A 72,089-nucleotide genomic window follows, 5' to 3' on the forward strand; every position below is an offset into this window, starting at 1 on the left:
TTAAGCAGTGGACCTGCTTCCCAATCAACTCTAAAGAAAGGACTCTGCAGTCTCCGGAACTGCAGAGACCCAACACCTGAAGACCCCATTGCACCCGCCGTCACTGACCCAAGTGGGAAGGACTTCCAATGTCAACAAGGTCCCCAAGCTGTCCAGAGTCTGAGTCCATTGTGGTTTCACTCCTCCTGGACTCCCTGAAGTCACCTGCAGCCTCTGCACACCGGCCCCCTCTCCCTCAGCTCCTGTGGTGAGAGAAACCGTCTCAAGCAACCCCTGCACCCGTCACCCCGGTCCGAGATGAAGTTGACCCCAGGTGTCAATGACATCCCCCAGCTCTCCTGAGCTCGAGTCCACTCTGGTTTCACCCCTCCTGGAACACAGGATGATGCCTGCAGCCTCAGACCACAGGATCCTCCCAACCGTAAGTGCTCCTGGACAAGGAAACACAACGCCAAAGGTCACCCCTTCATCCATCGCCTCTGGGTCCCGATGAAGAGGAGCAATCGTGCACCTATGTCCCCGAGCACCCCATGTTTGGGACCTACCTCTTGGTTGTCCCCAACTGCCCCCTAGCCAGAGCCTGCAGCCTAAATTCACAGCGACTAATCCCCATTGAAATACATTGGGCACCCGATGCCATACTGCACCTCTGGACCCGGCTGCCCCATTGCTGCCTGTAGTGACCTCTTGGTGTCGTCCTGACCCTTGCTCAATACTCACTTTAAGTTTAAAGGATTGGCCCTGTAAGTCATCGTAAAGTGGTTATTTGCTGAATGTGATTTCCTTACATAGGTTAACATTGAAGAACTCTGAAGTGTTGATTTTTGCAAGTAAAAGAAGTTATGCTTAAAAACATACTTACCTTATAACGAAGTTCTTGGGTTCAAAGTATATATAAAAAAAAGTGTTATTTTTCTAAATTGGTCTCTGATTTATTATTTGAGTGTGTGTCTCATTTACTGCCTCTGTGAGTACAACAAATACATAGTATTGCCCTTTAATAAGCCTAACTGCTCGCCCATACTACCACAGAATAGAGCATTAGCCCTATATACTTTGCCTCTGCAAACCAGTTGGGGATCCACTGGACTCTCTGCATGGTGTAATTCTTTTTAGTGCACCATATAGCGAGCCAGATTCCTACATTGGTGGAACAGCAGTGGCGTCTGCGATTTTGCATTTGCTGATACCACTTGGTCAATAAGTGAATACACGAGTAATTCCAAAAATTGCCTTTAGATAAATTGAGTTTTTGAATTGGGCATTTTTTCTAAATACTTGAAAGTTAGGGCCCTGGTAAGGTTCCTGTAGCTTAACAGTTTAAAATTCTCAAAAACTTACTTTAGTTAGGACTGTAAAATCTGTTTGGATTTTTGTCTAGCTGAAAAAGGTCTCAACTTTAGTAAAATAATGAGTGCCTCAGAAGGCATTGATAAGGAACTCGACCTTACCCCTTACCTCCAGCTTTCTCATAAGCAGTTGATAGCCCTCTGGAAAGGGAACAAAATTAAAACAAGCTCAAACCCTCTCACTGTAAAGCTCCAGAAGCTGTTGACAGAGTATGAGCCGGCCCATCCTACTGATGGAGCCACCAACCCTGATAATCAGGGCAGATTGAGTGAAGAGGAAGGGCTGGAACCTCCACCACTTGAAAGAGATTAACCTGTACCTCACAGACAACTCAAGGTGCCTAGAGCACCCCCCCTCTAGTGAGGATGGCTCAGGTCCCTGAAGGTCCAGTGAAGAACTCTCTCAAGAAGAGATTCTTTTAGAAGGATTGGTTCAAAGAATTACACTAAAGGACAGGATATTGGCCATAGAAAGACAAGAACAGAAATGGGTTTAGCATCCATGAATGGTGGCAGCAACTTTATAACTAGGATAAGAGTAAGTCACTCTGACCCTAAAATCCTCAAAGGGATTGTCCCCAAATATGAGGATGGTGACAATATCACCAAGTGGTTCCCAGCCTTTGAGAGGGCCTGTGTTTCCAGCGAGCTTAGCAAACACTGGGGCTCTCTCCTTTGGAAAATGTTCTCAGGAAAGTGCAGGGATAGACCCTTGATACTGAATTAGGCAGATGCTAGGTTCTATGACCTCATGAAGGACACCCTGATTGAGAGCTTTGGGCTCACTCATGAAGAGTACAGAATCAAGTTCAGGGAGACTCAAAAAACCCAGATTCAATCCTGGGTCGATTTTGTAGACTGTTCAGTGAAGACACTAGGTGGCTGGTTAAAAGGTAACACTGTGCATGATTATGAGGGGCTTTACAATTTATGGATGAAATAGCATCTGTTGAGTAATAGTGCTCAAGAGAAGCTACATCTATACCTGGCAAGCCTCAGTCCACTTTCTCCTCAAGATTTGGGGGAAAAAGGAAGACAATTGGGTGAAGACAAGGGTGACTATAACTTCCACTGGTGGTTGAGATCACAAAAAGGAGGCCCAAAGCTCCTCCCCTGCCCCCCCTCCAAGGGTAACAGGATAACCAGAACAAAAATTAAAAGCGAAGAGTCTTCTAGAGCCCCCAAAAACCTGCACAGGGGGGTAGGCCCCAGATTCTTCACAATCCAAGCATGGGTACAAAGATAAAAACAGTGATTTTTAAAAAAACTATGTGCCATGACTGCTAGGCTCTTGGACACCGAACTGGAGACCCTGCCTGTCCCCACAAAAATAATGCCTCTAGGGCACCTGCAGTAAATGCAGTGCTAAGTCTCCAGAAGGGACAGCAGGCAGGCCCTGACCATATCAGTGAGACTACTGAGGCACCTCTAGTCTCAGGGGGTGTGGTAGATGTAGCTGCCCTGGCTGTCTGGCCCAGAAACCTGGAGACATACAGACAACAGCCACATATTAATGGGATTAGAGTTGAAGCACTGAGAGACACTGGTGCCAGTGTTACCATGGTGATGGAGATCCTTGTGTCCTCAGATCAATATTTGTCTGATGAGACGTATACAGTCCTCAATGCTGATAATCAGCCTAAGGTGCATCTCATGGTGATGGTATCGTTAGAACAGAGTGAGGTTATTGGCCAGAAGAAGGTGGTGGTGTCTCCTGCCATCCCTATACAATGTCTGCTAGGCAATGATCTGGAGTCCTCAGTATGGGCTGAGGTAAAAAAAAAATACCCATGCAGCTATCCTGGGTATACCTGAATGGGCATGTGTAAAAACAAGAGTACAGTGCAAAGCCCAGGGTAAAAAAGTAGAGTTGGAATCTGGCATAATGGCCCAACCTACCAAGAGAAAGGGCGAGAGGTCTGGGAAACCAGCTTCCAAATAGATGCCAGCATAGGTCCCCTCACCTCGGTGGGAAGACCTGATGGCCCCAGAGGAAACTGAGCCTTACACTGCACAGCTATTGGTGCATGAGCACCCTCTAGGAAGGATTTTTGTAGGGGCAGAGGACCTGCCCCACTCTTGAAAGGCTGAGACAGCAAGCTGTAGAAGCAGTGGTTCCACAGGACCTATTAGGAGGAGGGACTCCTTTTCACCGAGGCCAGAGACCCTAAACCTAGTACCACAAGGAGAGTAGTAGTGCCCAGTGTCCAGTACATGTATTTAAAATGGCTTCCCTGGTCACTTATTATTTCTGAGAATTCACAAAGGCATAGCAAGGGCATATCTGCTTGTACAGATATGCTCTCACATGTAATAAAATGCACCCTGCCCCAGGGATGTAAGGCCTACTAGAAGGGTGACTTACATATATTATATGCAGTGTTAGAGGACATGGCACACAGGTTCTATGCCATGTTGCGTTTTAACTTTTACCTGCACCAAGACACGCAGCCTCCGATGGCAGCCTGTCATGTACTTGGTGAGGGGTCCCTTAGAGCGGAACAATTTGTGCTGAAGCCCTTATTGACCCTCTTTATTACCCCATGCCCCAGATACCAGGGTACCATTTACTAGAGACGTACAGAGGGTGCTGAAGCCTTTGCCCATTGGGGAAATGACAGTGCAGTTTTAGGGAAAAGAGACCTGTCACTGGGCACCTGGTTAGCAGGAACCTAGTGCACTTTCAGTCAAAATTACATCAGAAACCAGGCAAACAAAATAGGGGCTAACCATGTCAAAAAGGGTGCTCTCTTATATGACCCCTTCCAAAACAAAAGAGGATGAAACTAACCTTTCCCAAGAGAGTCTTCATCTTCTAAGTGGAAGAACCTGGAAAGGCCATCTGCATTGGTGCGGTCAATCCCAGGTCTATGTTCCACTGAAAAGTTCATTCCCTGTACAGATATGGAGCACCTTAACAGTTTGGGGTTTTCATCTCCATTAGCCATCTGAGAGGCCTGTAGTCATTTTGAAGAAGGAAGTGATGCCAAACAAGTATGGCCTCAGCTTCTATAGAGACCAAACCATAGCAAAGGCTTCCCTCTCAATGGTGCTTTAATGCTGCTCTCTGGGGCCTAACCTCCTGATACTGAAAGTAACAGGTTGGCCAGGGCATCATTGTTGATTTGGGACAGGGCTGCTCCTATCCTATGTTCTGAGGCATCTATCTGCACTATGAGCTGCTTAGTGTAATCTGGAGCCTTTAGAACAGGTGCTGAGCACATTGCTTCTTCCAGAGTGTCAAAGGCCTTTTGAGAGCTCTCAATCTAGTTCACTTTCTGGGTTGGTGGAGCTACCCAGTCCAGAATTGTATGGATCTTGGGTTTTAGTGGTTGGACTTGGCATACCTGGCACTTGCTTGCCTTGATACTGAGGCCTCCACTTTTCAAAGCCTCTAGGACCTTTCCAAGGTGGATCAGGTGACCCTGCCAGGTAGCGCTTAAGACAGCAATATCATCATGATATGCTGCACTAAAGTCTTCTAACCCAGCAAGGACTTTATTCCCCAACCTTTGGATGGTGGCAGGGGAATTCTTGAATCCAAAGGGCATAACACTAAACTGATAATGCACATCAGGAGTGGAGAATGCTCATTTCTCTTTTGATCCAGGGGTCAGACCTATCTACCAGTACCCTGATGTGAGATCAAAAGTACTGAGATTTAGCTGCCCCTAACCTGCCAATCAGTTCATCAGTCCTAGGAATTGGGTGGGCATCTGTTTTGATCACAGCATTGAGGCCCCTATAGTTCACACAAAGCCTCATTTCTTCCTTTCCACCCTGGGAATGAGCCTAAGGGAATAAAACAACTGGCCTGGCCCAGGGACTCCCATAGTACTCAATGACTCTTAGTTCCAGCATCTTGCTTACTTCAGCTTTGATGCTCTTTTTGACATGATCAGACTGTCTGTAGATTTTATTTTTGACAGGTAAGCTGTCCCCAATGTCAACATCATGTGTACACCAGGTAGTCCAACCAGGGGTCAAAGAGAAGGGCTCAGATTACTGCTGCAAGACTTGCTTGCAGACAGTCTGCTGTTGGTCAGGGAGGGTGTCTGAAAAGACCACTCCTTCAACTGAGCCATCTTTGAGATTGCTGGAGAGGAGATCAGGGAGAGGTTCACTCTCAGCACCCTGTCCCTCGTCAGTGACCATGAGCATGGTCAACTCAGCTCTGTTGTGATAGGGTTTAAGGTGATTGACACGGATCACCCTTTTGGGGTTCCTGCATGGGCCAAAGTCCACTAGGGAGGGGAATTCCCCTTTTCTCTCTAGGATAGGGTAGGCTCATCTATATTTGTCCTGAAAGGCCGTAGCAGCCACAGGCTCCAAATCACACAGCTTGTGCCCTGGCTGGAACTCCACCCATGCAGTCATTTGGTCATACCAGAGATGGTGGAACTCTTGGCTGGCCTCAAGGTTTTTAGATGCTATTTCGATATACTTACCCATTCTGGCACAAAGGCCAAGTACATAGTCCACAATTTCCTGTTTAGGTTCTCTGAGATGTCTCTCCCATCCCTCCTTCACAAGATAAAGTAGTCCCCTTGCAGGATTCCCAAACAGAAGTTCAAAGGGAGAAAACCTACTCCATTCTGTGACACTTCCCTGCAAGCAAAAAGCAGGGTTTCCAGGGTGTCCACCAATTATACCCTTCAATGTCTTGCTGAATCTCTCAACAAAGCTATTGGTTTGTGGGTGATATGGAGTAGTGAACCTATAGGTCATATTACATTCAGTTCTTATGTGTTTCAGGAAGCCAGACATGAAATTTGTACCTCTGTCTGACACCACCTACTTTGGGAAGCCCATTCTGGTAAAGATACCAATGAGGGCCCTAGCTACTGAAGGGGCAAGTAGTCTTCAGGGAAATTGCTTCAGGATACCAGGTTGCATGATACACTACAACCAGTATGAATCTATTTCCTGATGCAGTTGAAGGGTCAAGGGGACCTACAATGTCAATCCCTACCACTTTAAAGGGGACCCCAAACACTGGAAGTGGAATTAAGGAGGCCTTTGGTGGCCACTTGTCTTGCCAGTGGCTTAACAGGTGGCAGAGGAGTTGCAAATCTTCTTTACCTTCTGGGACACACCTGGCAAGTAGAAGTGGTTCACCAACCTACTCCATGTTTTAGGCTGGCCAACATGACCAGCTAGGAGATATCATGGGCAACCCATTGCCTGCCACCTGACACTCCCTGTGACACCCCTAAATTGAGAATTTAGGTGGCACCCCTGAACCCCAGAACAGAGATCCTGATGACCTAAGAAGAAACAGACAAAGTGAAAAAAAACAGAGCCAAGTTCTAGACTGTTTGACTTTGCTGCAAAGGCCTGACCCTCGAATAACCAGCACCCACTTCAGTTTGGGGCAAGGTTGTAGGCGGCTGGCCCTCTATGTTGCGTGCAAAGCTGCACACGCTGTGCAGGGGGTCCAGGCAACCAAATGCTGGTTCACAAGGGTAAAAACTAGATCACCTAATGCTCTAATGTTTATGGTAGCTTGGTCGAGCAGTTAGTCCAATCTTGGAGAAGTGCAAATTATTTGTTGTACTCCCAGTATCAATCCTGCAACTCACACACTCAAAGGAGTAACTCAAGACCAATTTATAAAAAATACTTCAGATTTCTATGTAATTTTTAAGTCCAAGATTATCAAAATTGGTGAAGTACTTTTTGAGATATGGATTTTTGAAATTTGTTAAAAATAGTATTTTTGTGCGTAATTATGCACCTTAGGAATTAATGGAAAGTCACATTCAAAAATACATATAAACTCGTACAGTTCTTCTTTTGCAGGTTGGTCCAGGTTGTTGGTGGGCACACTATGCCAACTGGAGAAGATCAGGCGGCTCCCGGTTCCAGCGAGAGCAGCGGTGAAAGGTCTATGGAGCTGGTGTACTGCCACTGCAGGGGACCACTTGGAAAAGGACTGCGCAAGTACGTTTAGAGGTGGTTCCTTGGGGTCCCGTTCGAGTGTCGAGGTCACAAGGGGTGAGGTACCCTTAGGGCACAGCAGGTTCTTCATTGCAGGGCACAGGGCGTCCGGGTGCAAAGTGAATCAGTGAGCCAGGAGCTGTGTGCAAAGATGCCCTTTGGAGATGGAGGTAAGTCGGTTCAAGGGTCGGTTGCATGGGGGAACTCTGGCGGGAGGTCCAGGGTGTTTGTGAATTCCCTTGTCTGGGGCTTCCTCCTGGCCCTTTTTCAGCCCCAGACGGACTGGTTTTCCTGTTGTCCGATGTCATCTGACCAATACCACTGACCAATTGATCACTGGAGGGTGCAGTGCCACCAAACTTAGCACACTTGTAGGGTTTGTCCTCGCATTTGTTGCTGTGTCGTCGGTCCAGCTGCGACTTCCGGTTCGGGCATTAACTGCTGGTCAGTGAAGTGACCCTCATTAGTATGCTGGTTTCTTCTTGTTGCAGAGTGGTACCTCCACTCTGGAGGGAGTTCTTTGGGTGGTTTTTGAAGCCTGGGGTTCTTTAGAGTTTTTCCAGTTGTCCAGCAGCTCCTCAACTGCGATTGTCGGGTCCTAGGTGCATTGTCGGGTCCTGGCGTCTTTTCTTTGTGCAGCAGGTCCATAGTTCTCGTGCCATTGGATCTTCTTGGTGCTGGTCTTTTTGTTCGTTGAATTGGATTTCTTGGTCTAGGGATGCTCACTAAATACTGAATTTAGTAGGCAATTTAGGGGGAACCTAGTAGTGTCCAATGGGACACTTACCTTTGGGTGACTACACCCACTACAGTGACCACTTCCTGTGGGAAGGGTCACTTACCTATCCCTGATTGGCTATTTTCCTTCCATCTAAGATAGAGAAAAATGAAATGTAGTGTTTACCTCGCAGGGAACATCTTACGGGTGGTACACGCAAGGTGTAGTTTCCCGCCAGAGGAGGGGCTTGCAAAGGGGTTGATCATCTGCTGCTAGCAGCAGGCCTGGTGGTTGAGTTTCAAAGGTGGTAAGCTCTTTGAAGCTCACTGCAAGGGCAGTGCACATTCCTGAGGGAGGGGGTGTTAGCACCACCACCAAAGAAGGGTATTGTTCTACAAACCAGAGAGACAGACCTCTCCCCCAAGGTTTGTAGATTGAGTGTCTGGAGGTGGCAGGCTGGATAGAACCAGTCAGCAGCCATGCCAGGGTAGTTAGCTTTTGCAGGGGGCACCTCAAAGGTGACCCCTGGGGACATTTAGAGAGAAATCCAATACTGGTACCACTTTGGATTTATCATTCTGAGTTGTTTGAAACCAAACAACCCAGTTCAGAGTGGCCACATGTAGCTGGGAAACTTGTGTTGACCAGTGTCCAGCACATGTATTAAAATAGCTGCTCTGTTCACTCACTGTGTCCCAGGTTTAGCAAGGACACAGTGGGGGCATATTGCTCATGCAGCTATGCCTTCACGTATGATATGGTGCACCCTACCTTAGGGCTGTAAGGCCTGCCAGAGGGATGTCCTACCCATATTATATGCAGTGTATGGTGGACAGGGCACACAGGCAGGGGCCATGTCAAGTTTGAGTTTTAGGTTTGGACCAGTACCCCCAGCCTGCAATGGCAGTGCTAGGGGCATCTGGATGCATGGCCCTAGAGGGTGGCACAATCGGGGCTGCTGTCCTCTGGGGCCTATCCACAGTACCCCATGCCCTGGGTACCTCTTACTAGCAACTTATAGTAGTAGCTAAAGGTGTATCCAATTGTGTCAACTCATCACAACAGTTTTAGGGAAAGAGCTCTAGACCAGGGAACCTGGTTAGCATGGGCCCTGGGCACTACAATTTCTAGGCTACATCATACATCAGGCAAATAGTGGGGGCTAACCATGTCAAACAGAGGCATTTTCTCACAAAAGTCCTGTCCAGTGCACAGCAGGGGTTGGCTGGCTATGGAAGGTTGACCTGCAAATTAATTAGGTGAGGGAGTAAAAAACAAACGACAAGCCAACATGTGTTTTGTGTCATACAAAATGATTAAGGGCCTCATTAAGAGTCTGGCAGTCTTAAGACCACCAGACTCGTGGTGGGGGTCGGACCGCCGCACTACTTGCGGTCTGCCTGCCATACTACGACTCTGGCCGTCGGACCACCAGGGACCGCTGCCACCGCTAGGAATATGGTTCCCGATGGGGCAGCTGCAGTCGGAGTTGTGGTCAGCCACAGCAGCACTGAACACAGCGCTGCCATGCTGATCACGAGTCCACTTTTCGCCAGCCTTTTCATGGTGGGGACCCCCATGAAAAGTCTGGTGGAAATCCAATACTAGGGCCCCCCCCCCGCCAGCATTGTCGGAATGCACACTATATGCAGCGTGCATTCAGGGGTGTTGGTGTGCTACGGCATTGGCCTGGACTACCGTAAGGGAGCTGAGGCCAATGCCATGGCATCGTTTCCACAGGTCTGACTGGAGGAAATATCGAAATACGGTGTTTCCACCAGTGAGCCCGGTGAAAACATCATACGAATGGAGGGGAGGCCAGCCTCACCCCAGTGGCTTAATGTTGTAATGAGGCCATCAGTCACTTTATTGGGGTTTACAAATTTTTAAATTTGATCGCATTGGCAGCATCAAAAATATGTATCACCTATTTCTGTAATTTTAGCCTTCCGAATCAAATCTCGATTTTATTAGGGGCACGATAACCCCCCTTATTATCATGAAACGTGGTTGGCTAAGCAGCGGTTTTAAATGTTAAGAATGAAAGAAAGGTTATATACTCTAATGCATTAATCACACACACACACACATGTATATATATATGTATATATACACACAAGCAATGTAAGTGTACATACACATGCTATTAATACCTTAAACATATACACATTCTCGGTAGCAAGACTTTATTCCTTTCAAATCATATTTTTCATTTCATTATGTAAATGCTTATATCACGAACACATTAGTTTAATACAATGTCTTGATTTCTAATTACTATTGAGTTTAACATTTTAACTATGTACTTAAAAAAAAGTAGCAAAGGAAATGCGCTGACCCTTTTAATTTTATACACATATGTACATATTTTAAAGGTTATATGTATTTAAATATGTTTAAATGTAGCTACCTTCAACTAAAATTATTTCGGAACCTCAGGTCACCAGTACTATTGCCCTGTTATAGGATAATGAATGGGTATTCGACTCTGCTGGCTGCCCATCTGGTTTGGAGACTCAGATACGACATGGCACCACGTAGCACATAAAACCATACCCTCTTAAAATAATAGGATGGTATTATCAAGTCGGAAAAAAGAGCAGTAGTCATTATGGGGTTGTGCCTACAGCAGAGACAGAACCACAAAATGATTTATAGCATTTATGTGTGGTACACTACAAAAACAAACAACACGGGCTTATGGCCAATATTAACCCATGGGCGAACTGTTGAACCAGTTTGATACACTTCAGGCTCTGGCACAGTAGCAGATTTTGCTCTAGTGTTTACAAAATATCCTTCAATTAGGCATATTGTAGTCTGCGTGAAAACTTACACTCTGATGGATACAGGTATTGTCATCTGCCCTGTAGTTTGTTACCGAGGTCAAAGGTGAACCATTCAGTGGTTTTGATAGTTTTGAGACTCTGCAGTTGAATTTTCGACAAAACACCCCAAACAATCTGCTAAGCCTCAGACCCCAAGACTAAAACAGAGTCACAAATTCCACCAAGGCCCAAAATGAAGTTCCGGTGCCGAAGGTGGTGACTCATAGTATGGCAAAATCGTTCAGCTTCAGAACAGTTGTGGGCCTAACGAGTCTCAAAGTATTTTAAAATTTATCAATTTGAGAGTAAATACTGCAATGGGTTAGGCACACAGACATCGCCCTGATGTTCAAAAATGTATTGGGCCATACCTTGAAAGGGGCCCGTGCAATGAAGGTTTTTATTTATTTTTTTAAATTAGCATCAGAGTCCCAACACACCTTTAAATGATTATTTCTAATTTTTCAGATAAAGGTTCAAATTGATTTGGATGCAGGGTCTGTGACTGCAGCCAACAGAACAGAACCTCGAGTCCAGGGGTGAAGACGAGAAACTTTTATGTCTCTCTGGGCCAGGACATGTAATATACAGTACATATACAGGACATAAGGGCACTCTAGGATAAAAGTGCTAGGCATGCATGAAAGCGCCCCAACAGCTTTTCTCAACCTTGGACGCTTCAGTGATTCTGGTCAGCTGAGCTACGAGGAACTAGTTGCACCTAGCCAATCCCAAGGCTTACCTACATGCAGGACCTCTGATTGCTGTGCTGTTGTGAGAGTTTTCCCTTTAATCAGCAGTCTGGAGCAAAGGTTGACACAGAGTACATGGATTGTTCTTAGACCAAAATGAGGACAGCTGGATATAATACAGCTCTGGTATTCCCTGCAAAGTTGTGCACAGTCTCAAAGCCTAAACCTAGTACAAATTCCTTGGTCAAGAGGACTAGTGTAGAAATGAGTACAGAGCTGGCGTGGTGTTACGTGAGGTATGCCTTAATTCACTGGTGCTGTAATGTATCTAGGAATTGGTGTTCTTAGCCCAAAAATGACCTGCTCAGCACAGACAAAGGAGAACAGGGTACAAACGGAGGCAGTAGAGTAACACAACCTGAGAGAGGGCAGATATTTAAGGAACCTCACTGTACTAGACAAGTAAGCTGTATTGCTGCCTCAAGAAAATGGAATCTGAATATTATGTAGACTTTAGTTAAAGGGTCCAACAATTCATTTAGAAAAGAAGAGTAATAAAGTTGTGTGTAAATAGATTTTTAGTGCAGGAAATCAGTCTGAATAAAGTTATGGTCCAGCTGCATTTTTGGGGGACTCCAAGCCCCAGTATTCAACACTCCAGAAAGCACTTGACACCAGGTAAGAGGGAGGAGCTCCCACTGCGCTACAGAAGGTCCAATACCATCTCGCAGCACGGGATGCCAGCTGCATTGTTTAGGGACTCCAAGCCCCAGTATTCAGCACACCAGGAGGCGCCTGACATGAGGTAAGTGGGGGAGAAGAGCTTCCCCACCACGCTACAAAAGCGCTAACACCATTCCACAGAGCGGGACGCCAGCTGCATTGTTTGGGGACTCCAAGCCCCAAGATTTAGCACACCAGGAGGCACTTGTCTCGAGGCGGGGTTAAGAACTTCTCCATCACACCTTCAAAAGAACCAACACCATCCCGCAGCATGGGGTGCACCCAGACCAAGGGCAGGACTTTGCCCTTTCGGAGCCTAGGAGGCTGGGCTGGGCCACCCCTCTTGGGCCTTCACTTTCAAAGTACTTGTATTACCGTCAACCTACTTCCTCCTTGTCCATAGTAACTAAGATTGCTAGTGACATCTAGTTATAACACATGCTCAAATGGGGAAAAGATAGTCGGAGGAGGCTCTGGCACCTCTGTGCCCCAGGTCACAACTACCTCAATTGACCTAATGATTCTAACAAGTTGTGAGTGTGATTTGTAACAAGATTGTCCTAAGGAGATTCTCATTCAGCTCTGCAAACCCACCGGGTCTTAAAAGTAACTCTTCTGCCCTCTCCTCTACATCCGCTACTCAACCTAACAGCCCAGGCCACTCACAATTGTTTTGGCCCGATCCAATTGCCAGCCTTGCATTCTGATGTGGCAGCACATCTATTGACCAGTCCACAATCTTCTGTCACTGGAAAACTCCTGCAGCGGGTGATTAGAAATAGAACAGTAGATGAAGCCATGCAGATAGAAACTTTGTTTTTGATCCCTACCCCAGCCATAACCCAGCCAAGTTCATCATTGAAGGAGGATGAGGAGGGAGATTCTCCAACTGACTGGGTGGGTGCCCAGATAAAGTCCATTCTGTCACCCCTTTTAAGCTGGTCTCCTGGAATGTGGCATAGCTACAATCAAAGTTGGCTTGCCCAGAGTAGTGTGCATTTGACACCTATGTTGTGTGTCTAGTCGGAAAAACCTGGTCATTTACACCCTTGTATCATGAAGGATCTACCACATACTACAGGAATGCAGTGACTTCTGGAAAAGATAGACCATTGGGAGTGGTCATAATTTGGATCAAAACTAAGGTATTATGTCAGATCAAGGAAGTTAGGCTTGTCTGATTTTTTGGGTGTTATCCTAGTTGTTCCATATAATGAAATGTGCAACATCTATGATGTGTATTGTCAACCTGGAGGCAATAAATCAGAGTAAAGGGTAATTGAGTTGCTGTCCTCGCACCTTGCAGCAATCCCAGCTGGGGTTTTTAAAATATTGGGAGGTGACCTCAATTGTCAGTTTGAACCACTTGACGTTAGTATTGAGTCTTCTTTGATCCACCCTAGAGTTAGTCACCCCTGCCTGTAAAAATATGGTCCCCACTTGCTATACAACTTAACGTACTCACGTTTAACAAGGGTCTAAGAGCCTGTAATGGTAGATCTCACTCTGCTAGAGAGGGCAATCACAAGTTTAATAGTCCGTAGAGCACAAGTCTCATAGACCGTATTTTGCTTGATTTTTAGCTTTGGTTAAACCTAATTGACATATCCTGCCAAGACAGCGACCATAATGCACTAGCCCTTGATATGAGATTATTGGTCCCTGCTGCTCCAGTTAATCGTGATGAGCCCTTCGATAGAATGCTAACTATGACCATTAATAGGCAAAGGTTAAATGGAGTGCTTTTTCCCCCCAATCTAAGGAATCGGCTGAAGAACTATATAGATATGTTACTGATGGCATAGGGGGGTTGTTGCCGTTATTAGAACTGCCATTGGAGGAGAGGGAGGTTCTGACCAACATTAGTACTCTCCACAATCAGCTGTTTCTGGAACTAAGACAGTTCTTTTATGTGGAAATCAGACAGTCAGTTAGGAGACATTCTCCGCCCACCTGGTACAACAGTCTGTGCAGAGGTGCCAGAGTGGCTCTTACTGAAGCCATCAAACAGCAAGGTAGGTCACGGACACAAATAACAAGGAGGGCGTACAAAAATACCACCCAGGAAGAAAAGTGAGAGTGGGAACCTAGGAAATGTGAGGGCTTACTGGCTGCAGCAAAAGCGGCGATCATCGCTCCTTCTAGAACATTGTCTCTACAGGCAGTGTTGAAGGTTTTGCCTCATCGAAAATCACATTACAATGCCTGATTGTTCAGCAGTAGAGTACATTTTTGATAAATGTGCAAACCAAAGTGAATACCCTGTGCAAGTGCTATGTAACTTATGCTCAGGTAGCCCTAATGGGACCCAACCAGGGACAGATTCTCCGCCATTGTTAAACAACCAATAGGAATATATAGGCGTTAGCCCCAAGGAGATCAGACAACCCTTATGTAAAATTGTTCCTCATAAAGCACCAGGGCTTGGCGAGGTACCTGAGGAACTTTGTTTGGGTGGCATTGCCGCCTGGTGTCCCTATTCCGCTCTAATCTTTAGTCACCTAATGATAAAGTCCCCTCTCCCACCGACGTTGGGCCGAGCCAGAAATTGTTCCCTTATTTAAGAAGAGCTTGCGTGACCTCCCCTCTAATTATAGGCCTATACGAAAACACTTTTTGCCAGGGTAATTTTGGGAAGACTACAAGATTGAACGGGTGAGAAAGAAATATTGACACTCCCCCCACCCTCACCCCCCAGCTGGTTTTAGAGAACGTATCAGCACAGTTAATCAGGTGTTTCATCTCCAACTGTTCTACTGGAAGACTGTTTTATTAGGGGGGCAGTCTTCATAATCCTAGGTCTGCATTTAACCTCATTCCTTGTCCCATCCTCTGACAAATTTTGGCTACATAGGGGTCCTATAACACCTTTTGGATACGACTTAGAGACTCTATGACAATAGCTTTGCACAAGTTAGATGTGGGCCACAGGGGGAAATTAACAACCCATTTCCAGTTAATGGAGAGGTTAGGTAGGGCTGCGTACTTGCACCTACCCTATTTACATTATTTATTAACAACATAGTCACATTTGTGGATCATTGCGGCTGACGCCACACTTCTTGCAAACATCATGGTGCCTGCCCTTATGTTTGCAGATGTTACGCTGTTACCTTCCAAGACACCTATGGGGTTGTAGAGAATCCTTGATCAATTCAACCATTTCTGTAAGTTAAAGGGGCCTAGACATTAATGTTGGGAAAACTAAACATGTGGTGTTCAACCCATGCCACTCTACTCACCCCAGTTCTACGTTGAGAGGGTCCCCTCTGGAGCGAGTACACACCTTCGACTACCTGGGTGTTCTCCCTATCGAGCATTTAGACTGGCAAATCCATACTGCAAGTGCAGACTCAAACTAGAGCAAACATCTGGGGTATATTGAAGATGCACAAAGGCTCCCAATATCGCCCAAATTCACTGGCACTTCAAACTTACAATAGTCAGGCCCTTGCAACAGCCCTTTATGATGTATAGCTATGGGGCCATAGGGAGGTGTCCTCCATGGTTGCAGCAGAAAGTTGCTTCATGTTCCGAGTGACTGATCTGACAATCAGCACACTGCTACTCCCCCTAGGCTAGCTCTGGGGCTAAAAAGCATTGCAGACTGAGCTAGTAGTAGGCCCATCTTGTATTGTCACATGTTCTGGGCTACAACAGAGCTCTGTGCATACCAGGGAGGCTTAGCAGAGGTGCTACGCAACATACTGTGGCTAAGGCACATAAAAACAACTCTTACCAGGATTTGGTTGGAGAGAATGTGGGATGTTCCTGAGGAGCCCAGCATGACCTCTAAAGAATTAATTAAGAGAGCCCATTGTCAGGGCAGTACAAACCGGGCCTAATCAAGGTCAGTCTAGTCTGGGCCCCCTGACATCAACCTTTCTAATGATAAGAGGACAGTTGAGGCAGAGAGGTTCCTAGATGATATAGAACCTGTGACTGCCAAGAAGCTCTACCTGTATTTAGGTACAGAACCCTCCCACTCTTTTCCTTTACAGTGAGCTAGGGGCGTGACCCTGAGCCAAGCAGCAGGCAGTGCCCATTTGTACTAATTCAAAAGAATCATTGGATCAGGTCATACTTTTATGCCCCGTTTACCAGAGTATGAGGAAAAAATTAATTTTACCACTCTGTCAGAATAAAGGGGGCAAGGACAATAGAGAGGCTTTACGATTTTTAAAAACTGTACAAGTCAACGTGCAGTTTTTGTGGTCTCTCGGTTTCTGTTGGCCTACGTAGAGGATCAGGAGAAAAAGGTGTGCTGTAAGTTAACAAGGGTATTTCAAGCATATATTTACTTGAGCTTATTGGGAGCCTTTTAATTTTTATGTGTAGCACTTTAAAGCAATACTTAGATCATTGCCTAAGTATTCGTTTAGTGTTTTAATTTTGTATGTCAATTTAGTGCAATTTATATTTAGTTCTTTTAATGACTGTATAGTGATGCTTTTATGCACTTTGATGGCAATTTGCCGAATAAAGTTGTTTACCACTTGCTGTCACGGTGCTTAAAGGAAAGAGTCTGCATATTTTCTAGTTGTAAGCAGGTGACACCCATTTCACCCTTTGTCAAGAACCGGACCAAGGCTGCAGATGTAGGGAAAGGTAGCACAAATAAATCTGTCAAAATCTGGAATATACGTTTTAACAAAGTATGTCAGAAGTTAATAGGATAGAAAAAAAATGACAGTGAGGAGCTAGTGGGGGGCATATGACCCCCTAGCAAAAGAGCAGTAGTCAGAGAGAACTGAAACTATTATTCACCAGGTGCAATGGGATACTGTCATGTGAGGATCGCTTCTGGAGTACTGGAGGCCCAAAAGCATGTACTATGATAAAGGGACAGTATCCATGCTTTGTGACCAAAGTAGAATGTCAGATTGTAAATGAAGGTACACGGCAATATACCTATAGTAATACATGTGGATTGGGAAGACCTATCCCCTTAGATAAAGATCATGGGTTTAAGTTCTACAGCCTGTGTTGGAGTCCCTATACGGTGAGAGCAGCAGGTAAAGTAATCACACCAGTTAGGCTGCTCTGGCAGCCATAGCAGCAAAGTTGAGTCTAAAAGGTCTGCCGTGGACTCAAGGCGACAGACAGCATGCAGCTTCAGCATCCAGAAGACAACAAAACAGGTCCATGCAAGTACATTAGATATATGCGTCTTTCAAGCCTGGGATCAAGAGATCCATTAGACAGTAATTTTTAAAACAAGCTAGGAAATGGTTCAGGTCCATGCATGACACGAGCATGGTTCAAACTTCTGGTGGCTACACAAGCAGGCGAATGGAAGAGCTTGGAAGTTCTCACTCAAGCAGTGATGAAGAACAGGTCTGCGCTGCAGCAGGACGTGGACTACAGCTCAGTTAAGAAACGTTATGTTTTGAGCTTCTTGGTGTTGCTAGGCTCAGGGGAATGTAAGGAGGGTTGTTTGTGCTCTTTGGCCCTCAGGTGGGAGAACAAAACCCCCAAAAAATAATCACCTCTCAAATAAAAATCACAGGATGCTCACAACATATAAATAAGTGAAAGTTATCTGTTATTGTGAACTAAATGAATTGAAGTATGGTCTAGTCCGCACAGCTCTACTAAAGCTGTGCACAAATATATATATATATATATATATATATATATATATATATATATATATATATATATATATATATATAATATTAAATAAAAAGTTGTAACCAACTTGGCATCCCATAGTCAGGTCACAGCAATTATTTCCTTGGCACAAAAGGAACAGCAATTTAGTTGCTCCTCTGCCATGCATAGTGTAAAACAGATTTGGCAGCAGGCTACAGCCGACACCTGGTTTTCTCTGGCTTCTGAAACCATCAGGTGAAAATAAATCGGGGGCCTTCGAGTACTAGAGAAGCATAGAAATGACACGGTAGAACATGTACAAATAATAACTCCAAACTTTCTTCAATACAGAGGTGTCAGCCTACGAACGGCCTGAGAAATGTCAAATCAAACATTACAAACTAAATGAGGAAAAGCATTAAAAAGGTCCATGCTGGACTACTTCAGGCAGTAAAATAAAGACTGTCATGAGAGGAATCCGAATTCTCTTCGAAACACCATGACAGCAGGACTGGCAACGATATTGGAGAAAGTTTCTGAGGGATGATGGCGGGAACATACACAAGTACAAACATTTCCATGTTCGTTAAATTCAGCATGGGTAGGTTCATGTGTGCTCCGCCGTGAACATACATTTGTGATGTTGGGTAAATAAAAAACAGCAAGGTCACGGTACTTAACTGGGTGTGCCTGCGTTTCAATGCGAGTGGGAGGCAACTGTGTGCTTTTAAACAGAATCTGTCCGAATCCTGCTTGGCATGGGTAAAGAAGAAATGACAAACCTATAAGCTGATGCGCAGCACTTCTTGTGAAAAATACCGAGACTTTTGCAGTAGGATGACAACATGTTTTACTTTTTCCACTAAACAACTAAAGAGACTCTCTAACCTAAAATACAAGAGAAGAAATAAGGCTACATTTGGGAAAGCTCAATAGCAAAAACATAAGCAATCTGTATTCTTTCATATAGAAAAATGTTTAATTAAAAATATTGCATATATAAAATATTAAGTATTTACATAAAACAATACAAGTTATAATACATTGGATAAATGTGAAGTTCCAGTAAAACTGTAGTAAAATATTATAGGTTACAGACAATGTAGCAAACCAGTTTCGAAGTTAAGCCATCATTCACTTCCACATAGATATAATCGAATAGACAGTGTTTTGGGCCTGCATCAACAAGGTGAAACTTAACAGTACATTTAGGTGCTGAAATATTAAGAATGTTAACTAACATCAGATTTTGTGAGCTACGCAAATATGTAATATTGACTACGATAAAATGTACGTCAGACTACGTAACAGATGTGAAAACGTGCCGTACCGCATACAAATATATTTTCAACAAATGTGTAAATATGGCAGTTGACAAGCAATCATTGCAACAGAAAAGGGAAAGGGACCTGGAGCACCACAACAATTTGAGAACAATATGTGGAAGTGATTTCCCACGCATACTGCTGTCCTTCATGATTTTCTTGAAATGATCATATGGACCAAGTACAAGTAGCTACAGACATTCATTACAAGCCCTCCTATTTTGATCAAATCCTACGATCTCTGCACCCATTGGCAATCCTCAGCACAGCTAGTCCACTGACGTTATCAGACAAACTATTCATATTAAGCATCAACTAAAATGACAAAAAGTTCAAAAATCCAATGTTACAAATAGTAAAAGTTGTGACTTTGTGTGGATGGGATCATACAAGGTCAAAATGTCTCTCGAAGTTTCCTCACAGTGAAGTAATAAGGTGCCATCTAATAGATTGTTAATTTGTATTCATTGGCTTTAGAGTTGCATTCACCAGCATCATTTGAAGCACCCAATTGGTCTCCTTCCCAACAACTAATGAATTGTTCACATACAGGGGCTCTCAATAACTGCAAACAGTACTAAAATTAAATACCTCATAACAGAAAAAAGTATTTACAAATTCACAATGGTGGGAGGGGAAACGCATATGCTACATGCACATAAATGTGTCCATTTTTCTCACATGTAGAAGGAAATTAGCAATTACTTGTTTTTGTAGAACTTGAACTGGAAATGTATGTATGAGACTTTCTAGAGTACTTCATGGAACTAAAAGATATTTGCATTCTTTCCACTGTCCTGTTGCTCCGGCAGCGAAACGTGTTTTTGACATTCTCACGAAAGTCTTTTGAAACAAAATAATAAATAAAGGGGTCTATGCAGCTGTTTATCGTGGACAGACAAAGTGTTGTTATGTAAGACGCATACACACTGCCGATGTACTGGTTTTTGATCAGTGCGTAGTGTATTACAAGGAGAAGGTTGCTGGGTGTGAAGCAGACGAGGTACATCACCAACACTGTCAGGATGAGTTTGATGGCCTTCTTGCGTTTCTTTCCAATGTTCTCATCGGTTATAGATGCATTCAGGGTTTTAATCATCAGTATGTAAGCAACCGTGGTAAGGACGGCTGGGAAGAAAAAGACTCCAATGGCCAATGAAAGGAAATAACGAAACATGTCAAAAGCCAGCGTATCCAGAGGCAGGACGTCATGACACGTTGTAATGTTAAGATCTACAATATAAGCAGTCTGATCGTACAGGTACAGAGGAATGGTGCCTAGTATAATCAGCAGCCATATTGAAGCTGAAACTCCAATTGCAATTTCAGAATTCTTCCTGGCATATGACATGGGGTTTACAATTACCCAGTACCTCTGTACGCTCAGGCAGGTAATGAATAGAATCGAGCAGTACATGTTGCCATAAAAAAATCCAACAAGGACTTTACAAAGGCCTTCTCCATAAATCCAGTTGTTGCCATTTAGGTGGTAGGCAATCTTCAGAGGAAACCAGATAACAAACAAGAGATCTGCCATTGCCATGTTAGCCATATAAATGATTGCTGGGTGTCTCTTTTTTGTTCGAAAGATGAAGACCCACAAAGCCATGCCATTGCTCGGCAGACCGATAATGAATACAAGGATGTAGACCATGGGAAGGAAAACCGTAGTCAATCCACCAGTGAGGACTTTCTTTGCAAAATCATCAATTGTGTATCCGGGCTTTCCAGTGCCATTGCCAGATTCAACCCTGTGTCCAATAAAACTTCTTCCTTTATTAGTGCTGGTTTTAGGCAAACCTTCAAAAGCAGAAGAAAAAAAAATAGGTTAGAGATTAGACGATGGTCTGCTAGCGAAATATACATTCTCTAATTGAACGTGAAAAACACAAACCAACAAACGTATATTAAATATTTGGATTTATTTTCCTAGGGAACGTCTTTTTGAGTGAACTGTAACAATATTTTGTAAAAAGATCAAGCATCCACAAAGTAAAATATCACAATGGAATGCCAAACACAATGTTTTTTACCGCAGTTCAATGTACTATAATACACATCGACCTAACAAATGACATTCATTTTAGTCACTCGTGAAACATACTAAGAAGCTGTGCAAGTAACTTTCTTTCCGAATATTTCACGTTATGTTTAGAAGGTTACATGGATGTGGGAATGTATTTTATCAGCAGTGTTTTACTTACCTTAACCTTGTGCAAAAATAATTTACTTATCAGTGAAAGAGCACCAGTAGCCAGTTACTTCTATGTGAAATCAGGGGGAGGGAAGGAGTTCACTTGGGTTTTCCGCTCTTTGGATTATCCTGTACTGGCCATTACCTCCCGTCCCTCCCTCGCCTTCCTTTTAACCAATGAGGCCTCCTGCCTCCCCCCTAGACCCTCCCTTCCCCTTTCAAAACCCCCCCCCACCCTTATCCCCTCCTGTTCTTTTGTCTAGCCCACGCTAGACGGTTTTCTTTCCCTTTCTTACCTGCACGGCGGGGCCTGGAGGTCGTCGATGGAGGCACTCCTCGAGATGCGGTGCTCCGCGAGGAGTGCTACGGCTGGGTCACGTCTTGAGCGAACGGCATGGCTGCTCGAGAGGCGTGTACTGGGGGCCGGCTGACGGGGTCAGCCGGCCCTCTGTGGCTGGGGCGTTAGTTTCCGGGTTTCCGCGCCGCGGAGCCGCGAGGAACTTCAATTTTTGGATGCTGGTCAGGTAGGACGGGCGTTCTGCCTGTGGTTTTTTGGATTTTTACAAGGATTGTGAAGCCCTGTTAGGGAGGACCAGGGTCCTATATGTAGGGTAGTGTTTTGGAATGAAAGGCAGTGTTATTTTGGTTACCATGCCTAAAGCTCCAGCAAAGGGACGTGGTTGTCTCTTCTTCCTCCTCGGAGGTGGGAGGGGAGGGTAGCATTGCTCTTCCTGAGAACCCACAGGTACCTGGCAGGGGTACTCCCCTCATGTCTAGTGAGGAAGGGCAGGATATGGGTGAAATGGCTGTCACCAGGGCACTGCAAGCTGGCGTGGCCAGGACTGATCAGTCTAAGCGTGCGCACTCATCAGTAGCGGCAAGGAAATCCTCATCTGAGAGTGAGGATGAGGCCCCATCAACGTCATCTGGGGGGAAATAGGTTTCCAGAAGAGGTAATGTGGGAAGTGATGACACATGTTCGGGACAGTTTAGGTTTCCCTGTGTTTCAACCTACAAACTCAGAGTCTCATTTATTTCCTCAAATATCAGACGCCTTTTATGTTTGCCATGCCTTTCCAGGGACCTGTGAAGGATATGGTGTTTCGTGAGTGGAAGGATGTGGAGAAGGCTCAGGTTCCACGATTCCTTCAGTAACTTTACTTACTTGAGGGTGAGGGGGTTTTTCCTCCTTCAATACGCCTGGACTCTATTCTGGCTACTCTAATTGGCAAAACGGCAGTCAATCCGGAGGATTGTGTGCCTACGTATGCCACAGACCGTAAAGTGGATTCAGGTCTTAAGAGGGCTTTTGCGGCGGAGAATCTGGCGCTGAGGCAGGGATTTATTCTGCTTATGCGTCACAATCATTGGTTCAAGGCTTTGATAAACTGGCGGTGGCTGTACAGGAAGGGGCGGAGTGTTCGGAGCTCCTGGCTGGTATGGAACAGCTGGCCAGATTATTGGCGGATGTGTCTTCAGATATAGTCCGTACTTCGGCTCTGGCATCTGGGTCTTTGATTGGGGCTCGTAGGTCCCTCTGGTTGCGTTCATGGAAGGCTGATCCAGGGGAAACGGCGGCCTTGTTGAGACTGCCGTTTGAGGGTTGTAACTTGTTTGGAGAACTATTACCATCCATACTTTCCAAGGCGTTTAAGGAGCGGAAGCATGCCTTACCTTATAAAGGGGTAAAGGGTGGAAGAAGCATTCCAGATCTTCTCCTACTAGGGTTGCTAAATCCTTTTCGTTTAGGAGACGGCGTTTTCATCCGCGTTTTTCACCTAAGAAGTCTACTCCTGAGACCCGGGGTGGTTTCAAGAAGGGGTCCTGGCATTCGCTGTGGGCCTGGCAGAGGGCCGGTTGGGGGATGACTGTGTCACTTTCTTTCAGCTTGGGAGGACAGTGTAACCGATCATTGGGTACTAGACATGATGACCAATGGTTATGTCATAGATTTTGTGGCGGTTCCTCCAGATTCCGGGGTGCATCCCACACCTCTGCCTTCAGAGGGGTCTTGGAGTGGAGCATTATTGGACGGAGTGCGGGACTTACTGGTCATGGGGGCCATTTCCCATGTTCCGCTAGACGACCGAGGTCAGGGCACTTATGCGGTCTTGTTTCTTGTGCGGAAAGTTTCAGGGGGATTTTTCAACCGGTGCTCAATCTGAAGGAGGTGAATACCTGGATCAGGACAGGGCATTTCCGCATGCTGTCCATTCGGACTATTTTTCCATTGGTCAGGCATGGGGATTTTCTGGTGTCACTGGATCTGCCGGATGCTTACCCACACGTACCGGGGGCATGGTCCTCTCAAAAGTTCCTGAGGTTTGCTGTGGGGCAGGATCGTTTCCAGTTTTGCGTTCTGCCTTTCGGTCTGAAATCTTCTCCCCGAATTTTCACGAATATGCTGGCTCCTCTAGTGGCTTTGCTTCATTCAGAAGGGGTGTTTCTGCACCCTTTTCTAGTCGACATTTTGATTCATGCCCATTCACGAGACCTTTTGCAGAGGCAGGTGGCCCAAGTTCTGGGGGTCCTGCAATAACACGGGTTTTTGATCAATTGGGTGTAATCGGACTTTGTGCCGTCCCAGGATCTGGTTTTTCTAGGGGCTCGGTTTCAGCCTATTCTAGGGTTGGTGACTGTGTCTGAAAAAAGGTTGGATGCTCTCCAGGCTTTGGTAAAGAAGGTATGGTTACTGTCTGCTCCCCGAGCTCTTCTATGGTTGCGACTGCACATTTGGCGTCAGTGATATTTTGGGTTCTTGGGCACGTTCCCATCCCCTGTGCTTGATGACGTGGTTCTTGAGTAGGTGGGATCCAGGGTCCGGTTCTCTGAAGGACGGGGTTCCAGGGTCCGGATTGATTCACAGAGAGTTGCAATGGTGGTTGGATGCAGACCACCTGAGGGTAGGGGTGTCTTTGTCACCTCTGAGACCCGTGGTGGTGACGACGGATGCCAGCCTCTCCGGTTGGGGGGCATGGATGGGGTCAGCTCAGATTCGGGGGTTTTGGTCCCCTCGGGAGGCGAGTCGGTCATCTAATTGGCGAGAATTGCGGGCTATGTTCCTGGCTCTGGTCCATTTCCAGGAATCCCTGAGGGGGTTGGCGGTTCTGGTTCGCACAGACGACTTAGTGGCTGAGGCTTATGTCATTCGGCGAGAGTGGTAAATGTTCGGGCGGATCTACTGAGCAGCGTGATTCCTTCCTCTCAACTTTTCTCTCTCCGGAGGTCTCTGTTTCGGCATCTGGTTCGGCTTTGGGGTCTTCCAGTGCTGGATGTGTTTGCGTCAGTAGAGAATGCGATAGTGGAGTGCTTCTGCTCCCGGTTTCGGTGTCCCCAAGCATGGGAGGTGGACGGGATGTCATGTCCTTGGCCGCAGGGCCTTTTATATGCATTCCCTCCGTTTCAACTATTCAGGGCGTTTCTGTTAGGTGCCAGTGGCTTTGAGTTCTACCTTGCTGGCTTCATGGAGACGTTCAACTTTGCTTTCTTATGGTAGACAGTGGAAGGTGTTTTCGTCTTGGTGCTTAAGTCGTGAGTTGGATCCTTCCTGCGCTTCTCTCTTTGAGGTGATGCAGTTCCTGCAGGACGGTGCTCGTTTAGGGTTGTCAGTGACTTCTCTTCGGGTACAGTGGGCGGCTATTCAGGCATTTAGGGACGATGGCGTAATCTTCAAGTTGAAGGGCGATTGATGCCTGGATTTTTTCAGGGGCTTATTAATTTATTTCCTCGCCCGGTACGTTCTTTTCCCTCATGGGATCTGTCCTTGGTTTTGGATGTGTTGACGGGGGCCCCTTTTGACCCATTGGGGGACTGTGATTTGCGACGTCTATCTTTGAAGACGTTCTTTTTGGTCGCCATTACTTCGGCTCGTCGGTTGGGGGAATTGGGGGCATTGGCATGTTCCTTTCCTTTTTTGTAAGATTTTTCCCGATAGGGTGGTTCTGGTTCCGGTGACTTCCTTTATTCCAAAAGTCAATTCTTCGTTCCTTTCCAGGCAGGCGGTCATCCTTCCTTCAATTTGTCCGGATCCCTCATCAGGGGAGGAGGTCCGTTTGCATTCGTTGGATGTACGTAGGGTTTTGTTGGAGTATCTGCGGGCGGTGGCTCCTTTTCGTACAGGGGATTCACTGTTTGTTACTTTTGGTCCGGCGCGCTAAGGTGAGAAACCTTCCACGGCTTCCTTGAGTCGGTGGGTTCGATCTTTGATTCTGTTGGCCTATTCCTTGAAAGAGGTGGTTCCTCCTCTAGGGATTCAGGGGAGGTCTTCCAGAGGCATGGCGGCGACGGTGGCAGAGCTTCAGGGGACTTCAGTGGTGGAGATTTGCAGGGCCGCCGCTTGGGCTTCTCCTTCGGCGTTTGTGCGTCATTATAGGCTGTCGGACTTGGATGGTTTGGAGTCGGTGTTTGGTCACCGGGTCTTATCCTCTATGAGATAATGTTTGGGATGTTCTTGGTGCAGGATATTAACTAAGGGTCTTGCAACTCGATGTCCGTCTCCTGTGTGTTTTTCTTGCTACGTCTCATTGGTTAAAAGGAAGGCGAGGGAGGGACGGGAGGTAATGCTTCCATTTTCTTACGATAATGGCATTACTCCTAGTCCTACTCCCTCGCCTTCCTTTTCCGTTCCCTCCCACCCTCCCGGTACGGACTGTCCGAGTTGCGGCTTGGGCTTGGTTTTTGTACAGGAGGGGATAAGGGTGGGGGGGGGTTTTGAAAGGGGAAGGGAGGGTCTAGGGGGGAGGCAGGAGGCCTCATTGGTTAAAAGGAAGGCGAGGGAGTAGGACTAGGAGTAATGCCATTATCGTAAGAAAATGGAAGCATTTGCCAGGTGCAGCTTCAAAGACTTTCCACACAAAGACAGAAGATTAGGAGGTGGAGTTTCCTGGCCTTACATAGTTCAACCCAGCAGGCAGCTGTGAATTGCCCCTTAGCACCTTTTCACCCCGACCTCCTCCCAGACTCATTGGCTCTCGCTGCCAGAGGCCTTGCTGTGGACTTTTTTAAAATTATTTTTCAGCTGTACTTTACATTACACAAGAATACACACATATTATATATATATATATATATATATATATATATATATATATACATACACACACACACACACATATACACACATATACATACACCTGGGGAAATTAGTTATTTGCTCAGAATCACAGGACGTTGAGCCGACGCCGACTCTCGAACCTGGTTCCTCTACCCTGAGATTCACGGAAGGACACTGAATTATTCTGTTTCCTTTGCACGAACTTTTATCACTAGGTATATGTGCATGTGCACAATCCACAACTGTAGTTTTTTTTTTAACATGCAACTTACTATCACAGCTTTGCAGCTTAGTTGAAATGTTGGATCTTTTTCTCAGCACAGAGTGTAAACCTATACACGCTAATCTTGGTAAAAAAGCTAAGTGAGGTTAAGTTGTTAGTGCCTGTGTAACTTGCAGGATACACTGACCTGCAGCATGGTTCATTGGGTTATGCGCCTGCCTGCTGAAAAACATCTGCATCTTATTTAAGTTTTGCAATTGTATATAGCGCAGACATGGCCCGAAGACATCAGAGCGCTTTACAAGACAGAGAATGCTGAGTTACATAGGGTTGCATTAATAATAATTTAACTCGGACGTTTACGTCAATGTGAGCATAAAGGAATTTGCAAGTTAACCTTAACTAACATGCATCTGCATGTTAACACTGATTTCGCACCATCATTGAAGGGGTTTGATACGCTTTAATATGTAATACATTGTTAAAATAAATGCTATTGGTTTGGATGTCAAAAATAACTCCGGTATTTTGCGTTCTAGGAAAAGTCCAGCACACAGACTCAGTTTTAACGGTAACGTTTTTTTCGTGAGGATCACAGGTCTGAGCAAAGGGTCAGAATGCGGCTCATCCGAGGATAGAAGCTGCGACCATCGCGTAGGAGTAAAGAACTGCCCACCAGTCAGGATAAATCCACTCTAAAGGTCGGTCAGTTACCGTCGCACCCGCGGCGCGCGAGGACTCGGCAACACACAAGAGAGGCTGTAATCATAACAAGGCACGGCGAGAAACCCTCACCAGCTCACGGCCCCGCCCCTCAAATATACTTGCTGCGTCGTTCACTTCTTTGCTTGTGCAAGGCTTGTAATCGTTCCACTATTATTTCTAGTGTGGCACTAAGGAGCGTCTATACACTTGTCAAGATCACCTTTTGTGCATGAAGAACAAAGGGGGGTGGGGGGCTAAGGAGAAGCTGCCTGCCACAGTAGGATTGATGTTCGGGGGGAAGTTTCAGCTCTTTTCTTTTTCCGGCTGTTCTTCCCTGCGGGACAGAAGCTGTGCAAGAGTAGTTCTGTGCAAAAGCATTCAGTCATAGAAATAATAACCATTCAGCTAATAACGAAGGGGGTAGTAGGGCCAGAGCGCTGTCATACTTGGGTTATTGTAAGGACAGGCGGTCACAAGTTACAAGTTACTGAAGGAGAAAAGGCATACCGCCTGGAAACCAGTGTTATACTAGTCTGGCAGGCTCAACAGATGAGGGGTACGCATATTTCACATACTGGTACTGCAATGAATAATCAATTTAACATGGCCTACGATGTTTCTAAATTGTATGAAAGAGCGCCTTGCTAGGTAATAACCACTCTGGCAAAGATTAAAAGATCTCGCCGTGATAGTGTTTGAAAACGATCTGCTATGGCCAGTACGGCAGACAAACCCGAAAGACAAGTACTGTAATTTCTAGATGGGTAGTTAGGAGAAAAAACTTCAAAGATGGACAAACCTCACTCTCAGATACGAGTTGGCTCTGTATAACTTTGACCAAGACGAAGGAAACTGAATGTCTTCAAAAAGATTAGAGATCCCAGCAATCGTCTAATGTAAACAATTGAATGTATGGTGTTTTGTTTTTTCTTCACAGCAAAAGAAATGCATAGAAATGTGAAAAATGCACAAGTCAAACATTCTCAGGGGTGCCTGCTTGACAATTCTGGTTCTAACAAGTGTGCTTGAAAATAGATCACAGAAAAACCTAAGTTTCTGAAAGGACAGAGCCCGTAAATTCTAGGCCACGTTTGTCTTAACAGTTTTGGGACATTGAGATTGTCTTTGTTACAGATCGGGTCCACATTTAAGAAAATTAAGATTTTTAAGAAACGTATTGTGAATTTGATGTTTCTCTGTTTACAAGAACGGGCCAACTAATCTTGAACAAGCATTGGCATAGCCAATAGGTCTCACCTTTGGGACCTTATGAAAGTGTTTAGCCATACAGCACATTATCCCCAACCCAGGCAGCAGGCTGATGGACCTGACCCTGGTACTGGTGCTACGACTGGAAGGCAGACTCAGCACCGCCTCTTGCGGCTTGGTGGAGTGGCATGTGCCACTAGGTGAAAGTTGAGGACGTGTTAGAGTGGCTTTGATGACAGACGGGGCATGTAAATCGAATTACGCAATGTGGTATGATCTTGCTGGCACTGCAGCCTGACCCGGATGGGTGGCTGCTCTGAAGGACTGACAGATGGGGGCATCTATTCAGACTGCTGATGACTGATGGCACCCCATCCACACACTCTGAGTCTAAGTGGGCAATGGTCCCCTAACTCCCCAACCCCCCTTTTCATCTTTTTAAAACAATTACAGCGGGGCATAGCTAAAAGGGCACTGAAACACATATTGTACACAATCTGGTCAACTCACCCACACCTCATATCAAAATACACTGATAAATGAAACCACAGTGCATCCATACCACCACACATTTGGGCACTCATTATGACATTGGCGGTCTTTCGGCAAGACTGCCCTTGGCACGGGCGCCAAAAGACCGCCAGTGTTGGCGGTCCAAAGACCGCAGTATAATGACTGACCAGTGCTAAAGTGCAAGTGCTCCTGTGTAAATTATATGTGTAATTGGCTTTTCCATGATTGGTCTATTTGATTTACTCGTAAGTCCCTAGTAAAATGCACTAGAGGTGCAGAGGGCCAGTAAATCAAATGCTACTAGTGGGCCTGCAGCACTGGTTGTGCCAGCCACATTAGTAGCCCTGTAAACATGGCTCAGACCTGCCACTGCAGTTTTAAACTGGCAAATGTGCCCACTTGCCAGGCCTAAACCATCCCTTTTTATACATGTAAGCCACCCTTAAGGGAGGCCCTAGGTAGCCCGATGGGCAGGGTGCAGAGTATGCTAAAGGTGAGACATGTATTGATGTCTTTTACATGTCCTAACAGTGAAATACTGCCAAATTCAGTTTTCACTGTTGCAAGGCCTCTCTCTCTCATAGGTTAACATGGGGGGCTGCCTTTAAATATCCTTAAACTGCAGTTTCCCTTTGAGAGGAGATTGAAATATGAAGTTTGGGGTCTCTGAACTCCCAATTTAAAAATACATCTGTTAGTGAAGTTGGTTTTTAGATTGTTAGTTTGAAAATGCCACTTTTAGAAAGTAGGCTTTCTCTTGCTTAAACCATTCTGTGGCTATGCCTGTTTGTGGATTCCCTGTCTGTGTCAGACTGACAGTCGGGCTGTTTGTGAATCTCCTCTAGACAGTGACGCAAAGGGAGCTGGGGTGTGACCTGCATATCCTAATGAGCCATCTGAACTGGAGTGGAGGGAGGAGTGGTCACTTACAACTGAATGGGCTGTGCCTGCAACCACACACTGCAGTCTCCAGTCCCCTGATGTGTGTCTGGGGGCTGGCCAAAGCAGGATCCTGTAAACAACAGAGACTCCCCTTTGAAGTTTGCCTACTTCAAAGTCAGAAAGGGGTATAAGTATTGGACCCAAAACCCCAGATTTTAAGATGACTTCTGGAACCAAGAGGAACCTCTGCCAAGGAGAAGAACTGAGTAGAAGTGCTGCCCCTGCCTGTGACTGTGCGCTGTTGGGCTATCCTGCAGCTGCTGCTTCTGCCTGTGAAAAGGGACAAAGACTGGACTTTGTTGTGCATTCTTACTTAAGAAGCATCTCCAAGGGCTTGGACTGAGCTTGCCTCCTGTTTTAATGTCTCAGGACCATCAAAGACCTTCTCTGCCAGCACCTGGACTCTCTGCTGAGACACCTGCCCTGCCAAGTGGTGCCCTAGCCAGTCCCTGGGACCTTGAAAGGTGAAGTTGCCAGAACAAGAGCTGAAATCCATGCACAGAACACTGTGCGGGAAATTTTTGATGCACCATCTTCAACGCGGCTGATAAACAATGTTCTGCCTGCATCAATGCTGGGAGATTGACGCATCGTGGTTGGAGAAACAGCGCAACACCCACTGGCGGCTGCTGCTAATGACACAAACCCCACGCAGCGCAGTTTCCTAACACCATGCAACCAGATTTCCCATGCATCATCCCCGGGCGTCAAAGGCATCATGAATCGACGCAGATCCAATGTGCCCGGTCTGGAAATTGACGCATCGCTCTCTTGCAAGGGAGAAAAACAATGCATCGCCTACCCGACTGGAGAAAAAACGATGCACGGCCTCACTTGTGAGTAAGGAATCGACCCATCGCTAACTTTTCCAACGCACATATGTCCGTGCAGATTTATTTTTGACACAAACCATGTACTTTGTGTAAAATCAACGTTTCCATTGTTTTCTATGGAGTAAGACTCTTATTCTTTTAAAAAATCTTATCTTGACTTGTGTATGTTGGATTTTTGTTGTTTTGGTCTTGTTTTATTTAGATAAATATTGCCTATTTTTCTAAACTGGTGTGGTGTCCATTTTGTAGAGTTTTCACTGTATTACTGTGTGTGTTGGTACAAATACTTTACACATTGTTTCTGGATTAAGCCTTTCTGCTCGTGCCAAGCTACCAAGGGGGTGAGTGGGGCTAAACCAGGCGTGTTTCCCCTTTGCCCTGACTAGAGTGAGGGGCCTTGCTTGGACAGGGGGTAACCCTGCCAACCAAAGACCCCATTTCTAACAGGCGTTTTTTATTTTTAATCCAGGCTTGTGAGATCATGCTGATACAAACATGGATGAGAGGACGCGACTGCACTCACAGAGCAGCAGAGCACCCCTCTCATAGCAGCTCCAGTTGGAGCAGAACAGCTAGTTTTTTCCAGCTACCACCAGGGAAGAAATTAAAGGGAGCAGAGTTAAAGCGACAAAAAATAATTTCTCTCCATTCTAAAATGAGCCTGGGAGCTGCTTTCAGGATGAATACAAAAGAATGTCAGTGACTTGGGAGGAGGTGGGAGGGACTGACCATTTTCAAGCAGGGATTTTTAAAGAACACTGACATAGACAAATGAAAAGCAATGGGTGGACTTGAAGCCCACAAAGTATAAACAACAGGTCTTGGGTCTAGAGTAATAAATTAAGGCTAAATCTTTTTGATACAAGAGTTGTCTTTATTTTTTAAATGGTCTTCTATTTGTGAATAATGTTATGTTATGAAAATTTATAGAGCGCATGGCTACCCAAAAGCCTCCCAGCGCTAAACAGAAATCTTCAAAAACACCACCTTGGGGACAGAAACTAGAACAGCCAAGTTTTAATAGGCGCCGAAATGAAAGTTCGGGGCTGGTTTGTCGTAGATTCAGTGGTAGAGAATTCCAAAGTCTAGCTCCAAGGTAAGACATAGATCTTCCTCCCCATTTAGCCTTTTTTATTGGAGGAATAACAGCTAGGGCCGCCGATGATGATCTAAGATGTCTGATGGGTTTATGAAAAGAGGCTGCGATTCACATAAGTGGCGGGCCTTTGTCATGTAGAGCTATGTGAATACAACATAAAGATTTAAATGTTATTTGTTGCTCTAAGGGGAGCCAATGCAGAGTTAATAGAGCTGATCTGACAGATTCATGCCTGGGTATTTTGAAGAGAAGGCGGGCAGCGGTGTTCTGTACCAATTGCAATTTCTTTAGGACATATTTTGGTGCGCCAAGAAACAAAGCGTTCCAATAGTCCAGTCATGAGATTATTAAGGTCTGTATGATAAGTCTCTTTGCGATGAACAGGAGTATTTTAAAAATCTTTCTGAGAAGTCTGAGTATGCCAAAACAGGAGGAAGATATTTTCTTTGCCTAATGATCCATGGATCAAACCATACTCCCAGACTCTTGATGTTTTCCTTGGGCAAGGGTAGGTCTCCTAGTGGTTATAAAACTGGGGAGATTAGGTTTGGTTTAGCCAGATGACCCAAGAACATAACTTCTGTCTTGTCTCCGTTCAACTTAAGTCTACAGTCAGACATCCATTTGGATATTGCCTGTGAACAAGAGGTGAGTAGAGAATTGGTTGAATTCTGATCTGTGGAAAAGGATACCACGAGCTGGGTGTCATCTGCATATGATAACTAATAACATAGTAATAAACACTTAACCACAATGCAAAATCACCATCAATACCCTCCATGCACTATACCATAGACCGCAAAAATAAAAAAATCAGTACCAACAAGTATCCAAGAAGCACCCCTCCAACACAGCACCACATTACACCATATACCATGCTGTACAAGCACAAAGCAAATATAGTATGCAATAGTGTAAAACACAAAGGTGTGTCATCCCATGAGAAAAGGCCAATTACACAACTTGCCACATCCCATTACATCACCCCATCTACCACCCATAACATCAAATTACAAAAAAAAATCCCTCCAACACACCACAATAGACTTCAATATACTCCATGCTGTAATACAATAAAAAACACCCAACCCAAGCATAATAGCATGGCCCAACACTGCACTGAATTGTGTAACACCACCATAACCCAAACAGATTGCAGCAATGCAACTTCAAACTCTACCACTCAACCCTAACAGATCAAATGACATCTATCCATATGATCCAATCGAAACAAAAATAAAAGCAGTTTAATCCTACACGACTCCAACATAACTTCATATTGCTGCAGATTAAGTCCAATAGCCATTTCACATCTGTTTAACATTCCAACATAAGATGCTGCTTAAAGCCGCACACAGACGCACCTCTGATGTCAAATTTAGCAGTGGTAAATGACAGTTTACAAAACCACAATACTGAAAGGCAGAACAATCAAGGGTTTACCCAAAAATGAATACTTTACTCTAGCATGTGCCACTGCGAAACCTCAATATCCATGAGGCACCTTAGTGAGATTCCTTTTTGTACCCAGGCTCCCATATATGTGAACTCTGCACATAATAGATGGTCAATGCCATCCAACTTCTGAAGATGAAAAGAGGGGTGTAAAATTCAACAAGGCTGGCCTGTGCACATAGCACTTACAAATGGGCCACTGGAGGTCACTCAATCCATACGACAAGGAAAGCACATGGAGCTCATGTAGCACAACGCCTTCACTAAGTATCAACAAAACACTGACATGCATGGATTTGTATTTAATTTAATAAATAACATGCTAATACACAGGAAAAGGGTAGACTGGCGCTAGCACAGAAGACAACAGAAGCTGCAAAGGAATATTAAAGATTGAAGAGATTTGTTTTCAGTAGCTGGAAAAATATGACATTCACTTCCTCAGAAACAAGTCCAGCGGAAGCATAATCAAGGCCTTTGCCATGATCATTGTGAGGGCATGAACGCCCATATGTGCTTTGTTATATTTGGACATGGACATGGAATGAGCTGTACTGGAGCATAGACACCTGGTAGGACCACACGTTGAGAAAAGTGTAGACAGGTACCTAGGGGTATACGGGCTGAGGAAGGCCTTGCAGCAGAAACAGAGGGTCTTTAATAGGCAGTGTTTAGGGATAGGGAGCCAATGAAGGGTGCCAGATGAGAAGTAATGTGGGCATGTGTGTCAAGGCCCAGACAGAAACATGCAGCCACATTTTGAATTAGTAGAGGTCTATTCAATAGGTATCCCAGCAGACATGCAAACATGTAGATATAGTAGCGTCGCCTGGATGTAACAAGAACCCAAGTGAAGGTTTTTCTAGTGTGCTATGGAGGAGGGGCAGAAATTTCCCAAGCACATTCATCACCGGGAATCAGGTCTGGGTGAGTTTCTTAATCTGGGCTTTGAAACCCAGTTGTAAATCAAAGAAAATGCTTAGGTTGTGACCTGAATGAGAGGGATAGAAGCAGAACCAAGTAGGTCAGTCCACCAACTGGGTGGCCAACTCTAGAGGCTCCCAAATTAACAATACCCTTGCACTTCTCAGACTTGAGGTTTAGAGAACTGGAGCCCCCACACTGGAATGCTGAGCAATGATAATGTTTTAAAATTGGATTTTGAGGACTCATCAGGTCACCATCAAGCCTCAGAATGACCAGTGTCTCATCACATGCATGCCACATCCCACAGAAAACAGGCATCCCACGCATCCGTACACTTCGATTAGTACTAAGTCACAAGGCCAGTCGCCATACACGATCCTCTGTGGCAATAAGCCACAATTAAACTTAATAATAAGATGGGCAGGGAGCACACTCAGAACGAGAATGAACAAAAGGGCTCATGAATGGACCTTTAAGGGATGTGACAATACACACTAGACAGACAAGCCTACTCTCTCCAAAATCCCCAAACTATCCCCATGGATTTACAATGTTTGGAGCCAATTTGTGACTTTTTGGCATCAATTGAGAAGTCCAGAAATATTCATGGGATGCCGCGTCAGTTGTATGTTCCCAAGAGTTGTTTGGGAATTTATTTGTGAAGGTGCAGGATACTCCTAATGTCAAACCACCTCTGCATATCTCAATATAATGCATACATTTAGGTATATGTAAATAATGTGTAACAGTATACTTGTGCTGAAAAAAGCTATTTTACACCTGAGGGAAAAGGCTCCAATTTCACCCCTTGCAGAAAATCATTTTCCTACAATTTCACCCCTTGTAGAAAATACTTTTACTACAATTTTCTGATCTTGGTATTGTTCACTATTCATTCTCACTTTCAATATAAATTTACTCCTCCTACCCCTGTCAAGAGGAGCAAATCTGCACTCATTTGAAGAGTAGGAATTCACAACAGAAATATCAAAATATTAAAAACCTCACAAGTTTCCATGGAATCCCCATCCCGGAACAGCCACTTCCCCACACCTGGGAGAAGATTTAAAGACATAGGGTTTGTAAGCCTCTGCAAGCTCGAGTCTGGTGGCTGGCTCAACTCAAGGTCCTCAGGCCCAAAATGAGCAATCTTTCAGGTCGGCCATGTGGCTACAGCTGCCGACTATGCAAAATGGGAAAACAGGCTGTAATCCTGCATCCACCTCAGCATCTTGTGAATTCTTTAAAAAAATGCCCTGTGATGGAAAAAACCACTGTATAATATAGTCTATGTGTGATGTGAAGCGCTTCTATGTCCTTGGACAAGGTTTGTGCTATGTAGAAACATAAAACATGGATTTCAACACTCACACACTCTCTAATCTCATTTTAAAAGAATTAAGGAGGAAACACATGTTTGCATGAGGGATGCCCAAATAGTGGCTGAATTACACAGTGTGAAATTGGAAAACTTGGGATCAATCCCGGCTTCCCTGAACAAATTGTGTGATCCTAGGGAAATATATTATTTTACTGAACCTCCTTTTAGTTCATTATCACATTTGAGAGTAGCTTTAAAAATTCAAGTTCAGGGTGTGCGCCTTCTCGTGTGTGCCTATAATGTTGCTCTGTCTTTAACGAGAATCAAGACCATATATAACGTAAACATTACATCTGACCTGCCTCATAGTTCAATAACAGCACTGTCATCAGGGCGGATGCAGGAACATTTATTTTCTCAGTGCAGGTTTCAAAACTGACAAATATTTATTGGATGCAAGGTTATGATCTAATGTACTAAGGTAAAACGCGTCCACGTGTTAAAGAAATGCCCTGTTTTGAATTCGAAGACACCTTATCATATTCCAACATGCCGTCTGCTGCATGATTTACATGCCACATATTTTCAAAGCTCGGCTCATGCACTGGGTCTTGGTGCCAGAGTCAACCCTTGGATCGACTCTCTCCTTCAATGTAATGGCTCGTCCGCCTCTATTAAACAAAAGTACTGAGGGGCGCAGTTTTAACGCACCGTTTCAATTTTCTGAACTGAGATCGGCTCAGTAATGCTGTACAGAATGTATTCTCGTGCGCAGAGGAGCGCTAACCTGCTTCACCTAATACAATTCGTGTTTGCACAACGGGGAAGTTGCGGTACACGGCGCAAAACGTGTAATGTCGAAAAGGGGCAAACTTCTGTGTGAGACGGACTCTGGTTGTGCACTAGAATTAAATGAGAGACAGAGCATTGGAGCGTTTTGGTATAACATTATCTGTGAATAAGCCACGTTCAAATAAGATCAGCAGAACAAGCCAAGGACGGATGTTTCTCGCTCGATTCGGAAGCACAATGTAATTAGAAAACCAATAGAGTTAGAGGTTGCTGCTTGGGTCGCACAACCGTATCCCCCATACGCTGACCCCAAGGCCTTCCAGCATCTACTGAAAGAGATTCATCTGACACAGCTTCGAGTAACTGGGGAGAACAAAAATACAGCGAGCCCACAAGACTGACAATAACAAAGTCAGTTTACTATCTGTCCTCAATTGTCGTCTTGAAAGCCGCAAGATAAATACGAAAATTGGCAAATAATGTGCTCGCGCGCTTTTGTTTAATACTTTTCGATTTCAGACTTGAGCAGGGTTGGGCACAGGCCACCATCACAGCAGTTGATGGGTGTGGCATTCATTGATCGACAAGGGCGACACAACCTTCAGACTATTGGGAAAGGCAATATATATTTTTTTCCAAACATCCCACCCAAAGTGACCTCCAATGCTGACATCTATGTCACCTCAGGCACCATTACAAGCTGGCACTCAGCAACGGCTCATCAATGGATCCAAGTGGTGAGAAAGAGACTGCACGCTTCAACCCTTTTCACACAGGGATTCTGAAATTATCTGCCAAGAATATATATATCATGATTTCACAAGCTGTCCATTGTTACATGACGTAACGCAAGTGGGCTACAGGAAGGTTCAGTGAAATACAATAATAATATTTGGGGTACTGTGAAGAAACGTGGGCGACCCTGAGAAAATAACACCTGAGATCGGAGCCATCATTTCCGACACGGAGATAGAACAGAAACCCTGGAGTCTGGTGTCCACAACTTCCACTGCGCACACCGTAGCTGAATCACAGTATAAGCCAAGACCATGGACAACGTTCCCGCGCTGGGGAGTCTCCGGACACTTACTTGTAGTAGTCACACCAGCAGAGACAGCTCCGCAGACGGCGAGCACAAGCATGAGCGCACACCCCACCCCGAGTGCCGCGACCCTCCGCATCCTGGTTTTCAAACGACAGAACTCCGGCACAGGTAACTACAGCTCCTGCCGAAACGACGAAGTCGCCCTTCAGGAAGTCACCAGGGAATAGCTCCAGCCTCTGCAACCTGCGAATGACTGGCCCCGCTGGGCGCCTCCCCTCCCTACCCCAGGACGACGACTCCTCCCTCTTCCGGGCCTCAGGTAGCCTGTACGCCGCATACGCCAAAGTTTCAACAGAAACCCAGTAGTCTAAGACGTAAGCGCCCTCTCAGAAGCCAGGTGAGCCCCGGGGCGCACGTCATGCGCGAAGCAGGCTTGAACACAGCTTTTCGGCTGCGAAGGGACGTTCACAGACGATCAGTTAACAATTGGAGGGTCATTAGCATTTCATGTGACTCAAATGTTTCCAAGTAGCCATTTTACGGCCATGCCAGAGACTTCAACCTAGGTAACGTTTGATGGAAAATGTGACGAGCCCAGGCTTGACTGTCTCTGGTGTGGCCTCGGAATTTGTGGGCTTGTGAGGACGAATTTGGGGGAGGGGTCATGGCCATAGGGTTGTCACCTGGCTGGTATATTACCGGCCTGCCTGCAGGTATTTTAAGTCCTGGCAAACATATTGTGAAAAACATTAACATCCGGTATTTTTTATATTCTCAAACATGAACCTAAAACAGCAAGGGCATGAAGAAATACGTTTACAAGTATTTGAAAGCTGACTAAATCGTCCCATAATAGTTACGATCGAGGTACAAGGCGAGGGTGGATGCGGGTGTATTTATGGAGTCCCGCCACTATTTTTAGAAAGGTGACTCTTTTTCCCTTAGTATAAGGCTGAGAGGTGTTGCTTACGGAAGTTCAAATGTGAAGAACTTTCCTGCTTTGAAGCTAATTAAAGAACCCCTACAGGAAACAAACACACCTCAACAGCAAGTTTATTGTTTAAAATGACATTCACCTTATTATGTTAAGCCACTAAACGCAGTTAGAAAATGTATGTTACAAGTTCCATACGTTTGTTTTAAAGTATTGTCACTTTCAGTAATTTCACTGGTCATTTGCATCTTTGATATGTGATATAAAAAACCAAAAAGGTTCTTTTGATGTTTATTGCTGATTATTTTAAGTAAAGATTACTATAGGTTCATGGCATCACTTCTTGTGATGTTACTTCCAGTGTCATCATTTGTGACTTACATATCATAATTACCCCACCTCTATTTTCCCTAGGACTTTGTCAGGTTTGAACGAGTTTCCACCCATGCTTGCTGGCATGCGTTTGTAATGTCTGCAGTATGCAGATGCCACTATTCTTTTTGACCGCACAGCAGTTGGTATGGAAAGGCTTCCGTATGCTCTGTCACACTATTATAATGAAAATAAGATCTCAATTAATGCCTCAAAGACTAAAATGATGGTTTTCGGGAGAAAGAAAGTTAGAAAAAGTAACTTTGTATTAGACCAGGTCAACATTGAGCAGGTATCGAACTTCAAATATCTAGTTGTTCATTTTAATATGCGTGGCTCACACCACACACACCTTGAGGCTAATAAGGGAATGGCAGTAGCAATGATTACCAGCTTCCAGAAACTGCTGAAACAACGGTCAGGGCCAGACTTGAGGCAATTTGCTGAGTAATTGACTAAGTTTAGTCCAACATTGACACATGGCCTGTTGATCTTTAAAGGCAGTCTGGGTCCCTGGCTAGAAAGGGCCTAGTGCTGTTGTTATAGAAGATTAATGCAGCTCATGGATCCATCCCCATCTTCACAAATTCGTTTAGAATTTAGTTTAAGCAAGCAAGTAATTATAGAGGAGACTAGGTTTTTATATTCTTACATAAGGCTCAAGGTGGCTTTTCCCGGGTCGCTAAGGGCTTTCATCTGGTCGAGCATACAGAATAGTAAATTGTCATGGAAGGAATATGCCAATAAATCCATTCAGATTGAGGGTGTTGATGTAATTATTCATCTGAGTCTTCCACCAAGGCCATTGTGCCAAGCTGCTTATGAAAAATGCACGATCTGGCCACAAAGGCTCAATCTGATTTATGCACTTCCTTTTATCAATCTGATGGGAGGGCCCCTTATTTATATTGCCGCCTGAAACTGAGCTGGAAAAAAGACCTATTTTGGTTGAGGTGTGGAATCATACCCCTAAAAGCCTACAAATACGGCCGTTTGAATGGCTGTGAAGTCCTGCATTGAAGGCTATGCAAGTATAAATTTGAATCTTTACTGCACATAGTGTGTGTTTATAAAGAATTGAGGAGGCTGAGACGCTATTGGCTGATTCCCGTCTTTCACATGCTAGGGATTAGGAAATGTCAGAATGCAATTGTGTCATGTGTAAGTGGGTTACATACTCAGTTAACTGTAAGATTTTTAAACATTTTGGAGGATGTTGGCATAGTCTTTAATTGGACCTCATTGTCACTCTTAATTTCATTTTCAGATTTTTTTTTCTGGCACTTTGCATTTTTCTTGCACTTTCTGACACTTTGCACTTTTCTTGATCCCCACACTTTAATAATATTTTTTTTTGTTTGTCGCCCTATAGTGCGAGCGACCAGTGTGAAAATCCTTTATCTTTGTTCCCCTACAAGAATACATTGCTGATAAACCCATTTATCTGAGGGGAAATTGGACAATTTCTCCGTTGTGTGGTCACACCAGTTGCGAACATTTAGAATATGCCTTTGTACTGAAGTCTGGTAGAACTCCAAATGATAAACCTGCACTGTCTGCATTATATATACATCTGATATTAGTTTGGTTTAATTTTGAAAAAATGGTTGTAACCTGCCCCTAGTCTGATTTGTTTTGCTGGGATATGGTTCAACTGAATATCCTGTTTGGTAGAATTGATTTCTTGTAGTTTTGCCTCTAAAATGATCTCAGCCTCTTCAAAGTCTCAATGGGAAGAATTTGGCAGAATGGCTTTCGACCCAGCTGCCCTTTGTTCTGTTGGCTTGTTGTTTAAAGCTGTGGAAAGAAGATGAGCCATCAGATTACCCTCTGTTTCGACTGGGCCAAACAAAAAGGCCCTGCTTGAATATATTTTTTGTGAAGATTGGGGTTCACCCAAGGCAGCGGAGGTAATGACAAACCTACTCAATTATTTGACAAAAAGGTTACCAAAGAGTTGAACTGTCATACATCCATGGGCCCATCCTCAGATGAGGCAAAATTTTCTAACTTATGGCCCAAAAAAAGTAACATGAACAACACCTCTGTCAGTTGAGATGATGCTATGCATGTTCAGTAACAAACTATGGCAGTTCAGTTTACTTAGGTAGCCCTAAGGTGGTTATGAGAAAACTTCAAAATACCCACAATGCTGCAGCGTGGATGCTCGTGGGGATTCCCAAATCATAGTCATCAAGTGAAGCTCTCGGGACTCTTCATTGGCTGCCTTTAAGCAGAAGAGTCCAGTTCAAGGTGCTCTGCATGGTTCACCGTGCCATACATAAGTTGGGCCCCAAAATCCTCCACCAACTGGTTAAACCTTACCAACCTAATAGGGCCCTTAGATCCGGCTCACTGGATCTTCTAGTCGCACCTAGAATAAAAAGATCTAGGTGTGGCAGTCAAACATTCTCATATTTGGCTCCCAAGGTGTGGAACTTGCTTCTGCTCAAGCTCAGAGGCGAAAATAACTGGTTGCATTTTAGGAAACAGCTAAAAGCCTACCTTTTCCCTTAAGGAGATATGTTTGTTGCTGTCTGGTACCCTTTAGCACTTAGATGCCCGGGTCTGGGTAGCAATGCACTTTACACATTTGGTGTATTGTACTGTAACAGGAATTCTGAGGTTTGTCTTGATCTGAATATTTTCTTAATTTCCCTGACAGAGGCAGCCAAGATCTTTTCCCTTTTTTGTGTGTATCTTTGTCTGACACAAAGTTGTCTGCAGTCTGCATTGTCTTCTCAAGCCTGGGGATGTGGCTTCTTTGGTTGAGAGATATTGCCACAAGGAAAACGTTTAGTGCATGATTTAGCATCAGTATCCTGAATTCTAACCAGGAAGACCTCTGTGAGTTTTTCTGAGGCATTATTCTGAACATCTGTGTGAGGTTTTCTCCTGTCTTCTTGCTGGTATTTCTCCCTTGTTAATTATGGTCATGATTTCATTTTTCTTGTAAGTTCTGCCTGAATTATCTTTAACACCTAGTCAGTGTCTGAACAACTTTCTAGTGTACTGCATAGGTTACAATATTTGACATATTATCACTTAAGACAAATGTAGCAACAACTCTTACCTCAGGGAAAGGCATGCATTGTTTGACAGAAATATTACAACCATGTGGATGACACCAGGCAACCTGGATCATGCCCTGCAATTATATGCCTGCGCAATTCACTCGTAAGCATGATGTGGTTCCTCATATGAACCCTGTCAGATGGTCAGGGTCAAATGAGGATGTGATGGAAGCCCCACTAAGCATGTTCCTAGAAAAGGAGGTTCTGGCTGGTTCCTCCACAGTAGTGCAGCCTCAATAAATTATTCCAGTAGTTCCCAACCTGTGGTCCAGGGACCCTGCGGTTCAGTGAAGCCTCCTCAGGGGGTCTGCAACTGCTCGAAAAAATTAAATAACACTAACAGATTTGGTCCCCAGCTTTCAATAATGACTCAGTGAGGGGTCCCTGGATTCCAGCAATGATTCAGTGGGGGGTCTCCCGGTTCCATTGATGATAAAGTGAGGGTCCACAGAAGTCAAAAGGTTGGGAACCACCGAATTATACAACACCAGAAGCATGTGGTAATTCATGTGTTGGAAGGAATGGAGAATATATTCCTGCAGACAGGAAACTCTCAGCTCTAGAAGAGTTTAGCTTGACTCTTCTTTTTGTGTCTAAGTGAGCTTGAGAAAAGATTAAAGTATGCACATGTTTCCATGGTGGGCCTCTTGCATCACAACTCACCTGCAACTGGCAGAACTCAGAGCTTGAAAGATAAAGGTTATATGGCCATTCACAGTTGAATTTGATCACGTTTGGTAGCGCTTTATTGATGGGGGTATTTTATTTCATTGTGCTTTGGTATGAAGCTGCAGTAAAAAAACATAAAGCGAAAGAAAGTTGGTTGATCCATGCCTCCCGTCCTGTCATATCAACGTAACTGATTTCTATTACTGTACAATAAGCTCACATAGCCTAATACCATGCATTGATTGCTCCATAACCAGTGGTGAACACGAAAAATGTTACCATGTGCAAAATGGACATAATTGTGTCATTGTGATAGATAATTAACAGGCTGCCAGGTGAAATGAATTTCAGAACCCACATTTCACCAGTAGATTCCCCAGGGCCAGTGAAGATGTAGGTGGGCCCATTTCAGGTCAATGCATGGGGGCCCGTAAGTGTATCTGGGCTCTAAGACAAGGCATTACTAATATGTGAAATACTTACCAGTAATTTTCATTGCAACGAGTCTTGCTCTTCCACATCGAAGTCCTTACAAATTAATTTTACCTTGTGTACGCAGGCATTAACAAGCAGAATAAAAGATAAACATAAATCCACTTTAGGTAAAGCATAGCTATAATGAGGCATTCCCCCTTTACCACATCCTATTAAAGGCAGGCCCTTAAAGCAAGAAAACTGCGGAAACCTCCCTGCCCTACAGTGTTACGACGAGGAAGAGTAGGACTGAAAGTGATGAAGATCAGGGTTAGTTAAGAGCATTACCTCCTGGCCCACTCTTCTTTGTTGCAGTCTTCGCAAATAAGGACATGGGGAATAAAGGTGGCAGGAACACATATAGGTATGAAACAGGGCCAGTGCATGTATTTACGCTTTCCTCTGAGAAAGAGCTGATCTGCAGGGTCAGTGGAAGACAGTGAATTCAAAAATGTGCAAAAATTATTTACTTACCAAAAAAGGCTCTCACTCATCTCTTTTATCATTAGTTTATTCGGTGAATACAGTTCAGGTTGCACAGGCATGTACCCAGTACTTAACTTGTCAAAATATACGATACACCATCCATCTTAAAAAGAAGTCAAACAAATAATTGGGTCATTTGGAATAGGTAAAAAGTGCCTTGCATGAGGAATTGACATTGGGTGCTCATAGAAAAAGCCCCATTATTAAGGTAAAACAAATCAGTACTGCTATTGTGCCAATGAAATGAACGTTAAAGCCTCTAATTAAAACAGTGGAAAAACAAAGCAATCCCTGCAAATGAAAATCCCTAGCAAAAATGTCTCCAAATGAAATAAGTGCAGTGCAGACCAGAAGGTATGCGAGCAAAAAAAACAAGCATTTGCAATGCAGTAGGTCTCGCATGTACTTAAGTTGGAGTTATTGGCTTTGTAAATGCATCCATAACTGGACTTTTTTTGCCACATGAATTGGTCAACCCTGCCGCATATTTAGGTCCTTTCTGAGACATAAATCCAGCGGCGCTGCATATAACTAAAGGGATAGTAGGCCTACTGGAATATATTTTTTTAAACAAGGCCCTTAAAACACAAACTACTTCCAGGTGCAAAACATATTTACTTGCCAATTGGTACAGGGGAATGAATAAACACCCATGATTTTTCACAGGAGAGCCTCCTCATAAGATATTAATGATCCTCTGTCTTGAACTGAAATGTTAGCTATAAAATATTGACAATTGTACAGCATAATCAACTGAAAGCTTTCCTCTAGGTTAGTTTTATAAATACTTGCACACACACACCTCAAGGTTCACAGACTCAAGAGTGTGTAGTTCGCCTAGACAGGTTTCTGCTTTGTATTCGCACATTGTATCACGTTACAACATCAAGTCCCAGAATGCAAAGCAGAAACATAAACTAAATGAGCGAATCATGCATTGAACTAGGGAGCTGGATAACTCTACGAATACTACTTCAAGGTCTGGTGTCCAGCTTGTATCATGTTATAAAAATAAAACTGCAAGTCCCAGAATGCAAAGCGGAAACATAAACTAAATGAGCAAATCACGTTTTGAGCTAGTGAGCTGGACAACTCTACAAATTCTACTCCAAGGGCTGTCTTCCAATTTTACAATATTACAGTTGGAATGCCCTCTTGAATAGTAGTGTATCATAGTAGAAACATGACAAAGCCAGGATTTCAGCACCTTACCTGACTGTTTTCATCACGGACTGCAGTTACAGCTCATGACCTGAGGTTGGCTGCCTGCAGTGGATTCGGAAGGGGCCGCAGTGCACAAATTTCAAAGGTATTGATTAAGGAGTTCAGTAAAGTTGTAAAATGATGCTCAAACAAATAACTCGTTATTCCTGGAGGCCCAAAAAACAAACATCTTCAAAACAGAAAATAGCTTCAAAGCACTATGCAGTAACATGACTGCTGCATATAAATGTTAAAGCACTAAATACTGAGGCAATGTAATTTTAAAGCTATATCGGGCTTATATATTCCATATCCAGCCACTCCTCGCCCCTCAGCTCACTGTTACAGCTGTGGTTTTTTTCCTACCATTTGTGAAGTTTTTCTGATTAGAGTGCATCTAATGTATTAATGTCAAAATAACCCAGGTGATTAATGTTCTTTCTTGAGAGAGAATGTACTTTTGTCTTTTGAAAGCTTGGCGTCATTATAAAATAGTGCAGACGGTTAATGTGCCTGCTGCAAAAAACGTGTGCTAGGCAAATCACAAAAGTGCATACAATGTAAAAAAGTCGAAATAACTCTGGCGATCAATGTTCTTTCTGGAGAGAGAATGTACTTTTGTCTAGTGGAAGCTTGTAGTCATCATAAGGTACCGCAGAGGGTTAATGTGCCTGCTGTAAAGAACGTGTACTAGGCAAATCACAAAGTGCATATAATGTAAAAATGTCAAAATATCTCAGGCAATCAGTGTTCTTTCTGGAGAGATAACGTACTTTTGTCTAGTGTAAGCCTGGAGTGATTATAAGGTAGCGCAGAGGGTTAATATGCTTGCTGCAAAGAATGTGTACGAATCCGATCAGAGTGTATATAATGTAAAAATGTCAAAGTAACTCTGACAAATAATGTTCTTTCTGGAAAAAGAATAGCTTTGTATTTCTGCCTCAGGGTCAAATATCGACTATAAAGTCACTCGAGGTCTCTGCTATGTGTCCTTGTGACCCTTTGTTTTGTCTACTCTCCCTACCTCCTGCTTCTGGCTCCACAGAGAACATCTTTTCCCACACTGGACACAGTAACTCCAGCCTAGAGCTTACCCCGGCATGACGGGCAACGGTGCTTTCAACCCACTTCAGGACCTGGAAAAAAAATGCTTTCTGATGTGCCTGGAAGTGCTAGTGCTAATAAAAAACAAATACATACAAATTTCCCATGCATTATCCAAGAAGGTAATTCGTAACCTACAGAACATGCAAATAAAAGCCAAAAGCAAAAATGAAATGACTCATATTCAGTAACAGTGTAAACAATGTGAGCAGTGCTCCAATACTGCCAATTGAGTTCGCTCTCTGAGCGCTGTGGGCGTCATGGCAGCACCGAAGTGCAGTAAAAAAAAAAATTGTTTTCTGAGTGCCTGTAAGCACCTGCACTAATAAAAAACCTAGAGATCACGCAAATAAAAGCCAAAAGCAAAAATGAAATGACTATTATTAGGTAACAGTGTACACAAGGTGAACAGCACTCCAGTACCAACGATCGAGTTCGCGCTCCGAGCGCTGTGAGCGCCATAGCAGCAACAGAGCACAGACAAAAGAAAAAAGTAGTTTGCCCACACTGAAGTACATTGGCAATCGTGCAATAATCCATGTAACAGGGTCAGTCTGCAAGGTGATGATAAAACCGCCTCAAGGCGGGATAAACATAAAGCATTTGCCAATGACATTAAGTGATTTTTGAAAGGCAAGCCCATGAACAAATGAAAGTGATGGGCATGAGGTTGACATGGTTAAAAGCCCACAATACTTACAACAGATCAAAGCGCTTGCTCTCTCAGCCTAACAATTGAGACCCTGCAAGAAACTCAAACCCTTTTGTAATGATTTGACCAATACACGTTATACAGAAAATATTCTGACATTTTAAAATAAATGGCATTCATTAGCAATGGATTTAAGAAACTAGATTTTTTTGTCAAATTAAATTAATTTCTCTTGATCTCCGTCCTGACATGTATTTGTTGAATATGCAAGCATTCGTTAATAATGTAATATTTCCACCAAAAGCCAGATGTCAACTTTAAAATACATTGCATTAATTAATTGCCCTGCTCATCATCACATTATTCTTCCTGTAACATAACATAGGAAAGGAAACTTCATATAATAGCAATAAACACTTTAACTCATGTCAGTTAGCCTCAGAATTGCAACCTTTGAAAAGTTACATCTTGTTGTCTTTAAAAAGATACAGAGACGAAGACAGAACCATCATTGGAATATTAATTCACATTTTTCTGTTTCAGAGAGAGGAACTTGTATACATTGATTTGTCATCCATGTTTTAAACGCCCACTCTCAGCAACTAAAAAATGATGTCAAGTACATTTATTAATTAGCTTTCTCAAATGACTCACTAAATTCAATACATCCCAGTAAGCAAATTTCATTCACAACCCCAACATCAGAAGTATTCAGTCAACAGAGGTGTAAGCCTATGTATTACAAAGCAGCCACCAAGGAAACCCAAGGCACATCTATTTTAGAGTGTGGGACAAATGTACGAGGGGAGGCCCAGCTAGTATTCCTACATATATTGAGCATGCAAGCTCCTTCACGTTCCTCCCATAAGGCTGTCATCCCTTGAGTTGACAGTCCTTATACAGAAAGGGGAAAGGTAGCCCCTGAACTCTAATAAGTAGAATCAATGACAAGAAACAACAACTAATGGTAAGCGCAGGAGGTTGGTCTCCCGAATCCTATATTTCCAAAACCAAAAGAAACAGAGCATCTACCTCACTGAAAATCTCTTTCCATCCAAATAAAAGTCTACCAGCCCAACCTACATCTGACAAATGAAAGGAGTGATAATCCTGATCAACATCCTCACAGCCCAAAGTAGGTAAACCGGTGTCATGAGAAACATGAAAACTGGGCAAAACCTTATTATTGTTATTAAAGAAGAAGAGGGACTCATCGCCAACCCTCTCAAGTAGGACTCCCTAATCAAAAGAGCCCCAATCTTCTATCACCCATTTAACAGATCTAATAGCTACCAAAACCACCATCTAGTATTTTACAGTAAGCTTCTATAAGTGTTCTAATGGAGCATTTGTTTATAGGAAGATCTAAGGAAGGAACCACAGGCACAGTTGTAATTTCATGAAACACCTCCAGGCTGAGAGTGTCTGTTTTGCTTCACTAACCATGTGCACAGATTTAAAACAAAGTGATGTTTTTTCTATCTTTCACCATCCCAAAACAAAGTGATGTACTTTTACATTGTTCACCACCCCCACCAATGGCCACATATACTGGACTATGAGATCAGTGGATAAAGCATGGGAACTGGAATGAGATAACAGAAGTGTCTTGTCTCTTCTGGAGATCAAGGTGTTTGTAGTGGTAGCTTGTAGTATAAGATAAAGAGATAGGTTTAGTAGCTTATCATTAGAACACTTAGCATAAGTATAATTGTGAATGGATAGATGTTTGTAATACCCCTGTATAACCAACTATGTGTCCTTTGAAAGGAAACCAGAAATTCCTAAAAACTAATTGTATGCAAACATAAGTATCTTGTTTTTGAGCATTTGAAGCTCTTCCTCTGCATCTTCAGGGTGTGGAAAGAGGATGCAGTAACAGCAGTATCTTGTGGTTTCATGCTAGTTTGCTGCTGATGATTATTCCTATGTTCCTAGTTGAAGTCCCATGGTGAGCTGTTCTTGCTGTAGATCACTACTTCTGTCTTGTCGGTGTTAAGGTTTCAGTCGGCCTTCATTCAGTTAGCATGTTCTGTTATTCCGACTGCGACCTTGATTCTTGTCTTGGGGGTCTTTTTCGAGAGGGACAGTATGAGTTGGGTGGTGTTGGAGGGGATGTTGATGTCATGTGTGTGGATGACTTTGGTCAGAGAGATCATGTGTGCGTTGAGGGTGGAGCTTAGCGATGAATCTTGACGCACTTCGCAGATGAGTTTTCAGGCTTCCACGGAGTAACGGACCCATCTGACAGCTTCTGTTCTATCCGTTAAGAAGGAGCAGATCTATTGGAGAGTGGGTCCTTGGTTGCCAGTCTTGTGCAGACGCCTGATGAGGATGGGATGTGAGACTATGTCAAATGCTGAGAGGTCCAGGAGAATGAGAACTGCTATGTTTCCTCTGTCAAAGATCATGCAGGTGTCTTCCATGGTGGCAATGAGTGCTGTTTCTCTACTGTGTCTATTCTGCACTGAGTGTTATAGGGGAGGTGGAGGTTGCTGAGGTGAATGGTGAGGAGTCAGTTGATTCATTTCTTTAAGACGTGTGCGGGTATGGTAGGAAAGAGGTCTGTAGCTGGTTCAGCAGATGGTTTCTTGAGCAGGGGCATGACATTGGCATGTTTCCAAGTGTCTGGGAATGTGGCATTGAGGATGGATGTTAGTGCTTTGCTGATGGGTAAGAGTCCTTTGGTGATGGGGGGTCACAGTAGGGGCAGGATTCAGATGGTTCATCTATGGACATGATGGAAAGTAGAGTTGCAGTAGTAACAGATCCATTTGAGGGTCGAAGTTGCTGTCTATGGAGGTCAATCACCCATCACAATGACCATACAGGGAATTTTTTAACACAGAATAATCAATATGGAACGGTGTATCCACCTAAAACATTATTCATCTATAACAAGAAGTCCATTCTATATAAACCTCTTTGTATTTATATGGTTGACAAGACATATGACATGCTTCATATATGTTGGTATATTGGAATGAAGACACACAAAATCTGCATTAGAACAAATGAGCTAATAAGATGTGAAAAAACAGTGACAAAACAAACAAGGCATTTCCAGCAGAAAAAAACACTCGGAGAATGATTTGATGTGGTACGTGATTGACAATTTGCTCCAAAATGCAGATTGTTGATACATTATTCCAGTTATAACTACGCTGGACATATAGATTAAAGAGTTCAAGTCGGTGATTGCATGACAACATCCAGTGGTCTCAGCTTATAGAATGGAAAACAAAATAACATCAAGACATCATGTTATTATCCGACTTTTCACGAGTATACTTTTTACCATATTCCACTCTATCCATCTATATAGTGAGTGCCCATACTCCTAAAAACTATAAGACAGAAACAACAATAACAATAAAATTATATATATAAAATTAAAAAATAATAATGCAAAACAAATCACAAAAAAACATGGGGTGCCAGCACAGTACCAATAGACCTCCCCCTCAAGAGCTGTGTTTTTCGTCTAGGTGCACCTAACATGTTTTATTTTTTTTCTCACTATTTTGTGTGCAATACATGAACACCAGTATCATTCTCCTTTTAAAATATATGGAAGGTGCACTTTGTTTTTGTTTCAGGCACAATCGAAGCAGATGCTAAAAATCATTGAGTCTACTATTTTAATTCAATATGTATCTTTGAATTATCATACCAGTATGTTTTACTTTTATTGAAAGTAACCACCCGAGTTGGAATAATCTGGGAATCACATTTCCCATCATCCCCTGATGAAGCACATAAGTATGGACACTGTCATGTCAAACTACAGGATGACATGGTTCAGCAAGGACACAGGTGCAGCGAGCAATGCGATGACAACACTCAATAGGACCTGGGGCCCACGAGTTAGCTTCAACACCGGCCGCCAGAATGCTTTCATGTTTGGCGACTGGCAAACAGGAAGTTTCTTAGGTGTGCATGGTTGCACATCCCCTTGATGCGCATACTCGTTCTGAGTCTATACTGGTGCTGGCTGTTGGCAGGTGATTTCCAGGTAGGCTTTTCTCACTCGATTTTGGTTATAGAAGCATATGATGAACAATAACGGAACGGTATGCACAACAGCACGACAAAGGCAATATAGTAGGGTTGTACTTACCAGTCTCCAAGATTAGTGGCTTTTGATAAAAGACCTATCAAATGACTAGATCTCTATTATTTTTTTTTAAAAGTCCAATAACTTTCATCTGATTATAGTATATGTTCAAATTCCTCTTTGAAGGACCAATAATTCATTGGCTATCAACAAAGTCTGTCTCACTTGTCTAACTTGTTTGTCTTTATAAGAGTGTAAAAAAATAAAAACAATACCTACCTACCTAACTATAACAATACACTTCTGACTGAAGTGTAGAATACTGAATCCTTTATCTGGAAATGGCAGCATTAGATATTCATTTAGTAAGAATAATTTTCCTACTTCCCTTCCTTCTAATTATGAGTGCTTGACTACATGGGAGTGTCTCCCTGCGCTGATTAAAAAGAAATCCCAAACCACCCGTGGTTTAGGGTAAGTGATTGGCTTAACAACACAATTTGACCTGTGATGTGTTACGTTGCAGTTTAATTTGCAGTGATTGCCACTTCTCTCACATTTTCATCAAGATTAAGTTCAACAAAGACCTGGGTGGGACTTTTGCTGCGTTAATTCCACTAGTGCGAAGAGAGCTGTGTAGTGTCTACACATCTTAGGTGAGTGCCCCACTTGTTGAGAATGAACAACTTCTCATGAGCCTTTGTTTTTGTTCCCTTATGTTAAATGTATTCCTACATATTCTTCTCTCATTGGAGATGTCCAGAAAGGCAAGAGCATTAGGCCTCATTATAACTGCATGGTATGAGTTTGTAGCCAGACAGGGATCAGAATTGAAGCCCGTAGACCCAAATGGGCTTCCTGAATGGACAAAACATACTGGCACAATTACACGGGTGGATGAGTCATTATATGTTATTCTAAACCCAAATTAGTTTAGTTTTTAATCATATCTGGGATACCCTGTATTTAAGGGTAACTCCAGGGTGCATCTCAGGATATTTTAACTATGTATTGGAACTCTGCTATAATCCAATGTTTTTATAATCTAAGAACGCCCAGCAATGGGTGAGTCTGCCATGGGGATATTGACCTACCATGGTGTGGAAAATTGCCAGTGATGAAGACTTGCCATGAAAAGTTGTGGGTAAGACGATTTTTTAAAATGTTTAGAGATTCTTGTGGGCCACCCCAAAATAATGTTTCAGGTTACCTGGCATTCTTGGTGAAATTATGTTGTGACATGGAGGACATGGACAGTATTTATTCTTCTTTCTCTCCACTTGGGTACATATAAAGTTCTTGACAACCTCCATAGGTTTACAGTGTGAACTTTTGATTTGAGCACACATTGACCAGAACCTTAGAAATTCTGGGATATCAAACTACTTCAGAGTTGTGAAGCTGATTCATACCCTGTTTTCTTAACTGATTTGATGGTTAATGCTCAACCTTTTCATGCTACAACAACTCATCGTGGTCATATTGATTACATTGTTTCTATTAGCCAAACAACTTTATCTGTGACTGACTTTCTGAACATACTTGGGTCCGAAAGGAATCTATATTGGGGTGGGTGGAAGTCACAGAGTTCCACTGTGCGGAATTCTGCAGAGTTACAGAAAAACTCAGTGGAATTGGAGTTCCGCCCATCCTTGGGTACACTTGTTTGTATCTGGTGCACTGCGAATGGATTAACTCAGCCGGGATGTACCTGGTTTCCTGGCCTCAAAAAGTGTCAGGTGTGCTGTCTTTGGGTGCAGGTGCTTGTGCTGGAGGCTGTCGTGAGGTGGATGGCTGTTGGGTGGGTGTCTGCCTGCGTTTGTGTGTCTTGGAAGAGGGGGTGACAGACACAGTGGGAGAGGACACAGGGGACGTGTAAATGGTAGTGGGGGTGGTGACTGCACGTGTGCGGACTGTACTGGAGGGTGTGCTGGTGATGGAAGCACTGGCTGATGGTGGTGTGCATGCAGGTGTGAGTGTAGACGTCACAGGGAGGGAGGAGGGAGACGAGGAGGAGGGGGACACAGAGGTGGTAGTGACTGTTGGAATGTCTGCATCTGGGTGTTGCTTGCGTGAATGCTTGTGGGTTCTGTGGTGCTTGTGTCTGGATGAGCTGCCCTTGGGTGTTGAGGTATGTGCAGGCTGGTCTGATGGTGTGGATGGGATAGGCTGAGGAACAGGAGACAGAGACAGGCTGGAGGCAGTCAGAAGAGGGAGGCTGGAAATAGGGACAATGGCTGCCGTCAGTGCTGAGGCCAGAGCATTGAACGATCGTTGATGGGCAGCCTGACCCGAATGAATGCCCTCCAGGTAGGCATTGCTCCGATGCACCTCCCTTTCTACCCCCTGGATGGCATTCAAAAGGGTAGTCTGCCCAACAATGATGGTCTGAAGGAGGTCAATGACCTCCTCACTGAGGGCAGCAGGGGTAACAGGGGCAGGGGCTGAGGTGCCTGGGGCGAAGGAGACGCCCGCCTTCCTGGGCGAGCGGGCACGGAGCGTAGGCTGAGGGGCTGCTGGGAGGGCGGGGCTGGTGCGCTGGGTGGCGGCTGTACCTGTAGAGGCGGGGGGCCCGGATGTTGCCGCCACCGCTAGGGAGCTCCCATCCGAGGACGTGTCGGTGTCGCTGGTGTCACCACCGGTCCCCGTTGTGGTGCTCCCCTCGCCCTCCGGATCACTGGTGCCCTCGGTGTCTGTTCCTGGGCCCACCGGGGCCTTGTGACTTGCAGCTCCCTCGTGCTCCGATGCCAATTCTCCTCCGCCTGATGATGCTAATGCACACATGCACAAGAAGATGAAGAAGAAGGGTGGGGGGAGAAAAACGAAGACCAGGTTGAGTGCATGCAATGTCAACACCGTTGGCGGAGAGGACAGACACAGGAGCCTCATGCACTAAGCCGCGCATTCGGGGTACAATACTCAGTACTTCTGACTAGGACAACAGGTCTAGAGACGACAAAGGCGCACATGTGTGATGCTGGACCATCGATAGCTGTACTTGTCACCCTACAGAGGTGGGGGCCGGGAGCACAGGGCCATGCCTAAAGGAGAGGACTACACTACAGAAAGCGCCCTGGCCTAATGTCACCCACAACCCTCCTCCCCCACCCAGACGCCTCCACTGCGCAGAGAGATAGCAGATTGTGCTGATACTCACCCCCTTGTGTCTGCTGTGATGTCCTCAAGCACCCATCCAAATCAGGGTAGGCCACCGCCAGGATCCGGGACATCAGGGGGGTCAGGGTACGACTGGCACCCCTCCTAGGTTGGGAGGCCATCCCCAGCAGTGACTCGGCGGTCTTCCTGGTCCCGCGGTGGATGTCCTCCCACCTCTTGCGGCAGTGGGTGCCCCGTCTGACGTGGACCCCCAGGGCCCGGACTTCCTTGGCGATGGCACGCCAAATGTCCACTTTCTGATGGGCGCTGACCTATTTGACATGTACAGGGTGGGAAGGAAAAAATCATCAATTTTCTGCATGTTAGATGCGATTGGCCCCCCCGCCCCAACCTTGCCATATGGCACATGCTCTCATCTGTCGTGCGTTGCACTCCTCATTCGCCCCCCACCCCACCAACTTACATCCACCCCACTCCACACAGGCATAGCCCATTCAATGTGCACCCAGTGTACTTACCTGTTGGTCTGGAGGACCGTAGAGTAACGCATACTGGGGGAGGACCCCATCCACAAGTTTCTCCAACTCCTCCGCAGTGAAGGCAGGGGCCCTTTCCCCAGTCGCAGCAGCCATTGTCACTTCCAGACCGAGGTCACAGCAGCACTTGCAGTATAGGTCCTCTCCTGTGGATGATCAGGTCTCGAGTGATTAAGCAGATAGAAAATGGCGGTTATGCCCGCGGCGGTGCGTACCGCGGCGGTGCGTACCGCGGCGGTGCGTACCGCGACCGCCGGCGCACCTCGTCATTGGCTCCTGAAACCCATAGGCTTCAATGTTAGCCAATGCGGCTTTGTATAGCGGTCTTCGACCGCCTACCGCCACGGTGTGCCACGCCAGCGCATTGACCTCACATCCCATTGTCCCACTTCACAGGTCAGGCAGCCGCCATTTCAAGGGCCCACATGGCATATTTTGTACTGCGTCACACAGGCCTAGGCCTTGCATTGCCACACATACACGCCTTTCAATACATAGATAACCGTGTGCTCGGCATGCTGTGGTGAACGTACCTGTGATTTGCTTGACTCTGTGCTCCATGTTGTCCTTCCTAGGCACCGTCCGCTGGGACTTGCGAGGAGAAGGATGAATCCTCGCGTGTACCGACCGCTGGTGGACCTGTCGACAATGGAAGAACGCCATATCATACTACGATACCGACTTGACCGAGCCACTATACATGAACTGTGTGCCCAGCTGGAGCCAGCCCTGATGTCCCCCATCTGCCAACCCACAGGAATTCCCCCTCTAGTGCAGGTTCTGTCACTCCTCCATTTTTTGGCAAGTGGCTCATTCCAGACAACAGTGGCCATGTCATCTGGAATGTCTCAGCCTACGTTTTCAAAAATTTTGTCTAGAGTGTTGTCTGCCCTGACGAAACACATGCAGAGCTACATTGTATTCCCTGAGGAGGTTGAGTTGGCCACTGTGAAGGGTGATTTTTATGCCCTTGGACATATCCCCAACATAATTGGTGCCATTGATGGGACCCATGTGGCTTTAGTACCCCCAAAAGACGATGAGCAGGTGTACAGAAACAGGAAAAGTTACCATTCTATGAACGTCCAGGTGGTCTGTTTGGCTGACCAGTACATCTCCCATGTGAATGCCAAGTTCCCTGGGTCAGTGCATGACGCGTATGTGATGCGTAATAGCAGCATCCCTTATGTGATGGAACAGCTACAGAGACAACGTGTGTGGCTAATTGGTGACTCTGGTTACCCCAACCTGCCTTGGCTATTGACCCCAGTGAGGAATCCCCGGACCAGGGCAGAGGAACGGTACAATGAGGCCCATGGGCGAACTAGGAGGATCATAGAAAGAACCTTTGGCCTCCTGAAGGCCAGGTTTAGGTGCCTGCATATGACAGGGGGATCCCTGATGTACTCACCAAAGAAGGTGTGCCAGATCATCGTGGCCTGCTGTATGCTTCACAATCTGGCATTGCGACGTCAGGTGCCTTTCCTGCAGGAGGATGGGCCAGATGGTGGTGTTGAAGCAGCTGTGGAGCCTGCGGAGAGTGAAGAGGAGGAAGACGAAGAGGACGACCCAGACAACAGGGACAGAGTTATCCAACAGTATTTCCAGTAGCACACAGGTAAGAATCACCCACGCCATTTAACATTTACTGAAAGCCCCCTGCATCTTTACTTTGTGTATTTCCCCCAAGTTCTTTTAAACTGATGTTTGATTTTCCCTTCCCTTTTCAGTGCTGTATGACCCACTGCGTGACTTCTGCTTGGTTAGCCCATGGACTAATGCTTATTGACATCGGTATGTTGTCATCACAAAAATAACAGAACATTATTGATCAGTAATGTGTTATACATTTGTAAATAATACAGGCTGACTCCAGAATGATTTCAGTGCAATGAGTGATTTATTTTTAGTGCTAGATATTGGTACATGATATTAAAACGGTGATGGGTGAGGGTGGAGTAATGTCCATGGCAGAGCCCAGTTCTCAGTTTCACAGGTGCATTTTCCAAATGCCTGTGGAAGGATGGAGCAGGGGCAGTTCAAGGTTGGACAGGGTGATACTGTGGGACAGTGGGATGACATCAGGGGGTATCTTATGCTGGCGGGGGTCTTGGCATCCTACTCTGTCTTCCTGTGAGATCTCAGGTTCCTCTTGCGGGGTGGTTGTTTTTCAGCAGGAGGTGGGGTTCTGGTGGCCCGTCGTTCTGTGGGGGCCTCCTGACCACTAGCGCCGGCGGAGGTGGTAGGCTGTTCCTGGCTAGTGACAGGGGCCCTTTGTGGTGCCACATGGTCCCGCAATGTGGTTTCTATCCGGTTGAGGGCCTGGACTATGGTCCCCATAGCGGTAGCGATGTTCCTGAGTTCATTGCTGAACCCCATGTACCGTTCCTCCTGCTGTGCCTGGATCTCGGTGAACCTGGCCAGTACCGTCGCCATCGTCTCCTGGGAGTGATGGTATGCTCCCATGATGGTGGTGAGGGCCTCTTGTAGAGTCTGTTCCCTGGGCCTGTCCTCCCCCCCCCTGTCGCACAGCAGCCCTCCCAATTGCTCTGTTTCCCCGGGCCTCTGTCCCCTGGACGGTGTGCCCACTACCACTGCCCCCAGGTCCCTGTTGTTGTTGGGGTGTTGGGTCAGCCTGGGTGCCCTGTAGTGGCGGACACACCGCTGATTGACGCGTCTGCGAGACAGAGGCATGGGCCCGCTGGGTGGGAGCTGTGCTGGTGTTCCCAGAGGGGGTTGGGTCTGCTGTGGCCTGTGTCTGTGTGTGGGGAACCGACTGTCCAGAGATCCCCGATGGTCCGGGCTGGTCATCAGGTTCTAGGTCGACAGAGCTGCTGTCCTCGCTAGGGGCCTGTTCTGGGGGTGGGATGGACAAATCTGGACCCTCCGTGGCGGTGTGTTGGCGTTCGGGCCCTGCAGGGGTAAAGGAGTATGGTTATTGTTTCTGTGTGTGCCATGGCGTGCATTTTGAGTGCCCTTGTCCCCCAGTGCTGGCATTCCCTTGTGGGAGGTGTTGTGAGGGTGGTGGGGGGGGTGTATGGGTATGTGCAATGGCCATGCTTTGGTGGTGGCTGTCTATGGTTTGTGTTGGCATTCAGGGGTTGGTGTTGTTTAGGGTGGGTTGTGCTGGTGAGACATTGGCAGGGAGGTTGTGTGCTGGGGGGGTTGAGATTGGGGGCAAGGGGGGGGGTTGGCATGCTGGTGGTTGGGGGGGTGAAGTAGTTGAGATTCGACTTACCAGAGTCCATTCCTCCATGTACTCCAGCGAGGCCATCAGGATGCAGGATGTTTACTACCTCTTGCTCCCATGCTGTGAATTGGGGTGGAGTGGGTGGGGGTCCGCCGCCAGTCTTCTGCACAGCGATGTTGTGTCGCGACACCATCGAGCGCACCTTCCCCCGTAGGTCGTTCCATCGCTTTCTGATATCTTCCCGATTTCTGGGATGCTGTCCCACAGCGTTGACCCTGTCTACGATCCTTTGCCATAGCTCAGCCTTCCTTGCTATAGTGGTGTGCTGCACCTGTGTGCCGAAGAGCTGGGGCTCAACCCTTATAATTTCCTCCACCATGACCCTGAGTTCTTGGTCCGAGAACCTGGGGTGTCTTTGGGGTGCCATGGGGTGGTGTGGATGAGGTGTGGGGTGGTGTTTGTGGTGATGTGCGTGGTGATATGTGGTGATGTGTGCGTAAATGTGGTGTGGGTGATGAAGTTGGGTTCCTGTGTGTGTTGGGGTTTTCGTTTGCTGTGCTCGCTCTCTCTATCTCCTTCTCTCCGATTTCCAACTAGTGGGGGTTTGTGGGTGATGTGGGTGTGTGTTTTATAGTTGATTGGATGTGTGGGAGTGTTGTTTGTATGTGTGTCAGGTGTGTGTATTTCAAATTGTCCAATGTGGCTGTGTTTTGGAGCTGGGGTGTATTTTGAGCGCGGCGGTGTATACCGCCAATGGAATACCGCGGTTGAAAGACCGCCGCGTGGATTCGTGGGTCAGAATGGCATGGGCGTGTTTGTGTTGGCGTGACGGTGGAGGTTTGGTCATCTCCAGTTTTCCGCGGCCTTCCTTGGATGTCGGATTTTTGGCGGTTTCACAGTTGGTGGTCAGAATGACCGTGGCGGTTTACCGCGGCCGCGGCGGTAGAATGGCGGACTTCTGACCGGCGGTAAGGGCCTTTTACCGCCGAGGTCAGAATGACCCCCATAATTCTTTCAAATGCAAACAATCCTGTGATGAGTCTGTGGAGGAATACATCACCACACTTGGAGTTTTAGCATCCAAAGGTGAATTTAAGAACAGTGTGGACATATACATGAGGGACCACCTCATTTTCAACTGTTTTTAAAAACAAATACAAAAAAGACTTCTGACTTGCAGAAAGCAGTCTTTAATGGAAACTATTGACATAGCGAAAAGTATTGAAAGGTCCATTGTTACCAAATGGGTAATGTCAAATCATGTGGATGAGCATGTAAATCAGAGTGGTTTGTCTCTTATTAATTCTATTTCAAGTGAGACCTCGTCTATATGTCCTCTGAGTAAAGAAAACACATTTCGGAAGAACAACAATACTTGTTATAGATGTGGATCTAAGAACCACATGGGAAATTCTTCAGCATGTCCAGCCCAAGGAAGAAAGTGTAATAGATGTCACAAATTGGGACATTTTCAGTCTGTATGTAGAGCATCGGTTGGAGTCCACAAAAAAATGAAAATCAACAGCCTCAGCTTACGTGGTGAAGAAGAGGATATACAAGACTGCAGGAAAACGTTCCCAAATGTGTTATTAACAATAGATGTTGACTGATAGGAGGAAAATCTTTTAAGTATTGATGGAAACAAAAATATAAAAGGACCTTTTAGTCAAGTAACTATTGATGAGAAAGAAATTTCAGTGATGGCAGATTCTGGTGCTCCTGTAACTATTTTAGCTGATTGTACATTCTACAAACTGTGGCCTAAGGGGACAAAATTAGTACCACCTAATATATATCCAAAGGCATTTGGGGACCAAGATGTGGAGTTATTAGGTGATTTTATCTCTCATCTTGAGTGTATGGGTAGAATGATTAATAACAAAATGTATGTAGCTATTAAGGGACGAGACATTATAGGGTGGAAAGATTTGGTGAAACTTGGTATACATCTGCGTCCTGGTCATAACGAACCAGTGGTTCTTGGGGAAATGCCAATCTTAAATATTGAAAGTCATGAAGATGTTAAACAGTTGATGGCACAGAAATTTCGTAAAGTATTTGTAGATTATAGGTAAAGTAGAAGGCTTTGCGCATCAAATTAAACTTAAAAAAAAGAGCTGTCCCTGTAGTACATAAAGATAGACCGTACCCTTGAGTGTAAGAGGTGATTTGAAGAAACCTTTTTAAAAACGTACAGAGGAAGGTGTGATCACGACCACAGATTCATCAAAATGGGTATCACCCATAGTGATAACAAAGAAAAAATCTGGTGATTTAAGACTTTGTATGGATCTTAGGTCACTTAATCAGAACATAGTGGTAGACTGTCATCCCTTACCTCACATTCAGGAGATGTTAGCTAATGTGGGAGATGCCAAGTACTTCACAACAATAGATCTGCATTCTGCAAATCATCAGATGGCACTTACATCAGATTCCCATTCTTTGATGACTTTTGTTACACCTTTTGGGGCTTATAAATATTTAAGATGACCTTTCGGACTTGCTTCAGCAGCAAACATTTTTCAAAATTTGATGGACAATTTGTTTGGCGAACTGAAACAAGTTCAAACATATCCTTGTTTTTACTAAGACTAAGGATGAACATGTAGTTGTCCTGGAAAAAGGTTTGAGCATTTTAGCACAGCATGGGATGACAGTCAAAATAGATAAATGCAAATTCATGACTGAAGAAGTAGAATACTTAGGGCATACAGTTTCAGAGTCAGGAATCAAACCTAAAGCTTGAATGTAAAAGCAATAGTAGATGTGCCTCTATATGTTGACAAGGATGCTCTCAAATCTTTTTTGGATCTTTGTGAGTATTATGCAAGATTTGTCCCAGGTTATAGCTTATTGGTACAGCCTTTGCGCTTTCTTCTCAAAAAAGGGGCCAAATTTATTTGGTCAGAACAGGTAAACCAAGATTTTCAAGATATTAAAGAGCTAGTTGTTTCAGCTCCTTCCTGACAGCCCTTTGAGCCACAGAGAAAATCGTTTATTACAGTAGACACTAGTCTAAAAGGAATAGGAACAATTTTTGGACAATGGTTAACAGGTAAAGAGAATACAGTAGCTTTTGCCTGAAGAAAATTATCAGAGGCTGCAACAAACTATAGCACTATAGAAAAAGAGGCATTGGCTTGTGTATGAGCAGTAGAGAAATTAAAAAATATGTTTGGGGAATGTCTTTTGATTTATACACCGATCATAAACCTCTTGTTTATCTATTGAGTGGCAATGGTCTTGGTAAGGCTTCTGTGGGTCTTATTAGATTGTTATCTAATCTCAAAGAATATGACTTCAGTATCAAATACCTTTAAGGAGGGAAAATCTGTCTAGCAGATTGCTTGTCAAGGCTACCTTTGGATGAGAAAGATGGGAAGATGTTTGAAGAGGAAGAGTGTGTTGTAGCAGTAATGGATGTACTTGCTTTGTGCGAGGGTTTGATTTCAAAGCAAGAATGGGTAACAGCCTCTATGCAAGATGAGTGTTTACAAAGAGTAATTCAATACATTAAAGCTGAGTGGCCATGTAGAAAGTCATTATCACATGATTTGAGGAGTTTTGCGCAAGTATCTTCAGAATTGTTATATGAGAACCAGGTATGCAAACGTAATGGTTTATTGGTACCTCCGTTGTCTTTACGGGCACGTCTTACTGAGGTAGCACATGCTGGGCATTTCGGCGTTTCAGCTACATCTAAGAAACTTAAACAGCATTTTTGGTGGCCAGGTTTAGATAAATCTGTTTCAGCTTTAGTTGAAAAATGTCCCCAATTTATTGTTTCCTTCTTTTACTTAGCAAACAGAGATACTTAATTGTTTTGGTAAATTATTTCTCAAAATGGATTTATTTTAAGTTTGTGGAAGCACCTTGTACAAAATCAGTTATTGGGTTTTTGGAGAGAATATTTTGAATTGAGGGTAATCCCAAATACATTGTTACAGATAATGGAACACACTTTGCATTGAAAGAAATGAAAGATTTCTTATATGCACATGATATTCTTCATTTGCAGGTATCACTGTACAGTCCGACATCAAATGGTTTAGTTGAGAGGGTCAATCGTTTTTTGAAAGAGGGTGTACAAATGGCTCTTTCTTCAAATCTTGATGTGAATGGGTTTTTGAAGAGGAAAGTGTGGGCGTACTTGACTACACCTCACTCAACCACTGAAGTAACTCCATTTCGTGCATTATGTGGTAGTAAGGCTAAGACAAATTTGTTACCTGCCTGGCTCGATAACAACACAGAAACAAATTATGAAAAAGATTGTCCAAATGAGAGTGATTTTAGAGAGAGAGTTTTATGCAATCAGGCTAAGCAAAAAAATATTATGATACTAAACATTATACCTGTGAAACTTGCATACAGAGAAATGATTGAGTTCTAATCAGGAAACCCAACAAAGTAAGGAAGGGAGAACCAAAATTTACTTTACCTGTACAAGTAATCAAAACAAGCAAAGCAGCAGTTTTGTTAACAAATAAGGGGTGGTGGAATAGAGATAGTGTTATACCAATTACCAAAACACAGGCTGAAATCTATTTCAGAACATGTCATAATAATGAAGAGGACAACACCATGATTTCTGCTGATGTTTGTTCACATACCACACAAACAAAGAAAATTAATGACACAAGTCAAATCAATCATGGAGAATCTAGCATGTCTACTTGCACTGATACTGTTGTTGAAAAAAAAAAAAGTCGGGGGGGGTCAATGCCTTCAAAGGTCCAGTTCCAGACCACTAATATTACTTGCAAAGTTTCAAGATTTTGTTATGAAGTGATTATTATGTTGTATTAGTTTAGAATGTATATTAACCTGCTTAATTATTATTTTAAGTTTGTTGGTTTTACTTTTGTTTTGTTTTAGGGAGAGGGTGATGTAGTATATACTTAAGAGTTTAAGCAATTGTTAAAGCATTTTTCAAATCTATTGCGTGATCTAATTTGGAACCCGATTCTAAGCGTTCAACAGGCTCTTCATTCCACAAACTACAGTTGCTTGTGGATGGAGAACTGATCGGTCGCTGGAGTCGTGAGTTCGTATTTATATTGAAATCTCTTATTAAACCTGTTTTCTTGAAATATATAGGAATAGGAGTTTCTCCTTCTTCCGCCCCACTACATGGTTTTAGCACTCCTTAGTCTAAGTCTGTTTTCTTCACAATTTCTTTTAATGTCGCATTATCACTAAGAATCCCAACACACCCACATAATGGCAAAAATAAACATTGTAGCCAGCCTTCCTGATGCACAACACAAGCAATTTACAAACTAACAACACTAACACTAACAACAGATCGAGCCAAGAGCCAAGAAATTATGCCCGAGTTTCTACAGAGAAGGTAGCTATCACTTACTCCAAAGATGAATTACTCCTCCTTAACAATAAATCTCATGCGCTGTGTATTAAAAGCTTAGACCCGTATATTGGCAAATTTAGATGCCCCTCGTGTGCATGGTCCTTCAAAATGCACACAGATTATCAACAAGCTGAGAACTCTGATAAACTCTCCATTTTCTTGGTTAATTGTCGCTCATTAGGAGCTCATATAATGGATATTCACCTTCTAGTTGAACAAATTAAACCTCTGGCCTTATTTCTGACAGAAACCTGGCTGGATGAAAGCTCTGCCCCAGATGTCGTGATGGCTCTTCCCACAGGCTATAAGATCAGCAGAGTGGACAGACCTAGTAGAGGGGGTGGCATTGCAGTCATCTATAGAGACACGTGTAAGATCAACACCGCACCCACTCTAATTAAAGACTGCGAGAGTATGTCTTTCTCCATCAACGTGAACCCTCATTACACCCTATCTGGTGTTTTGATTTACCGTCCACCAGGTCCCATGGGAGATTTTATGATGTCACTGGCAGAAAACATTTAGCAACTAATATACACCAAATCAAATTTCTTAGTGTTGGGAGACTTTAATCTACATGCGGAAAATATAGATAATGCTTCCACTAAGATGTTGATAGCAGACATGAATGCTTGTGACCTAACACAACTCATTCAAGGACCTACTCATATTAAGGGACATACACTTGATCTGGTATTCTCTAATGTTCCAAGTTTAAAATTTCTATCTTCATGCCCGCTAGCATGGTCGGATCACTTCCTTCTAGAGCTGGAACTACACATCACTTACTATAAGATCACTCACATGGGGGCACTCCCTCGCAGAAGGAAATGGCATAAATTAAAAACTACAGAGTTCATTAACGCACTGGAGAAAAATAGACCAGGAAGTATAAATATAAACAATATAACAGAATTTTCGCACTCTGTTAATAAATGGATAGAGGATAGCCTAGAGGAGACTATACCTCTCTCCTCGTCTAAAAACATCCATCGAAAGAAGTCGGCTCCATGGTATAATGCACACCTACTCAAGAAGAAAAGAGAGTGTAGGAAGCAAGAGAGGAGATGGAGATGCACCCAAGATGAATCCATGAAAAGGGACTACAAGAATATGATTCGAGAATATCATTTAGAAATTAAAAAAACTCAGGCGACTTATTACTCAGGAAAAATTGAAGCAGCAGCTAATTCACCCAAGGAGATATTTAATGCCCTAAAAGATCTTATTCATCCAAGGGAGGAAGCAGAAATTAGGGACTCTCCACAACAACATGTAGAAGATCTGTCTAGTTTCTTTTTAAGTAAAATCCAGAACATTTATCTAGCCTCCCCTAACTTCCCTAGTAAAGATCAGGGGATGATGAACCAAGAGGTCTGGGAGGCAACTCTCCTCACAAACTTTACGCCCATTAGTTTGGACAGAGTTATTAATTTACTGAGCTCAACGAAATCGGGCTCCCCACTAGATCCTGCCCCTCCCCAGATCTTATCCTTGGGAATATCAGTTTTAGGTCCGATAATCACAAAACTTATTAACACCTCACTAAGTGCCGGCACTGTACCTGATCACTGGAAACAGGCCGTTGTCAAGCCACTCTTAAAAAAAACTAATCTAAATCCTAAGACACTGAGCAACTATAGACCGATCTCATTACTGCCTCTAATTGCCAAACTTGCGGAGAAGCACGTACTTTCTCAGTTTTCTACGCTTCTGGAAGAAAATAAACTTATACATCCTACCCAGATGGGTTTTAGACCTAAACATGGCACAGAAACCGCACTGATTGCCATCACAGAAGAAGCAAGGAAGAGGATGGATAAAGGTATTGAAACCGCTATTATCCTCCTTGAACTGAGTGCGGCATTCGATACAGTTGACCTAAACATCCTCATAGACAGACTGCGAGGATGTGGAATTGCCGGAGTCGCACTAGAATGGATTTACTCATTTTTACATGGGAGGTCCTTTCAGGTACTCGAGAGAGAGTATATCTCCAAGAGCACCTTCAGTAGTTGTGGTGTTCCTCAGGGTTCGGCTCTAAGTCCATTACTTTTTAACGTCTATATGCGGCCACTAGCAGGAATAGTTGAACCATTCGGATTGAACCTGGTATCATATGCAGACGATACGCAACTGATAGTCTCCTTTTCCAATGCCCGCCCAGACATGGGCACAGCACTAGGTCCTTGTCTGAAAGCAGTTGCATCCTGGATGTCTGAAAGTAAATTAAAGCTCAGTGACGACAAAACTGAAGTTATGTTTTTTGGAAATAAAATGCCCTTAATCAATTCCAGCCTACTGAGAGGGGTGCCTACCCTCCCGCCCCCTAAATGTCTTATTAAAAGCTTAGGGGTATGGTTGGACCCTCTCCTCTCAATGGCCCAACATGCGAATAGAATAGCAGGAACTGCATTTGCTCTGCTAAGGACCTTGAGGAAGGTTTTAACTATTTTACCGTTTTCAGCCAGAAGAATGGTTATTCAGGCACTGATAGGCTCTCAGATTGACTATGGCAATGCCTTGTTTATAGGTTCACCGAGATATGTGATTCAAAGATTACAAAGGGTACAAAATGCAGCGGCTCGTCTGCTGCTAAACATTCCTAGACAGCACTCGATACGGACAGGAATCGCTTCTCTACAATGGCTCCCTGTAGCAGAAAGGATTCAGTTCAAGACCCTTTGTCACATTCATAGATCCATATTTGATAATGGGCCTGAAATGCTGAAAACATTGGCACAGGTCTATATTCCAGCCAGGCCACTTAGATCCTCCTCAGCTAATCTGGCCATAGTCCCAATAGCGAGGAAAGCCAGATGGGGAGGAAGATCACTAGCATACCAAGGTGCTTTGCTTTGGAATAATCTCCCTCTCAAAATGAGAGCAAACCCTCAAGAGATGTCATTTAGGAAGGATCTGAAGACTTGGCTATTTAATTTTTTTTAGATCTCCTGTATAAACATAAACAGTATGTCACCGCCATGGCAGTACAAGCGCTACGAGGCCACTGGGCAGTTAGGCGCTATATAAACCATTATAATATAACATAACATAAAACCACAGAGACAAAGCAAAATAAAAAAAAGAACTGTATGTGTGTGTGTGTATATATATGTAAAATGAGCCTGAAATACAGAGCTATACAACCGTAGGTAAAATAACATTCAAGCAAAATCTCCAATGCAAGCCCCATAGGTGGCAGGTATATTAATGGACATCTATGTTGAACCGTCTTCACGTTGCGCACATATTTGATTGAGCATGGCGGCACACGTGGCCACTCCCTCAATATGTTTCCCCATGCACAGGGGGTCTTCTTCTCCCGCACACCCCCACATCCCGCTCTGCTACCCACCAGCGCCCAGCACCTGTATTGTGTTCGAGGCACCTGTGGCCAAACCCCTGGCTTCCGGGCCCAGTTCCTCGTGCTGAACACTTCCAGCTTCTCGGCTCCTCTCGTGCACACTAGTGCACGGACGAAACTCCCTCCTTCAAGGCAAATCAGTAACCCACCAGGTCATGGGAAAATGTAATGCAACTGAGGTGATAAGGTGGTATCTGTGATGCACTCATAGAGCTTGCTTGAGATGAAGGAAGCGGCAGAGGCAATAATTATGGGGTATTTATGAATGTCAATGTTTGCCACTTTCTCCCCTAGTTCTTATCTAGTCACTTCTCCTTGGCTTGTTTACTTGTTTATCGCTTTTTTTTTTTTTTTAGCAATCCTCAGCACAAAAGAGGAGATCAAACACCTTGAATGCTGTTCACAAAATAATGGCAAAGATTTACAGCCTCTCGCTCATGTGATGCTAAACAACACATGGACTCCTGTAAACTCCACTACTCAGTGGTGGTCAGAGTTTTTGCTGAACTCCACGCTCCAAGCAGTGTGTGGGGTGGCAAAATTCCACCGGCAGAGCAGAGCTTACTGCCCTCCACTAATCTATATTGATTAATGCAACAGAATGATGAGACACCCGAGAATACAATTAATGGTCAACTTTCAGTCACTTGATTTTCATGCTCCAGCTGATCATGTGATGCTAAAGTGTTAGCATTCTTGTTTTTAATGGCAACACCACTATATTCAAACAGATAGTAGAGAAATTTCAAATCAGTTACAGGCAAAATACCCATTCCTGCAATTATTTTTAAAAGAAATCTCACTCTGGATTGGCTTGAAGTCATGCTACTAGTCTGACAGTAGTCTAAATTCAATTGAACTGTCCTGGTAGGCCAATCAATACACAAATTATGTAAAGTCAATCAGGGCATTCCCAAAAGTATCTTAAACTGAGAATTATCAATCAAACCCAAACACATCTTCTTTTCATGATTTCCAAAATAAACTAAAGAAATGACCTTTTTATAACCAATTTCTTCAGCAGATCCACTGGCCAGGGACATACTCTTCTCTCTGACTCTGGTGGTATTGACACAAAGTCTAGTTAATACCATTTCTAACACCAAGGTGGTGGAAACAAAGTCATTCCTCACCTGTCTTATTTCTTACAGAGTCAGGAGACCTTGTGTAGGACTTTGCAAAGGAGGGTCTACAGATCCAGGCTCAGGCTGACTTTTGTTTAGGCATGCTTGAAAAACGTCCCGTGGGTTTTTGGTAGGGTCCCTTACCACTCCTTTGACATCTGAGAGGAATCTTTCTCTTGTGGCAAACACATGTGAAAATTGATTCTCAGGAAACAAAATACAAATATGCCCAGAAGACTGCTGGGGACTTTGGACCTCATGACGACTTTGTTGTCCCACGACGGGCCCGCCAAAGCTGCGGGGAGGACACCACTGTCATGCCGGTGGTACCCCCCATGTTATTACAGTGTTTCCTCCAGGCTGACCGGCAAGAACATTGGAGTACAATGTTCGCACCACGCTGACTGGCAGGAATAGTGCTACCGATTTAACCTCAGCTCCCTTAAGGGAGTCGAGGCCACTACTGTAGCACCCCATCACCTGAGGAATGTTCACTGTCTGCACAGCAGACAGTGCGTATTCCGAGAGTGCTAGGCAAGGTGCCGCTGCACTGGCCATGCCATGGGCAGTGCAGGGCCCCCCCCGTGGCACTCAGCACTGTCTTACCTCCAGCCTTTCCATGGCGGGGTCCTGCCATGGAAAGGATGGCAGTAAGTGGTATCGTGATCAGCACAACAGTGCTGAGTTTAGTGCCGCCGTAGCTGAACACAACCCCGACCGCTGTCAGCCCATCAGGAACCATGTTCCTGGCAGTGATGGCGGTCCATTGTCTTCCGACCGCCAGGGTTGTAATGTGGTGGTTGGGCCACCTGGATTGCGGTGGTCCGACCGTCACGCGTCTGGTGGTCCTTGGACTGCCAGACTCGTAATGACCCCTTTTCCCCAAAGTATCATAAGTAACATGACATCTCTGCCCCCTGCTTAACTGTGCCCAGCAATATTGGTCCTAACAATGTCTGACTCATAAAGAGCAGTAAAGTCTTTTGAGAAGCCTCTTGTGGTATTGTACTCTTATTGATGTACCTAGTCACTTGTTGTTAAGCACTGTACATGTACTTGTTTGTATTGGAAGCTCTATGTGTTGTGAACAAGACCGTTCTAAGAATATGGAACATAGAATGTGAAAGAGCTCAACAAGGTTCCTAACTGGGGCAGTTGGAGTGGAAGGTCTTGTTGACAGGATGAGGCTTCTTTACACAGGACTTATACATAATAAAATAGATCAAATATACAAGAAATGGAATCTTGATTACCTCATTTTGGCGACGAGGATGGGATAGACTCACGTATCTGAAGCCTCAACTGGATGCCGCCTCTTTCCCTGATTACGTGAAACAGGTCGCTCACGATCCGGCACAACATTTGGAACAGAGGAAGACGATCGCATCTCTAAAATTGCCGGTGAGTGATCAGCCAGGATAATAGTTATAACTATTTTTGGCTTAATACTGCGAAGGAACTGAAATTGTGCTCGCGCACCAAGCGCGAGGCATAGACACGTCTTCACCAAGCGCGAGGCGTAGATGTGTCTCCAAGACAACGGAAAACTGCGTGGGCGTCCATCTGCATGCTCGTGTCTCCAGGACAACCGATGGTGACTCTTCAAGGCAACCAGGAAGTGTATCGAGACGCTGCTTAAAGTGGCACGCACACATTCTTGAGCGTATTGTGTTCGCAGAAACAACGCGTTTCCAAAGCATTGAGAGTACGCGTCTCCAAGGCATTGAGAGTACGCGTGTAGACGCTGCAGAGACACGATTGCTGCACTTAAAGAACGGTTAAAACTGAAATAATTTTAGAGGGTGGAGAGATATTATTTCAACACCAAATTTCACCCTCCATTGTAAAATCTTGATTTGATCCAACGGATACCACAAAATTAATTATATATATCAGAAATTGTTTAACTTTTTGGATAAGCATACGGGAATATTGCTGTTTTCTATTCAAATTCATACTAGAATAACTTCAACATGCAAAATGTACCAGCAGCACCTTTTTTCTTGATATCTCCGGGGGAGCCTCCTATCAAATGGCAGAAGTGGAAAAAAGTGTTCACGAACTATGCTAAAGTCTGTGGCACGTCTCTTAGTGCTGAGAGGAAGACTTCCTTACTAATGCATTGTTTAGGCACAGAGGGACAAGAAATTTTTGAAAACCTGCCACAGTTATCAGACAGTGACTCCAATGGACTCAATGAATATGAGATTTGTATCAAAAAATCATTCAAGAAGTTGATGCTTCTGAATGGGTGGCCCCAGTAGTCATGACAAAAAAGGCTAATGGAGAGGTAAGACTTTGTGTGGATCTCAGAGAATTAAATAAAGCTGTGATTGTGGATCATCATCCTCTTCCCAACATTAATGAAATGCTGTGCTCTCTTAATGGAGCTAAGCACTTTTCTACTCTTGATCTTTCTTCTGCATATCATCAAATAGAACTACATCCTTCTTCTCAAGATCTTACAACTTTCATCACCCCTTTTGGTACCTTCAAGTATCTCAGGATGCCTTTCGGCCTAATCTCAGCGGCATCTGTATTTCAAAGAGCACTTGAAAAGGTATTGAGAGGGGTGGAAGGTGTTAAGATCTATCAGGATGATATTTTGGTATTTGGCAATGACTTAAGTAAACACGATAAGTATTTAGAAACAGTTTTACATCGTTTGGAGAATTCAGGTCTAACTCTGAAATTTGAAAAATGCAAATTTAACACCTCTACTATTGAATATTTGGGACATGAGATCTCGGGAAAAGGGATTCGTCCAAAATCGGCTTTAGTTAACACAATCATAAATATGCCAACTCCAGAAAACAAAGAGGAACTTATAAAGTTTCTTGGTATGGCTGAGTTTTATAATAAATTTGTATCAAAATTTGCTGAGAGAACAAGAAATATGAGATGTTTATTGAAGAAGGGTAGTGAGTTCTCCTGGAATGACCAATGTTCAAATGAGTTTCATGAGATTAAACGGTTATTGCACTGTGCAGTTGATTTAGGGAGCTATGATCCAAATGATGAAATTAAATTGATGTGCGATGCCAGCTCCAAAGGCATTGGTGCGGTGTTGATACAAAGGGCTGAGGGTGTTGATAGGACAATTTTATTTTTATCTAGAAGTCTGAAGGGAGCAGAACTCAATTATTCTGTTATTGAAAAAGAAGCACTGAGTGTTTATTGGGCAATAAGAAAATTGAGGAAATTTTTGTGGGGCTGTAACTTTGAAGTCATCACGGATCATAAGCCTCTAAAGGAAGTTTTCAAGAACAAGGGAATCGACTTAGTCTCACACCGCATCCGCAAATGGGTTGTGGCCCTACAAGAGTTTGACTATACAGTTGTTTACATACCAGGAGTACTCAACATACAAGCTGATTGTCTCTCTAGACTATGTAAGCCCTATTTCTCTGAGGAAACAGAGTGTGAGCATGATACTGTTGATGATGAAGACTTGTTCAGTGATGACTTTGACCAGGATATAAGAGTTTGTTAAGTAACAAATGCTGTTATCAATGAATCAGAATGGAGAAAAGAACTACAGAAAGATACCACCTTACAAAAAGTGATGGAATGTACTAGAAATGGGTGGGGTGTTAAAGGCAGTTATGGGGAAAACTTGATGCCTTTCTGGCAGATAAAGGATGAGTTAGTGATTGTGGATGATCTTTTAGTCAGAGGTAGTAAGTTGATTCCTCCCAGTTCTTTGAGGGAAAAATTATTGACACATGCTCATTCTAGTCATATGGGTATTTCAAAAACTAAAGAAAGGCTTAGATGCACATACTGGTGGCCTGCAATGGACACTATGGTAGAGAGAGAGGTAAGGGAATGTCGCTTTTGTGTTCAGTCAGACAAAGTCTTAAAATGTAGAACACAACCCATGGTGATAAGGGAGGATGCCTTAGGACCTTGGATGGATATAGCCTTAGATATTTTGGGGCCAGTGAGGTTGGGCTCAGTAGACAGGTATGTACTAGTTTCCATTGATATGTATTCAAGATGGCCAGAGATAAAGATAGTAAGTTCAGTGGAATCTAAGGATGTAATTGCCTTTTTAGAGGAACTTTTTGAGAGGGAAGGGTTTCCCTCTTCCGTTCTTACAGACAATGGGGTTCAATTTGTGTCAAAAGCCACGGAATCCTTTCTAAAAGATAGAGGGATTAAACATAAAAGGGCAGCTTTATATCATCCTGAATCCAATGGGGTAGTGGAACGCTTCATTAAGGTACTCAAAGAAAGTATACAACTGGCACAAAGACAAAGTAGTAAATGGGAGAGCGAAATAAAGAAGAAAGTACGGGAATATCGCTTGACTCCACACTCATCCACAGGGGTGACACCCTTTCGCTTATTTAAGGGAAGGTTACCTTGTCATGAGGTAGCCCCTCGTTGGGTACAAGAGAAACGTTTGGGTATGGATCCTCTTTGCGGGGATGTGAAGGGATGGAGGAAGAAAGAACAAGAGAAAAAGAATTTAAGGAAAAAATGGTATGATGTGCACAAAAGTGTAAAAGAAACTAGAATAAGTGTTGGAGATTGGATAAAGATAAAATCTCCTAGAAGGGAGAAAACAGATACCAAATTCATAGGTCCATTTAAGGTTTTGAAACTTTTTAAAAATGCAATAAAGACGAATGATCATAAGATATGGAATTTAAACAGAGTGGCAAAATGTGGTATCAGTAGACTAGAGGAGTTTCATAAATCTGTCACTCCGGAGGCAAGTACTCCGGAAGTAATTGATGGGAGGTCTCATGTTGATGCAACAAAAAAGGTGGGTTTCAGACCTGTGAGATCAACACGGAGACCAGAGAAATTAAGGGACTATGTATAATTTTATTTGTTTTATAGTCTCCAATGGTACTATGTTTTTAG

General features: G+C 44.2%; 1 protein-coding gene across 1 annotated transcript; it reads right to left on the reverse strand.

Annotated features, from left to right (window-relative positions):
- Nucleotides 1–18,802: 18,802 nt before the first annotated feature.
- Nucleotides 18,803–37,778, reverse strand: F2RL1 (F2R like trypsin receptor 1). The gene is made up of 2 exons (XM_069223558.1): nt 37,527–37,778; nt 18,803–20,970 (listed from the first exon to the last, which is right to left on the reverse strand). The coding sequence occupies exons 1-2, from the start codon at nt 37,615–37,617 to the stop codon at nt 19,865–19,867; spliced, it is 1,197 nt and encodes a 398-aa protein (XP_069079659.1). The 5' UTR covers nt 37,618–37,778; the 3' UTR covers nt 18,803–19,864.
- Between the last annotated feature and the right edge of the window lie 34,311 nt (nt 37,779–72,089).

This window comes from Pleurodeles waltl, chromosome 1_1, assembly GCF_031143425.1.
Source record: "Pleurodeles waltl isolate 20211129_DDA chromosome 1_1, aPleWal1.hap1.20221129, whole genome shotgun sequence".
NCBI lineage: Eukaryota > Metazoa > Chordata > Amphibia > Caudata > Salamandridae > Pleurodeles > Pleurodeles waltl.

Bases quoted from the DNA above. Each gene is read 5' to 3' on its own strand.
- F2RL1 (XM_069223558.1), bottom strand. From the start codon at position 37,617: ATGCGGAGGGTCGCGGCACTCGGGGTGGGGTGTGCGCTCATGCTTGTG. The intron at 20,971-37,526 runs GTAAGTGTCCGG...CTGCTTTTGAAG, and splicing joins TGCTGGTGTGACTACTACAA to GTTTGCCTAAAACCAGCACT.